This window comes from Rhamphochromis longiceps, linkage group LG8 (genome assembly GCF_057381845.1).
Source record: "Rhamphochromis longiceps isolate RC_006_pf linkage group LG8, R_longiceps_female_GT1.1, whole genome shotgun sequence".
Classification (NCBI taxonomy): domain Eukaryota; kingdom Metazoa; phylum Chordata; class Actinopteri; order Cichliformes; family Cichlidae; genus Rhamphochromis; species Rhamphochromis longiceps.
Window position 1 is genome coordinate 31834927 of NC_140564.1, and position 61902 is coordinate 31896828.

The following is a 61902-nucleotide window of genomic DNA, read 5'->3' on the forward strand; positions in this document are numbered from 1 at the left end:
ATTAAGGTTCTACGGATGTAAATGGAATCAGAAGCGAGCGGAGTTAATCCAGCTTCCGGAGACAATAGCCAACTGTGGCCACAAGATGGCAGAAATTTAATTAAATTTTCTTGTGCAAACAAGCTAGAAGCTTTATGACAGTGCAGTCTTTGCATGTAAGGCAAGAAATTGCTTCAACTTTGGTCTTAATTAATGTCTGCTTTTTACATTCCATGGGGCAAGCCTGCCTACACACACACACACACACACACACACACACACACACACACACACACACACACACACACACACACACACACACACATAGATACAGTGTAATTAAGGGCACAGGTGCGGTCAGAAAACAAGAGAAAGCAATTATAAGCGGGTGAAATACTCACAGAGAAACTGCCTTGCCCTTCCCCACAAAGGATTAGGTGGGAAGTAAAACTGAACACAAAAAAACCCTGAAACATAATCTTAAAAGTACACTGGATGCTGATGGCATGAACACAGAAAAAGAAAGAAAGAACAGAAATATGGAATGAACAAAATGCATAAGAAATAACCAACTCAGAATATAAGCTAGGACTAAATAAAGACCAAGGGCTCTAATATTTATGGAGTTTAGAGGCTTTCCTGCTTTAAGCCTAATCAGCAATTAGAACAAACAAACAAAAAAAAAACCCAAAGAATCAAAATAATAATAAAAAAACTAAACAGAAACGCATAATGCACCATAGTAACCATAATACACAAAGTTAATAAATGAAGAAACTTGAGATTTACATGCAGATTGGCAGGAAGTATCAGACAAGCTGAAGAATTCAGCCGGTCATCTCTCTGTGGATTTTAACTCAAAGTTTCAAGCCCAGAAAAACTTATATTATATCATTTTATAATCACAATGTAAGAACCTCCAGGTGCTACTGATTTAGCACCTGGCTCCACAGCTGCACATCTCAGTAGGTTAAATGAAGGGTTAGAGATCAGAGGGTGAGTGTTTCAGACTTCTTGTGCACTCTCCATGAGGAAGTCGGTACTCATCTGTAGTGTCCAGGTAAGAGACACTATAGATGTATAAACCAGCATAAACCAGCATACTCATGCTGGTTTATGCTGCAAGTTAGATTTTATGATGGTGTATCCTAACTGCATATGACTCGTGCTCAGTGTCTCGCTTTAACAGATAACCCATCTCTGATGCTTCATATGATGATCCACTCCACCCCCTCTTCCTTTCAGCCTTTTTATGTGGCAGGTCTAATCTGCAGGCACTGGAGGGCTGGTGCAGCTCGTTTTCACATCAGTGACACTGATGTGCCAAAAGCCCTCAGAGCCTCTCCTCCCTGAGATACCGTTTTTGATTTTGGTTGCTCTTTGATTTGACTTTTGCATACATCATTTTTTTGTTACAACACACTTATTTATACGACTAATTCTGCCGACTACAGACACCATAGTTAGCTTGAGTTTGTCATGAAATCAATATCCTTAGTATCCTTATTTTCCTATTATATTGTTTTATGTACTTTAATAATGAAGGCTTGTAGAGCAAGGCCACTTTTGACTCACAAAGTGCTCACCCAGACTAAAAAACAGGAAGTTTTAGTGCACAGGCATATTAATAGATAAAGACACAGAAAAGAGGAACTTTCCATATAAGCAATGTTTAAAAAGAAATATAAATGTTTTAACACACTATGGGTCGGTTTTCTCTGTTCTATCATGGGGACAAAAGAATCGGGGATAAGTTCTTTCCTTGTTTATTTAATTTAAAATAAATAGTCTTAGTCTGCATTTGTGTAAGTCTCCCTTTTTTAAAGGCCTTGTGACTATTTGTTCACCTGTAGCAGAAAATCCAGCTTGTTTGCACACTCTCCTGGTATAAGTTCCTACATAAGCCCTCTGACTCCCTGTTGGCATCTTGGTCAGACTGACTGAGAGTCTCTCTCTCTCCCTTAGGGTTTGCAGTATATCGAGTGGAGCAGAGCCTCATAGTTACCATTTCATCAAACATGAAGCCTTTTCAAGCACATGCCAGAGCTGTCAGTGTCCACGCTTTAAGCAAGACTTGTGTTTATTATTCTGCATTTTCTTTATTAAACTCACTTTGACCCTCCAGACCTGCTCAGACCTGCATCTCTGGCCCCTGCTTTCCACTCCTCTTGGTACATTCCCTCAGCTTCTTTGCTACAAAACAACAGCCCCCCTTCACCCAGCCTGCCAAACTACCCTCTCTCTTTCTTATTCCCGGGGAGTCAATTAATGCTGTTTTGTCAAAGCTGCTGGCGTGTCTCTGTTACGCAGCAGTTAGTGGTGCATTAGGGCATCACAGTCCGTTCATCTGGGTGTTTTTTTTCACACAAGAGATTGCCTCGCTTCACAGCACTGGATACTTGATACACAATCCACTAGACAGTGATGATAGATGATTGACAGGTGTGGTCCTTCTCATACAGTCTTCTGCAGAAGTACAGTAAGGTGTACCTGACTCACAGGTGCTATCTATGTCCAGATTTTAATGTCCAACATGTCTCCTCATCCTCCATTCATTTTATCCAAGCTGTCATGGGGTGAAATGTAGGTGCACCCTGGACAGGTCTCTAGTCTATCACAGGGGTAACACTGAGAGACAGCTATTCACTCTCACACCTATGGGTGATTAACCTAACCCATGCATGTTTGGAGTGTGGGAAGAAGTCAAAAAGGCCACTCAACCACAGGGAGAAATCTACTGGCTTTATAAAGTGGGCTAGATGTTGACTAAATATTCATCGATCCATCTTATAGATAAAATGACAAAACAAAGGTGAAATGAAGTCAAAAGCTAAATACAGTGCAACAAAAGACAAAGACAAAAAACTGCAGTAAGTTCATTCATTTAACAAGTGCATTAAAGCTTTAAAGAAAAAACATCCTGACATTATTCTGCAAGATTTCAATTTTCTTTTTTTGCTCTGTCCTTTGCACTGAAGTGACTGGTGCAGCAAAGAATGAGTCCTCTGTGAAATACCCAACAAATGCAATTTTGCACAAAGCATCTGTATGAAAATTAATGTCCAAAGATAGGAAATAGTTTAATATATGTGAGTAGGTCATGTTCCCCTTGTCCTCTCAGGCTGAGACCAACCACCTTTCTATCGTTTCTGCATGTGTATGTTGTTAACTGTACTTATCTCTGCTCGCACACCTGTTTCTAATCAATACTGACCTGCAGTATTTAACCACAGCTGCCCTTTCATCACCAGATCAGTGGGATTCTTCCTGATGTGTCAGCCTGCCTGTGCAAAACCTGTGGAAAGCTGAAAGAGCTTATCTGTGCCAAAGCTCGTTAAACTGCATCCAAAGTAACTTTGAATCCTTGGATTGAATATTATTTAATATCTGATGTAACAATTGGGTTTTTTTTGTCTCATCCTTTGTGTAAATTTGAGTTAAAACTGTAACATAATTATCAGTCATCAACATAATAGATCTGGCTAACAACCTTCACATAAGGAATTTCAGCTAACACAGGTTAACATGGTCAAACTTTAATATCTAAATCATATCAGTTATGCACAAATGAACATATAATTAATTTTTATTTTTTATTTTATTTATTTTTTCTAGAAAAATTTGTAGAAAAATTAATCCTTTGTCATGTATAGGAACACACTGTACACACCTATTACAGTCTCCTAGTATACATATCACAGTATAAAACTTTTCAGATCAAAATACAAAATACAATAGAATAAAAGTTGTTTATTAAATGCAGCACAGCAAATTTAAACTGCCTCTGTAAAGCTAGATCAGGATGTTTAGTGAGCATTTAATGGCACTTTCTCACTTCCACATATAAACCAGCCTCTGTCACTTTATCGTTCATTTCCTAAGGAGACATCGAACAGGCGACCATCTGCCTTTGATGAAATATATGCTCACTAGATGAAAGCAGCAGAAAGACTTAAATGTGTGCTGACAGTTTCCACATTTACAGTCCTTTGATTCCTTCATGGATGCCATGTTGCTGCTTTTTGTTGCTCAACAGCTTTCTGGAATATCACTTGACTGTTTTCAAAGAAACAAAATGAAGCAATATCAAACATGTGATGGAGAGGCCTCCAGGAGAACAATGGCTGATTGTGTGTGCCCAAACATCCCCCTCCCCTGCTGACTCAAGGATGCTTCCTGATCTGAGAGCTGAAGAATGTAATGCAGAGTCATCACTTCACTCATGAGCTTAATTTAAAATCCCTTTGTCCGTTCAAAAGTGTCAGCAGCAGCTTTAATCTGTTTTATTATGTTCCAAGCAGCAGCAGACGCTGGCAAAGTTTCAAAACTCATTTTCCTCCCACTTTTTTGTGCACAGATTCAAGAGATCTTTCAGGAACAGTGATGCTATTTTCCAGAGATTTGATTGGTCGGTAGGAGATTTAAAACGGTGAGCTCTAATCTGGCACATGACCTCCTCCAGAGCAGATAATGTTGACAGTATGATTAACCATAGGAATGCACTCCGGTGAGAACAAGTTACCATGGTGATGTATCAAACACGGGTTAACCCCAAAGTTTAAGATGAAATCCTGCTGATGATTTCAGATCCTACTTATAGAACAGGTCTCAGAGAGTTCTGGTGGATGTTAAGCCAAGATAAGGCCTGCAGTCAAACAGTTAAAAAAAACTACTCCCCCTTCCTAATTACATTACCTTGAAGTAAAATGTCATGAGTAGATGGATTTATACAGACTTAGAAAAACTTATACTGGGCTTTATAGTTTTTGAAGCAATTCTCATACCAGAAAGTTCATTCTCACCACTTTTAATCCATTTCTCATAATAATCTGTGCAAAAGACACTGAAGCAACCTGAACCTTTCTCAAATGTCAAACCACTCAAAGTCCATCACTTAGCGACTGAATTAGGACCCAAATCCAAACAAAGGTGAGCTGTTTATTCTGGCACGTGTACAATAAATCCAGGACTAATATACATAAAGTGTCAAAATCCAAAGATGTGCACAGGTGTACACAACCAGAAACACATAAGGGAGGTTAACAGCATGCTGAAACAAAGACTGAAGAAAACATTTTGTACAGGAGGGTAATTATGAGAAGTGGACACAGCAGGGTGATGAGAGGCAGGTGAACAAAGATGAGACAGAAGTTAAATCTAACAAAGACACTAGAGACACATAACAACAGAAATATGACAGTTAAAAACAGCTAAGTTATCAGAAACTAGATTCAAGGAATCGCAACAGAAAATCCCAAACTAAGAGCTAAACAAGAAAAACATTTAAAATAAATCTTACAGACCATGATGTTGGCCAATGAATAAAAACTTCTCACCTCTGTGTTAAGATCCCAAATGTTTTGATATTTCTTCCCAAACCTTACTGTACTCTTTGAAGAGAGTACTGCAAAAAAGTACAGGCCTAATGTAGAGTAACAAGTGTTCAAGTGTTAACACAAAAATGAAACTTTAAGGATTTATTTCAAACTTTATACAAATATTGCAAATCCATTCATTTGATCCATTTTCTGCTTCTCCAAGACCGGGTTGTGCGGATAGCATCCTAAACAGAGAAGCCCAGACCTCCCTCTTCCCAACCACATCCTCCACCTTATCTTGGGGAACACGAGGTGTTCTCAGGTCAGCCAGGAGATCTAATCTCTTCAGTGTGTCCTTGGTCTATCCCAGGGTCTCACGGTAGGACACGTCACCCAGATGGTGTCTGTGTAAAGTGCCTGAACCACCTCAGCTGGCTCTGAGCCCCTCCTGAATGTCTGAACTCCTCTAACTAAAGTGAAATTGAGAAACGCAAAATGACACGTGAAACTATATGTCTTAGAAACAAAGAAAAAAAGGCTCCAACATAGAACCCAGCAGCAGGAGCTATATAGTACAGTAGAGTCAACACACATGTATATATACAAACATAAATGTAAAATTACCATAAAAGTAAACAAAATGAAATATTACAGGAACATCCTGTCTGTCATCTGTGTCACACCACATCGCTGTTCCTACATCACATCCAATCACTTCCCTTGAAACACAGAGGGGAGTGTCTTTTATATGCCTTCCTGAGCCTCAACAAGTCGGTGGCGTGATGTCCTCACAGTCAGAACATCTGAATATGAATTTCTCAATCATACACCTTCCACCTCGAAACAGAGAAGACTTCCTTACTAGGGTTTAAATGACTTCAGTGGCAGGAACTTCATTATTATCTGTTGGTGGCTTTCAATCCGTTCCCTCACATGGTTCGAGTGGTGAAAACCTACAAATTTCCACATTGGGTGGCATATTGGCTTTCACAGTCAGCCTCTCATTTGGGGGAATGAGGGCACTGGAGAGGCCATGTACAACAGCTGAAGAAGCCAGTCTGTGGAGCAGCTCCCAAGGATGCAGCATGGTAAATTACCCCATGCTGAGCATTAGCAACACTCATTGTGGTGGTCTGGCACATCCACTCAGGCCTCTTTACTTTATTCAAGTCAAATCCTGCCTCATCCACACACATAAAAATGTGCAGCATCTCATTTGCATCCAACTCAACTATCTTAGCTTTGCAAAAAAAGAAAGCGCCTAAGCTTGACGCTTGTGCAGTCAGACATGTCTGTCTCAGGTGGAGACACTTTCAGAGACGATGCTTTGAAAAATCCCACCTTCCTCCACAAGATCTTTTAATCTAATGGCATCATTTTCTCTCACCTCTGCCACCTGCTGCTCGTCTTAAACATGAGCCACGTGTCTGTGTTTGAAGTAAACCTCTTTTTACATTTGCATGAATCCATACAACCAGGACTACACTGAACTCCATAGCAGAGCGTTAAAATATCATAGGTTTGTTTTGTCCTGTTCCTTCATATTTGAGCTCAGCCAAACAGTTTCTAAATTTTCACCTGATTTCATACATCAATAAAATCCTCTAAGCAGATGTGAAAAACCATTGCAGCCCCACAGACAGGAGATTTGATTTCTGTAATGAAAATGAAATACCACTGTGTCAAATGTATCACTTTTTTTTATAACAATAAATCTACAAACACCTCTGTACATCTCCTGGGAAAAAAATCCTCAAGCCAAAGAATTTTAAATTAAATAATAAAGATGATAAATATGACAGCCGGCTGCCGTTGGTGAGTGATGAAAGCAGACAGAGCGAAACCTGGATCGAAGGGAAGATCTGAACAGAGTCCAGCACTAAGCCCGTCTGTGGATTTCTGCCCTGATGTGAATAACAGAGCGAGAGAAAAAAATCACTGTGCTTTAACTTTTCTGCTCAAAGAAACCAAAGACAGACAGATTTATAGTTAGATTTACCGAGCTCCTCATCAGAATAGCAGACATCGCAAAACCAGAAGTCGTTAAAAGTCACCACATTTATTTATTTTGAAGCATTATTTAGATTTAGCATAATTTAAATGATCAACAACATATAAAAGGTGTGTGCATAGAATCACCAGTAACAAAACAGTGAAAAAGTTTAAAAACTTTGCATCAAAAACACTTTTTTCCTCCTAAATTCTGCTTCTGCTGCCATCTTTTCTGTTACTGATTTCAGTTCAGGACTCTTTGAGCACTGCCTCTCTCTCTTATAACGTCTCTGACTGATCTTGGTTGGTTTTCCTTCTTTTGTGATCGTTTCCCCCCTCTGATTAGTTTCACCTGTGTTGTCCTCAACACCTGTTTCCAGCCAGTCAGCCTCCGCAGCTACTGGAGGTTTTTGTTATTCTTGTAGTCAAATGTCCGAGCATCCCTTGTGTTTATAGCTATTCCTTTTGACTTTACAACAAGAGCCACACACAGCTCACACTGATATCACATCATATTGTATCATATCATATATTTTCACATTAAATCCTCCAAATGTCTTAACATGAGAAAAGGAAATTTAATTTCAGCAGTATGTCACATTTTTTCTCCATGATGAAGAAATGCTGCTGCAGGATATGAAAGACATCTATCAGCATGGCACGTGCCAATTCTGGCCCCCAGGCCTTATGTTTGACTCCCCTGCTCCAGCTCAGCGCCACATCTAGAGTTGACTTTTGTTTTTTAGCTGGACGCTAAACAAGCATACTTTCAGAAACTAGAAAGTGTTACTTTCCTACATTCAGTTTTGCATTACATTGTTCTTGTTATAGGCTTTTCATGCTGGCTGGATATCAAATTTCCTTTGATATTTACTGTAAATGCACAAATTAAGAGAAATACTGAAGCCTCTCAAAGTTAACGTTTGAAAAAGATTTAACCACTAAAACACCCGAATACACACACTGACTCATTAGGGCTAATTATTGGACCTGAAGGTGACTTCTTCCTTGCAAATGAGTGGTGACTAAAATGAATAAAGCTAGATTTTAAAAGAAGAAGTCCAATTTCAAGAACTGGGGTCACAGAAAAAGTTTCAAAGGGATAAAAAAAAGTTAGATTATCGTATATCAATCAGGCTCAGTCAGTCAGGCATATATAGTCATGTAAGATAAGATTTAAAAAAAGGTGGGAAAGTTAAAGATAACGTGCCAAAAATATTTTAAGGTGACTGATAAATAATTTAGTGAAGTTTTTATACCTGTCCACAGAAGAGGAACTCATTATATTAAAAAACAAACAAAAAAACGTTTTTGCAGAACTCTGCAACAAACAAAACCAAGTACAACCTGTGATTGAATACTTTCAGAACTAACTTTAACAGCAATAACTTAAAGTAATAGTTTCCTGTAGGACCTGATGCAGGTCGATGGACACTTGGATGAGCTGTGACTGAAAGGCTTTTGTTTTGTTTCAGTTCATTGAGGTTGAAGAGCTTTAGCTCTCAGACAGCTGCAGTCTCATTTGAATCCTTTGGTATACAGAGGAGTTCACGATCGACTCAGTGTCTGGAAGACACCCAGTCCTGTGGCTGCAGAACAAGCCCAACTCATCAGCCCTCCGTGCCTGTGCTGACAGTCAGTATGGTGTGTTTGTGCTGATGTGCTGTGTTTGGTTTTCTCCAGACGTGGTTGGTCATTGACAAACATCGCCATTTTGGTCTCATCTGTCCAAAGGACATTGTTTCAGAAGTGTTGCGGTTTGTCCAGATACAGATTGAAGCTATTCTGCATTATTCTTTTCACAGAGAACAGCTTTCTCTCTGCAGACCTTCCAAATAAACCACACTTGTTCGATTTTCTCCTAATTATACTGTCATGGAAAAACATTTTGAGGCCTGTAGTTTTTTTGAGCATTGCAGTCTGACCTTGGGATGAATTTGCTGGGACGTCCGGTAACAGTTTAGATTCTTTTTATCATGAAAAAAAGCAAAAAACTACAAAACATTTAGCATCTTTTCAGGTGGGAATATTTGATGGTTTTGTATCATTAAACTCCAGCTATCAGTCAGTTTGTATGGAAGCCCGTTTCTGCCACAAAAAACAAAACAAAAACAAAAACCAAGTATCCATAACTCGAAATTTCAAGTTATTTTCTTGAAATTTCGACTTATTAACTCAAAATTTGGAGAAACGGAATTAGCTCTGCCAATCAGTAATCTACATGAATGAGATCACTTTTTGTTACCCGGAAGCATATGGCGCAGAGTAACGTGCACTCAAAACCTGATCACAATAAATTGGCGCTTTCGCGAGTACTTTTGCTGATAGTAACGCCATGTGATTCCGCTAATAACACAAGGATTTCATCATTTTTGAAGCCACACTGAAAATACTCAGCAATCTGTGCATTCATGACTGGATGTAATACCGGTAGCTTAGCTGTAGCATTTATACCTGGGGGCTAACAAGGAAATGACGTCATTCACATAGATTACTGATTGGCTGCCCTAACTCGAAATTTCGAGTTACTTTTCTCAAAATTTTGAGTTAATAAGTCGAAATTTTGAAAAAATAAGTCGAAATTTCGAGTTATGGATTTTTTTTTTTTGTGGCGGAAACAGGCTTCCATAGTTTTGGCCTCTAAAATACATGGTTAGCAAAAGGTCAGCACCTATTATGACGGATACCATCAGAAACAACACTGCATTATCCTGCTGTTATATCTGTCCTTGTTTAATGCTGATGAACTAGATTATTATTTTGGTTGAAGTAATTACCGGTCTGTTATTGAGGTTTATCCTAATACAGGCTTTTAAAGATGCCCTCTGTTTCACGCATTGTTTGATTTAAAAAAAAAGATGAAAAACTGAGATTAATAATCTAATAATTAATAATCACTATTTGAGCAGGGACTTTGACCTCCCGATTCAAGGTCCACGAAGGGTCCAGATTGGTATCAGAGTAGTGCAGATGGGTCGCTGTTCCACTGGAGATCAGCAGAGGGAAACGTAGCTCTCTTTCCTGCGCTCCTCCTCAGACAATAAAAACAAGGCGAAGCCCACACAGTCGGCAGCATCTCGGCTCCATTCAAAGACGTCTGAAGGGGGGAAAAAAATCAGAAATATGGACACACGGCCGCCGGTCTGGGACTAGAGATGTAGCTGCAAGGATGCCAGCCAACTGCATCTCCCGTTTGCTCCTCTTCGTGTCGGTGTGCGCGGTCTGGGAGGCGCTGGCCAAATCTCTTCCAGATCAGGGAGCACTGGGTAAGCTCGCCATACGGGGGATGCGGCACAATGAGGAGATGGGAGTGGTTGCATTTTTACGGCTTTTGTCGACAATCAGTCGATCTGTGCAGCGATGCGCCCTGATTTTATGGCAACCTGAAAGATATTTACGGTTAATTACAGGCGAGGCTTTTTGCCGTGCTTGCCCCGGGATAGCGTCGTCTTTTGGCGGTATAGATTCTTTAATATCTGCGAGTTGCTTTGACAGAGAGGCCACGCTGGTGGCCGTGAGCTGGTTATGTCCCCGTGCTGTGCAGATGTGAGAGATTCAGATGTGAGCGCAGGCCCGAGTCTGTTGTTCCTGTGCAGTGTCAGGCCCAACTAAGCCGGGCCTTCATGTGTGTCATTGTTGCTTTGCACAGTGAGTAACGGTGAGAGCAGGAGGGCCTGCGGTCTTGGAAATGTGTCAGTCCCTGAGCCAACATTTTAGATTTCTTCACTCCAAAATCAATTCCCCTGCATGAGAACCCCCCCGCTATTGTTCCGTTAAATAATGCTTCAGCAGAGGCCTTAACATACTCCGTGTTTATATTATTGTGGTGCATGTTTAAGGACATTATGTAATTACATTGCATTATGCATGCCTGAAGCTATTTTTGACATGCATGAATGGTCACAGGCACAGAGAGTGCAGGAATGTAACTGAGTATACAGTATTTGAGTTACTTGCACTTGCAGTGCTTTCCTGTTGTGACCTTCTCCGTTTACAGCTCCACACCGTAGAAGGAAATGTTCTTCTTTTTAATCATCGTCCTTATTTGTAGAGTCTCAAAAGCAAGCTAATAATAACCTGGAACTACAGAAGATTGCGAAACCGTTCCTAAAATGTTCTTTAGTGGTCCTGTATCTTTTATTCTGTGCAGTGAAAAGTGGATTTCTATTGATAATTCTTCACTTTAGTTTTCATATTGTCACTTTTACTTTTAGAAAAAGGTTCTGAATGCTGCTTCCACCTCTCCTTTAAGAAATGTTTTGTCTGTTAAACTAACTTTTTAACATAGATTTTGCACCTTTGCCTCGAGGGAGGAAATTGTCATTTAATTGATGCGTCAGGCTTGTTTCGGGAACAGCTCAGCAGTTCTCCTGACCTGCAAGCATTTGCACAATGCTACAAATCTATTCCTGTATTTAGAAATGTCAGATTGCTGACACATTCGGGTCTAAGTTGTGCCGCTTTATGTACTTACTGCTCGGTTACAGCCCTGGCAGGTGTTCTTTGGGTCAGCTACTGTCACGACACATCTGAGATCAGGCCCTTGCACTGTGGTCCTGTGACTGAGTCAGAGCAGCCAGATTCACCCTCAGCCAACATTGTTGGTCGAAGACAAATGTGGCCCATGAGAAAACTGCACATGTGGCTGAAAGCAAGTCCAAACATGTGTTAGTTAAAAAAAAACAACACATTTTTTAAAATCATTTTCTTACCCTGTAAGACCAAATATTGGCTCACTCGTTCCTTTTTATGATGTTACACTGAATTTCTGTGAACATTTAACTCTTTTCTAACAGTTGGTCATTTAATTGACAAAGCCTGAGTTAGTCGAGGCCAAACATTACTAATAAGTAAACTCCAGATGTGAAACACAGACCATACATTGTTTGCTATCTGGGTTGGTGGAGATGTTGCTTGTTTTGGAAGGAAATAGATTAAATCAAAACAAGCTTACACCAAAGCGTAATCCATCTGCAGATTTTTCTTTGCATCCGTATTGAGTCAGGTTTACTCCTTTTTGCATATGACTTTAAAACATAACGTCAGAGATAACAGAAACAGCGCAGGTATGATAAACACAATCAGAGCCTTTAAATAATCTTCCTGTAAAACATATAATGGGTTCAAAAACAATGGCACTTTGACATTTCAGTCCCTAAAGAAGAGTTTATGGCGATTATATTAAAAGAAAAGCACAAACTGTACAAGAAATAAGAGGCTTCCTGCCTTCGATTTTGACAACCATTCGGTGAATTTAAGTTGTGTTTTGAGATGCGTCTACTGAATCACTTCTGAAGGACACTGAGGGAGTGAAAAATTCCCACTGCGTCTCACTGTGACTCTCTGTGTTTGTGTCAATGGAGCTGCTTCAAGCCTTCAAGTGAGGAGCCCAGATTGAGGAAATCCTCTCTACACACACACACACACACACACACACACACACACACACACACACACACACACACACACACACACACACACACACACACACACAAAGGAGCCTTTATTGGACAATTTATGTTAATGGATGGCAGCATTTATGCATGCACCGTGGATATGGACACACAAACACCCACACACAAACATACTGCTTATTATCTGAATGCAGCCATTAGCTGCTGTCTCTGGAAGAGTTGTGCATCGAGGGGTTTGTCACTGCAGGCCTGCGCGGTTTTAGCTCACAGTCCTTCAGGGACTGAAACACAATAAGCCAGCTTTTTGGAGTGTCAGCTTGTATCCATGGGAACATCCCCAGCATGACCCACATCTACGTCGTCCAAGAGACGAGATGAGAAAATGTTCCCGAGCTGACAAGAATGATGAGGGGATGAGGGGCGGAAATAGCCACGCAACGGATTTATGGCGGGTGTGGCTGTGATGACTACAAACATCATCATCAAACTAACAACAACAATCATCCCCCGCTGGAAGTGATTAGTCTGCAGCAGCAGCGCACACAGCTCACCGGTCAATACATTTAAAACTCTGAATGCATTCTTCATCAGTCACATCTGTTGACTCATAATATACATGCTGTGGGGTCAACATAAGTTACACCTCCTGGTGATGTTATAGTCGCCGATGCCCTTAAAGGAGACCTATTATGCTTTTCCTAATTTTCTGTCACGTAGATATATTGTTACTATGGTGGATGCACAATAGATCATGCTGCAGACTGACCTACACATTCAGCTTTAAGCAACTTTTTTCTGGTCTTGGATCTGTGTGATGTCAGTAAGAGGAGATACCTTTAAGCTCTCATCTCAGGCACAGAAGCCCCACCCACCTGATGTTCAAACCTTCAGTTTACAAGGGTCAACCAATCACAAGAAAGCCAGCTTAAAGTGGGAGGGGCTAAAATGCTTAGTAAAGGATAAATAAGATTATTTAGATTTTTGTTCCACTCGCTGTGTGTTTATACACCACTCTGCTTTTAATTACTACTTATTATTTATCTCTGGCTTTCTTCCACAGCGGTTCTTTGTCCTGTCCCCCTCCACTCACCCCCGAGCCAGTCGTGGCAGATAACTTCCCTTCCCTTAATGGCTATGCCAGAGTTTTCTTCCTGTTAGAGGGGAGTTTTTCCTTCCTGCTGTCGCCAAAGCACTTGCTCATCATTGCGGTTTTTGCTGTGTTATTTTATAACATACTTCAGAACATAAAGCACCCTGAGGTCACTGTTGCTGTGATTTGGCGCTATACAAATAAAACTGAATTTAGTCTAATAGAGTCATGCAAAAGAGATTCATTGTTTTAAAAAACGAAACTACCTTTTATATACATGAAAGTAAGTTAATACTGAGAATCACCATGACTTTTTTTCATCAGCACAAAAAATATTATTGCCAGCTAAACATCCTGAATATCTATGAGTCGATATGAACTGTTAGATGATTTAACAGTGCTGTTTGCTAACTATAGACAAAAACACATGTTTTTAAATATTGGGCCATTTTGCTTCTATTATCTTTCTTTTATGGAAAAATGAAGTTAAAATGTTTATTTAACCCAATTTTGTCACTTGTACGTATGTAATTTAATACTTACTTAATAGGAATATATTTGCATATTTAAACATAAACTTTCTGAACACTTATAGCAAAAATCATTAATTACTTTAATTTGAACTTATTTAATGTAAGTAATTAACTGAGGAAATTTAACATTACCATTTTTAAACATAACTTTTCAGAAAACTTTTAATACAAAAACCATCTCTGTTAATGTGATTAAACCTAAAGCCTGATTATCTCCTCAGGCAATTCTAATTATTATAGTAAATAAAATACAAAGTGTATTTAATGTTTTTATTTCACCTGTTGGGGCACATGCTGTGTTTCATGGTAATTATGCGGCCTTCGCTCCGTGTAGGTCATTTTGAATGACATTGTAACGCTGCTGCATAAGTATGCCGTCCTTGTAGGACAGCTGAGGGTGACTTGATAAATTGAGCCATACTCAAGTGTAATTAGATCTTTAAAACTGCAGTTTAATGAGACGACACAAGACACAAGACTGGTGAATCGGAAAGCTTCGTTTTTAATATGACAGAAATGTTATAGAAGAAATATCTTTTATTTTGTTCAATAATTGACAAAATATTAGCCTTGTTTGTTCAAAACACTCATCAGTTAGCTACTGGCTAATTACTCTCCCTATTTTTCTCCTTGCAGAGGTGCAAATAAGAGTCCAGGTGTTCGACAACAGCGACCTGTCCCAGTTGGCAGACGCTCAGGTGGAAGTACACGGCAACCAGACCCTGTTGGCGTCCAGCCGTGCTGGCAAGGATGGCGTGGTGAGAGTCAACTTCCTGTACCGTGCGGGAACATGGGTCATTATTACAGCCTCCAAACAAGACTACGTCACCAACTCTGTGCCCTGGCACTCCAGCCGCATCCCGCGTAAGTCCAGCGCATTTTACGACTTGTTTGCTTTTTTCTCTACTTGGCAAGTACCGTAACGGTAACGTTGAGCCTTTAAAATGTCGGATATAGAAACATTAGATGCTATGTCCATCTTTTATATACATCCAGTAGATAATAAAACCTAAAAAGTATAAAAAGTATTTTTTACCTGTTGACCTACCTCATCCATTTTAAGGTTACTCCAAAGGGTGCGCTGGGCTTCAATACTGCTGTGATTAAAATGGAAGCAGCATTTCTGTTGCATAAAGCCTGGTAGTGCCACAGCTCAGGTTTTTTTTAGAACAGGATCACAGGATCTCTTGTTTCTAATTGTGGGAATAAAAAGATGTCTTTTTTGTTTTGTCGCTGGAGTTTTCAAATCTCAGTCGGGCCTGTCAATGAGGACGAGGAGACTGGATTTAAAAAATGCGTCATGTGTAATTCACCCACAGAATCCAGTTTTTTTCCTTTAGCCTTGAGGTTATGGAGCTGCTTTTGCCTAGATGATGGTTATTTTTATTATTTTGAGTCGTAAAACAAACTCTGTCTCAGCAGTGTTCCTGCACCTGTGAAATCTGCTGATTTCATTTTCTTCTTCTTGTAGTGTATGCAGCAGTCAGCCTGTACCTGCTCGTTCAGAGGCCGGGAACTCTTATTCTGTACGATGACGTCCTGCAGGTGCTCTCTGGGTCTCCAGGTAAAAACAGCCTCTAAAAAAAGCCTCATGCAGAACATATTTAATATAATATAGACTCATTAGAAAACGATAGTCCTGTTGTGGTGATTTGGATTGTTCAGTTTGGCCATTTGAGTTTTTATTTTTTATTTTTCAATACCAGAATTATTGCAAATCATCACAATCTCGCAATCTCGTTGCCTTTTAAATGGTTGTTTTGAATTGGTTCTGCACCCACTCCCAATCAGTTGCTGTCTTGGTCTTGAAAGCAATCTTGGTGTGTCAAATTAGCAATAAAATTCAGTAAGAAGAGACAGACGGATATAAATTTGCATTTGAAAGGAGGCAAGTTGCTAATTACATGCAATCTGTTTGTGACATTTTGGTGATTAACTGCAACAAAATGCGGAAAATAGCAAATCTGTTGCACAGAAGTTCACACTAACTGGCTTATGTTCAGAGTTCAGCCTGAAACTCAAAGATCTGAAACAGAAATGTAGAAATGAATCCACAGACAGCGATGCCGTTGCTTCAGGGGCACTTTAACTGCACAATTACAATGGTGCTCGACAGCCTCATGTCAGGTTTCCTGGGTCGTTGACCCGGTATTTTCAGTTCATATTCACTGTTTATCTTCCGTATGTTCCACTTCCTGTTTTATTGTGTTAGCCCTAGTCTGTGTGCATTATGTTCTAGTTATCTTCCCATTTATCATTAGTCAGATTGAGTCCAGCTGTTTACTCACCTGCCCCTAATCACTCATCATTTAGCCTGTGTATTTAAGTCCCTCAGTTTCATCAGTTCATTGTCTTGTCATTGATGTTGTCACTGCTGTTTCTGTGTGTGTTTTCAGTTCAGTCAGTCAGTCAGTCAGTCAGTCAGTCAGTCAGTCAGTCAGTCAATATTTGTTCATCCAGCCCATAATAAACACCGTGGTAATCCTTCATAAATTAATGTCCTGCGTTTGGGTCATCTCTTCCTCGCATCCACACACGACACCTCTGACACCTCACCTGTGTAGGAATATAACCAGAATACAACCAACTGGCAACCAGATGAGATAAGATAAAGATAAGATAACCTTTATTAGTCCCACATGTGGGAAATTTGTTTTGTCACAGCAGGAAGTGGACAGTGCAAAAGTTATATAGCAAAAATTAGAATACAATATGAATAATATACTGTAATGTACACAACTGTACAGAATAGAATAAAATATACAATAAGATAAAAATAGAATACAAATTCGATACAACTTTGTATTGAGAGTGGACAGGTTGAGGGCGTTGCACATTAAACTTCTGGGTGAACATTTGGTCACCACAACTATTGTGATCAATTACTGAGCATGAAACAGTTCAGTGGTTCCTGTTTTTACCCTCCTGTGACTGAGCCGTTACACAACAGCAGAGCTCTGAGACTGTACTGTATTCCCTCCACACCCTGTATAAATGAAATTCCTGGATCCCAGCAGGTATTTTGATCAGGTTTGTTTTCTTTTTCCTAATTTTACTTACTTCAGTGCGAAGTAATGCATATTTGTGAACGTGTAACCAGTTTTTCTTGTCTATGGTTAAACAGTTACTGGATCCAGGGTTGGATCCACTCCAAAAATTAACCACTTCTGAGTTGTAGCAGTCTCCATCTTTCAAGAAATTTTGTGGCAAATCCTCCACAATCCTGCTAATAATGAGATAAACAAACAAACAGATAAGCCATAATTAAGGATTCACACCCCTCTCCACAACCTTAAGCCTAGAAGAGCTGTGCGTTATTATTACAAATATAGCTCAGTCGCAGCCGCCTCCGTACAGCTGTGATGCACTCACACATATATCGTTACACCTTTTTGAGCTTTAGAAACAAACACGGTGGTTGTAGGCGTGATAGACTGTGAGGAGGGGGATTGTTTCTTTTTCAGGGGCTCGTAACCAGCCGCTGGTGCAGCTCCAGAGGAAGTCCATTCAGCTGCCGTCCAGCTCCAACTACACAGCACTCACTGCTGTGCTGACCACAGCCAGGAGCCAGTATGAAATCGGGGGATTCCCCTTCCTGCTGGGCCAAGAGACCAACAGCTCAGGTCAGTGTCAGTCTGTCAAACTGATGTTACAGTGTGGTCCAAGTTTCTGTGCCTTTCTGGATCATCTGAGGAGGTTTCATTTCTAGGTCTTTCCAATAAAATTTTGCACCGCAGTTTGCATGGATATTTTAGTGTGTTTTAGAAATAGTTGTCCCAGATCTGACTATAAGCTTGCTGTAAATAAATTGCTGCTACTTTGCTAATTTATTGTCATTTATAGTCACTCGTATACCACCCTCTGGTAGCAAAATGAAGATCAGAGTTATTATTCTGTTCATTTTTAGCTGTTTGTATTTGTGCCTCACCACCAATACAGGTGCAGAAACTGGGTGGATGGACTTGACGGCGCTGGCAGTGGTCAGCATTCAGCTTTTTGATAAAGATGGCAGCGTGATCCGCGTTTCAGATCCGATCCACATCTCTGTGCCGCTGCCATCAGACACCCGAAACAGGATGGCCACGAGTGTGCCCGCTTGGCTGTATCAGCCAAAGACGGGTAAGCTGTGTGCTAAAACTTACAAATAGTCTTTTATTAATGTAAACTATGTATGTATGACTGTACTTAGAGGCTGCTGATCATTTTCTTTCCTCCAGGGCTGTGGGTTCGGAACGGGACGGGCTACATCAAAAAGGACGGGACGCAGTTTGTCTGGAACGTCGTGGTTCCTCAGATGGGATACTGGTTGGCTGCCTTTCCGACGTCTTCAGGTATTGAAAATGAAATGGCTGTTATTGGTAAAATGTTAACTGGTGACTCTTCATGTGCCTTTTTACTGCTGTGGAAACACAGATAACAAGAAGCTGGAGAAGCCTTTACTATAAGATTCACTTTATCGTCCCTGAGGAACTCAATAATAAATCAATAAACAAGGTGATTTTGTAGGACAAGGTTAAATAGCCTTGAGTTTGAAGCATTGATCGTATGAAAAATGATAGCTTCCTTAAACTTGCATCCGTTTTTAATGGCCACCAGGGGGTGACTCCTCCGGCTGAAACAGACACCAAGATGGTGACAGCAAAACCAATGGGTGGCGTCATGTAGCTATTATCAGCTGAACCAAGTTCCTGATTATTTCATGATCAATGTAAATCAAATTCTTTCCTCCTCACTCACTTTACAGACAAACTAGCAGTTGTTTGGACAGCATAATAGGGAGCTGACATGCTATGAATGAATCTGAGTTAACTTTTGCAATGATGTCTTGCAGGTTTAGGTTTGTCTCATCCAGGCTTGAGGGATATCACCACCTACCACACTCTGTTCCTGCTCTCCATCCTGGGATCGCTGGCCCTGTTGGTGCTCATCTTGCTCTGTGTGCTGCTCTACTACTGCAGGTGTGGGGAGCATAGGTCCAGGTCTCACTTTTAGGTTTCTATTTGTAGCAAAACGTGGGTTTATTTTAGTCCTGCAAAGCCTATTTTTTTCTACTATCAATAAATTAGGACCACACCCACCTGCTGTTTATGAGGGGTGACCAATTATAAGGAAAATAGCTTACCAGAGGACGGGCTTGTTCTACACATCCAAAACAGCTTATTTTAAATGTGGGCTTAATTAAGGTCCGAAGAAAGCTTATTTTGAGCAAAGATACTCCAGTAGACATGTTTCCTTTTTTTTTACTATAAAATAACATATGAAAAACTAATTAAAAGTTTACTGTGTACAATAAGCATTCATACTTTATTTGAAATGGAACTTTGACAAATTAAGGGAGCTTTTGAGTACTGCAGTACACAAATAATCCACCAGAGGGCAAGAAGCATGCGTCAGATAGTGTACCTGTTTTTTCCAGCGATGTACTGATCTTGCCTATGATAAAGGTCTTAAAAACTGGCTTTATGGGGTTCCTGCTTCATTAGACAGTTTTTGAAATCCCTCCCCTTTTTTGCAGCTGTTTTGCTTCCTTCTGACTTTCAGTTTTTGTTTATCTTTCAGACGGAAGTGTCTGAAACCACGTCGACAGCAAGGCAAACCTCACACGTCCAATCTAAACGGTGCTAAGAGAGACCAGGGCACATCCACGTCACGGCTAAATCTGATCTGTGGAGGCCATGTCGAATCAGGCCCCTCCAATGACAAATCTGACTTGTCGCCATCGCGAGACTACCAGAGTTCAAGGGAGGATTTAACTAAGCATGTTCCAGCCCACATGCTACGACACGCAAAGGGTAAAAATGCGTCAGGTTCCCAACGGGGTGAAAGCTTCCCCATGAAGGTTACACGTGCCACAGAGACCAACAACTTGGACAGCCCTTTGCTGCATGACGACTACAACCGGAACTACAGCCCCAAAGACAACAAGGAGTCCGACTATCACAGACACCACAACGCCAACGACAATCGAGGGTACTCCTCCGATCCCCCATCCCCACCTCGCTTCCAAGGCTACGTCCCAAGCCAGTCCGACAAGCCTCCGGATTATTCCGCAGCAGCAGCAGACAGCCTTGCCCGACCTACTTCCCTCAACACCCAACCAGGTCAGATCATCTTTTGCAGCTCCATTGACCAGATGAAGGAGAACATGTACCGTAGCATGGTGCCAACCCTGGTTATCCCCGCCCACTACATGCGCCTGCCATCTGAGTTTTCTGGCAAAGATGGCAAGGACCAGAAGGATCACGACAAAGATGGCACACAGATGGGAGGGGGCCAGCAGCACCATCACCACCACTCCCAGAAACAAGGCCAGCAGCAGCAACAGCAAGGAGGATCTCAAGGCGACGACTCTGAAGAACCGAGCTGGGCATCTGACTCATCCGGGGGACCTGTGACCATCCCAGTGCTATTCAACGATTCCACCATGGCTCAAATGAACGGGGAACTGCAAGCTCTGACAGAGAAGAAGCTCCTGGAACTTGGAGTTAAACAACACCCGAGGGCGTGGTTCATCTCTCTTGATGGTCGAGCTAATGCTCACGTGCGCCACTCCTACATAGATGTTGGGAATGACCTCAGTGGCGGTGGTGGATTCGGAGGTGGCTCCAGCAGCACTCCACGGGATGTCAACCTGGAACCGCCTCTGGAGGCCCAAGAGCGAAAATCAGCTGGAAATAGAAAGGGAAAAGATGAGCGCTGGGGGACGGGAGGACGGAAGGGCCACGGTGTTAGCAGCAGCGGCGGGAAGAGTTACTCCAAGCTGGCCTACCCTGACCACAGCGAGCCCAGCAGCAGTGAGGGACGTCCCGTCTCTCCCGAGGAGAACTCCCTAACCCCTCTTCTGGACGAAGGCCCGTCCTCCCGAGGATCCACCATCCCTAGAAGAGGACGCAGCCGCGTGAACAGCAGCCGCAGCAGCAACAGCGAGAACCGCCGCGACTCCATGACCAGTCCAGAGGATGATTCCGAGGACAAAGATGAGAACAAGAAGAGCCCCTGGCAGAAGATCGAAGACAGGCCTCTGATGGTCTTCCACCCCAGGAAGTGAGCTTTTTGAATGAACACTGGAACTATAACAGCCTTGTGAAAGAGGAGTCTTTCACATCACCGAGAGGGAGGTCACAATAAGCACAGCCACTGCTTCACCAATCCATATCCAGGTTGTTGTTTGACCTTTGTGTTTGCCAGTTACTCTCGTAGCCTCACTGTCAGTTAATCCCTCTGGTTTCCACTGAGTTGTAGATTGAAATCTGTCCAGTTTATTGTGAACCCCGTCTCCTATCACCTGTCACTGAACCATGGTCTGAGCCATTGCACATACTGACTGTGGAAATAGCCATTTTATAGAGCAAAATATAAGAATAGAGCACTTGCTAATAATTTGATAACTTATTGATTGATACTTACAGAGTATTTGGAAGTGGATGGCATTTTTTATGGGACGGATGGGAATTCTTGGCAAATTAGGTTTTTTTCCCTGGACTAATTCTACCCAGATGCTCACAATGACTGTAGAAGATGTGAGCTTCTTTTTTCTTCTCTACTCCGAAACAGCTTCCCTGTCTGAGGAAGTTGTGAAAGTTTGTCATTGAGCTCTTGTGAACAGATTACAGAAATATTATAAAGTCCAACGTGCAACTTGCATTTTGCTCCTTCAGGGATGTTCTTGATTTCCTCTTCCTCCTGTACTGTGTTCATGTGTTGTAATTACTTACTCAAATAGTAATGATTTGAACTGTTCAGCATCATCTCCATCTTCTCTGTAATATCACAGTGATCTACTGTACAATTTTGCCAAAAGTACGCATTTCTGCCTTTCTTCTCTTGGTGAGAGTTTTGGCCAGCAGAGACTTTGTTGCATTTGGGTCATTCCAGTAAAAATCAGTCAGTGCCTCCCACCTGACCCTGTTTGAATCAGCAGATTTTTTATACAACAACTTTAGCATCTGTAATAAAGAAATGTAAGATTTCACCTTAATACTGTGGATATTTTTACAGTTATAAGCCCTCAAAATACCTAAGAGTGGTTTAAAATTCAGCTCCTTTTAATTCACATTAAAGCTCTGTTAAAAACTTCAATTTCACACCCACTCTGTCACAACCCAAAGGGTCTCAGGACGAGTGGATGCTCTGAGTATAGGTCAACATATGAGAACACTTGCGCTGAACAAAAGTAATGGCCAAAGAAAATTTGGAGACCCTCAAGGATTTTGAAAAACTTCTTTAGAACCTAAAATTTTTGGATAAATGTGATTTATCAAAATGATTAAACACAGTATGTGAGCACCAATGTCATTTCTCTGGTGAAATATTAGATTTGTTTATGTAAAATCTGTGTTCATCAAAAGCAACATTATGGCTTTTAGACTGTGACACTTGGAGATGGTGTAACATTGATTTGCTCACAGTTTCTAACATTTATGATGTTAAAAACTCAAGTAAAACCCTGTGTACTTTGAGGGCCTTTAACTTGGACAGTATTTATAGAATGAAGGTAAAAATTTGCATGGCCTCATTAAATTTGAGGGGGGGGAGCCGTGGAAGCTTCTGAGGGGGTCAGGTGGGATTTTTTTTTTTTTTTTTCAGATTGGGCTGATTTTATATGGAATGACCCATTTATCTTGTGTAAATACATGCCCAGATATTTGAAAGACCATTTGGTATAGAAAGGTTGCATGCATATGAATGTATGAAATAAACAGAAGGCACCAAAAGCCCTCCCCTACAAGTTCCTGCTAGACAACCCCTAAACGCCAAGAAACAAGCGTAGTTCCAAACCGCTTTTACTTGAAGACTTACTATTTCTGAAGTATCCTACTGAGATCAGCGGGGGTTGCCTGTAGACAGAGCCTGAACCACTTCTCTCCTGTAAGTGCCTTCTTTCACATAGGATCGAGTGATAGGCATGCCGGTCCCTTTTTAAAATGCAGTCAGCGGTCACCTAAACTCACTGTCGAGATCGGCAGGCACTGATAAGCACACTGCATTGCGGTAACAACAACAGCAACACGCGTCACTCTGGGGAGCATGCCTGCCAAAACAGACAACTTTTCTTGCGGCTATTCCGTCCTTGGATATCTTAATTTCTTGTATCTATCCTCTTTTTTCACGGAACCTGTAAATGGTATGATCTATATGAGATTTTATGTGTATACAATGTGCATGTTAAATGTAGAATAGGGTGTTTTTAATGATTTTTTTTAACTATTATTATTGATAACAAGGATGTTTGGCACAAAATGATGCATTGGACTGTGTTGCCAAATGAACTTTATGAAGATACACTGACTTTTCCCTTAATCCAGTTCTAACGAAATTCACTTCCGGTCGTAAATGTTTACAACGATAACATACTGACCAACACGCTCCTGCTGTTACTAGCATCACCACTGCCTATTCAACAACTGTGAACTTAGCGAGGCTGACGGCTGTTTTGTTGGTGGTTTTTGCAGAGTAATGGGTTGCTTATGAAGGGAAAACGGCTGTATAAAAGTCATACTGACATGTTGGTCCTTTGTACCATTCGCTTGCTGTTCATAAGCCTGTGTCAGTAGCCTATGGAACAAGCTGAAAATGTGATGTAAATCAAAGTCTGAAGAATAGCACAACCATGAATCGAATCCTGCTAAAATGTTGCGCCCACTGCTGTAAGTGTACTTTTATTTTTTTGAACCAGATATGGAAAGTATTGAGTTGTGCAATCGTGGCTTTTCTTGCTTGTTTATGTTTTGCTAATGAAGTGTTTTCTCAGATTTGGTGAACGATTTGACACCGAATCCCTGAGAGGAAACTTCAAATCTGGCAACCTACCGCGCTGGATGTTTTTGATAGTTAAGAGCATCAAGAGGACTGAGCTGTAGGCCTTCATCCTGTGCAGTAAATCATCGGCTTCATTCACCTGGTCAGTTGTTTGTAAACTGTAAATTGATTCAACTTTCTGTACATGAGACAAAATAGAAATAAATTTGTTCCCACGGTCTGTCTGTGTTTGGGATTTTATTTTAAAAAACCACATCAAAACTAGCCTCTAATTAGGTCAAAAGTCCATGAAGAAAAATAGCAAACTCAAGCTGTTGGAAAAGTGAATGTAGCAGAACAAATAGATGGCAAATAGATGTTCCACCAAAGGATACTGAGGGCAATCAAGGAGAGAGGAAACAGCTGGAGGAAAAGAAACAGCTGAAATTAATCAAGATCAAAGATACAATTAAAGGAAATCTAAATACAAGACACAAAACACAACTCACTGCCAAACTAAATCAGGAAGCAGGCAAAAAACCTGACAAGAAGATAAAAGAATAAAGTAAACCTGAGGTATCAAATATTTAGAAAACTAAGTGTTTTCAAATAAATAAAGTAAAATAAATTAATTTACTTTGATTTTAAAAAAAAACCCAAAATAAAGTATAAAATAATAACAATAATGTTTTACATATTCTAATCATCTAGGAGTGGAAAGTATGCACATATAATTAATCCTTCTTCATAAGTGCTGAAGTATTGTTTCAGCTTCCTTGTTGATAGAAACTTCAGGAACATCAACATACATATTTGCACATAATTTATGCACTGTTTGAAATGCAAAAAAATGTTCATATATAGTTTTTATAATTCCGCAATTTTATTTCCGCACGTCAAAGGAAAATGCCTCCAATTTTGGAATGTTGACTGCAAAATCTGAGTAGAAAAAGAATATAAAAACTAAACAAACAGAGATATTATTTGAAATTCAACCATCATTATCTTTTTATTATACCTAATAAAGACTATGTGTTTTAAGCAACTTTTGCCATGGTTTTTCTCCACACACACACAAACACGAAAACCGTAGGTTTGACGTTGCCCACCGCTTTAAGTTATAACGTCCTTCTCTTACAGAAAACATGCTTTCAATACTTTGTGATGTTTGAATTCTTACCACATCTGTGCCAGTGTCGTAAGTTTTCATAAATTCAAATAATGCAATAGATAAAAAGTTAATTTAATATTCTATTTTTATATTATTTTGTTGTTGTTGTTTTATTTTCCTAACCCTGGAACGCTGCAGTGTACTGGCCCTTTAAGACGCTAGCCTGTAGAGTCACGTGTCAGGCGTCATGTGATATAAGTATTATCAGAGACTGTTTGCTTTGTGCGTTCTGGGTGTTGCAGGCTGTCACTACCACATCAAACGGTACATGTATGTGACCCTTCAGGCGAGGTAAGAGGATGATTTCCGTTTCGTACGTTGATTTAAAAAAAAAAAAAAAAGAAAAGAAAAGAGAACATCCGCTTAACTTCATTTAAACCAGCTAGCTTTGTTTTTAGCTGCATAGCCTGCTACGCTAACTTGTATTTTTATTATAAAAGCTAGCGTTAGAAAGCTCTCTCCTTTCAGCTGGTATTTTTTATAAGTTCCAGGTTATTTTTCTTAAACGTTGTCACTCCTTTTACCCCCTGTAGTATAATGCAGTATTTCCTAAAAGCATAACATCGACTGACAGTGTACTGTTGTTTTTCAGGAGTATGCAGAAAAGTGCCCAGTGCTGATAACGATTAAACTCTTTCTACCTGCTCTCGGGATTCCTGCTAATCATGGTAAATGTTTTATTTCGTATATATTGCTTCAGTATTGGCTTTGTAAAGGTTTAGTTTGTATATTTAAGAAAAAATAAATAAAAAGTGGGCGGAAAGCGACTAAACCCCATCCCCGAGCTTTACCATATATTGACATATGCACAGGTGAAGTTTAGCAATCTTTCACGTTATGAATTGTTGCAGTTGTTCTTTTAAAGTCGTTGACAGTAATGTTTGTCTTTTATTGAAATGTGAGCTTAACGTGTGTTTACAAAGAAACTAGACCTTCCATTATTGCCCTGTTGGTGCAGCCTTTTCTTATCTATTTTCATTTGCTATGTACCAGATCTGTTTGTCTTTTAGTTTATATTGCCCTCCCACGTTAGATTTAAATGGGTGTCGTGGCGTTGCCCTTTGGCATCGTGTGTAGGTTGTCTGTGTAGGTTCCCACTTATCTGGGTCATGGTAGTCTTTAGATCTGGAATATAAGGCAGCTGGACTTCATAAGGTTTTGAAGATATTTTACTTGTCATCCAAGAGGCTTCTTGAGTTTTAGAGAGGGAATGCTGTCCTTTCACACCTTGTCTCAGGTGACTGACATCATGCTGGGCTGGAGCAATGCCTGAGGTTTTACTTGTCTGGTCAGGTGACAGGATTGACCTGCACAAACACTTTGGGTCACTGCTCCCAAAATGACCTGGGACAGTTTTTCTAAACCTAAAAAAAAAACTGGGTAGAAATTTTGAGATTGAGCCACTATATGAGCCATCATGACTCCTTTCTAGTTTGTAGCCAGTGTGACGATTTGGTAAAAGTTAGAATCTGGCAGGTGAAACTAAAGTGGATTACCTGTTTGAATTTACTTTAATGATTTGTGCTCTTGAACTAAATGCCATGAACAGCACGTCAATCCAGAGCTGAAAGATCTTATGAACTGATCAGATCATTTCAGCAGCACGTTACTTATAGATCTGCTCTCTGATTAAGACAGTGGATCTGTATATGACCGTAGTTAACATAAGCCAGGAAATTTATCAAATGTCAGCATCCTGAGCAGTCCCTAATCTTTAATCTTCCCCTCATGTTTGCTTTTTTTTTTCTCTCTCTACATCTTCTTGATCTCTGAGAGTATTGCACATTAATATTTTATTGTTGGACAGTCTCTCTAATTGGAGATCGGGCTGAGAGACAAACTGCACAGAAACAGTTTGTGTTTTGTGCTTTTAGAAACATTGCATTTTAATTCTTGCGCCCCTTTTTTGCAGTACTAGTAGCTACTTAAGAGGGACTATAGGATCTTTGAAATTGAACATGTCTCTATTACAAACCAGGTGTCTTACTTAGGTTAAAGAAAAGAGAAGGAAACGAATAAATAGAAACCTGTGAAATGCAATGATGTAAAATCTTTAAATAATAGAATGCAATGATTCTAGTAGAACAGGAACTCATGAAGCTAAATGGGTATTGAGGTGTATAAAATTTGAAAGGTTGCATTTGCCTGTGCTCATGGCAGTGGAGCTGAATGCCATCAGTAATAGATATGGACGCTATCCAGAGTGAGAAGTGCAAAGAAACACCCCAACGCTAACCTAGTACAAAAATATGAAAGTGAAAATTGACGTTTTGAGCAGACGCATAACGCTATTTTAAACATGTTGCATGTGTTCAGTTTGAACATCCCTTTTTCATTCTCAGTACAGAATCTGCAAAAGATGAGAAGTCCTTAACTACAGCAAAATGTATTTGTTGGAACTTGGTCTCAAGTGACAGAGCTGTAAAAGCAAGCTTCATTTTCATATTTGGGCAGTTTCAGGCGTCATCTTTGAATTGAACTGTAATTAGATGTAAAATGAGGAGTTCTATAAGGCTAAGCTTTTATAAAAGTTAAAGTTTATGTTTGGACTACTTGAAGGCTTCTTGTTAACAAAATTAAATTCCAAGAGGCTGCATGAGGCAAACTTTTCACTTGTATTAAAATTAAAGCATCTCCATAAACTGCAGCTGTCTGCCCTGAGTTTAAAATCCCTGCCACAGATGCTACTGCTTGCCGTCTACAGTTATTAAATTATATTTGAGGAAATATTTGTGGTTTCAGCCCAGAATTGCCACCTTGTCAGAAGCATCCAGACTTTTAGGAGACATTTCAGAGTGTTTTGTGTTTTCTCGTGATTTCCTCTTAACCTGTGTTTTAGCAGTGTGTATCATCAAAGTGGTATTAATAATCTGTTTTCATTCCTGATGCTCATTTGAGGAAAAACAAAGACAAACAAGATGAACAAGAGCTCTTCTAGGAACGGTGATGCCATTTTTCTGAAGACTTAATTGGTCTGTAGGTGGCGATTTCTTACCTGTTCTCTAACGTGGAATCTAACCAGCACTGGAGCAGATAATAACATCATGGCTATGTACTCCAGGAAGAAGTGAACCACCTTCATAACATGGAAAACTTTTTATTTATTTCCATCCAGCCTGTAAAATGTATAGCAATTAAAATGTTATCACAAACTTGTGACATGAGCCAGCAGGAACGTCCAATGAGTTTAGTTTTTCTGGGACAAAGTCACTGCTGTATCACAACAGTCCAGAGGAAAATCAGTCTTAAATTGGCACTAAATCTTTTTTCATTACATATTCAGCAGTCGGTTAAGTCTGTTATTCTGTTCTTTCTGCTTGAGCTAAAAGGCCGTTAATGATGCTAGCGGCCAACTAAAAATAATAGACATGAGTCACTTTCAGTCTGAGTTTTTGCAAAAGCCAATAATTGAATCTTGAACTCGTGACTTGCCATTTATAGTGCTGCTGTTTAGGACATAAAGTAGTTATGATATGAAGGGAACGTCAATCTCAGAAGGATCTGGGTTTGTTTAGTGGCGAAATCCAGTTTCAGTTGAAATTCTTTTGCAGCTGCTAAGCATACTTGTCTTTGTTTCCCTCCTCCTCACTCACAGCCAGAATAAAACCCAGAAATCCCCATAAGGGTTTGTATTAATCGCTCACAGCCCTGTCCTCTGTTCCCTGTGTTCAGGCTCTGCAGATGGGGTTCTTGTGTTTGGCCCTGCTGGGTCTGAGCTTGGCGCTGGTCTGTCCCAATGGACACACATGTCAGAACAAAAACACCTGTTGCAAGAATACTGAGGGGGGATACGGATGCTGCCCGCTACCACGTGTGAGTTACCCGTCACTGTTGTGTCTGACCTGGATGTTAATCAAGTACACTATCGTGCTTCTATAAGTTAAGACGAGGGTAGCAGCCAGGTACTGCTAACCAAATGCACTTGATTCATCGATCATCAGTGAGTGTGAGCGACGAAGAGTTTGCTAGTCTAAAGCATTTGTGTGTTTAACACAGTGCTGAAGAGGGAAGATGCCAGTAATGATCTCAGAGGAGCAGTTGTTGCTGCCCATCAATCTAAGGGAGGGTTAGAAAGCAGTTTCCAGTCAGTCTGAAGTCTGTCATTCTACATAAGTGGAAAACATTGGATACAGTTGCCAGTCTTCCCAGGAGTTCAGGTCCCGGCACGTTTACCATGAGATCAGACTGTCCAGTGCTTAAACTGAAAAAACCAAGATCTGCATCTCACACTCTACATGCCTCAGCGTGTTTAAGTTTGTGACGCACAATTTACAAAAAAAAGAAACTGGTATGACTTGTTTACAAGTGTCAGGAAAAAGTGCCTTGTCATGGCAGCACAGCTTAGGTTTGCAGAGTTGCATGTGAATATTCCACAAGAGTTGCAGAACAATGTTTGTTTGGCACTGTATAAATAACGTTTGATGTAATCTGTCCAAATGACAAAGCACCTCAATGCACTTTATATTATATGATAAAGACCCTACAATGATTCAAAGAAATTCCCAAAATTGGATGACCCTGATGAACAAGCACTTGGCAACAGTGGGAAAGAAAACTCCCTTTGAACAGGAAAGAAACTCCTGGAATCAGGCTCAGGGAGGGGCAGCAATCTGCCACGACCGGTCGGGTGTAAGGGGAGGAAGACGTGACAAAAGATGCTCTGTGGAAGAAAGCCCGAGATTATTAATAACATCATCAACAATCATGGGACGTGCCCAGCAGCCTAGGCCTGTTGCAGCATAAATAAGGGAGGGTTCAGGGTCACGTGTTCCAGCCCCAAGTACATGCTTTATCAACTCTAATCTTAAAACGTCATTCCAAATGTCAGCACAGTGGTGGAGAGCTGAGGGTTTGTTTCACAGCCACAGCGTTGTACTCTAGAGTCAAATGGTCAAAGCGTGGTCCAAACTGGATCATGCACCAGCACAATGATTGTAAGCACAGCAGCAAATCTACAACAGAATGGGGGGGGGAGAAAAGACTGAAGTTATTGCAGTAGTAGGTCAAGCTGCAGACCTCAACCCATTAGAGGGCCTTCAATGGAGCAGTAGGCGGGGTCACATGGCAGTTTTACCCACAGACACCACTCTGGCTTGTTCTGCCACAGTAAATGAGTAAAACTGGAAACCTGCAGCATGTGAGCTGTAGAGTACAATTTTCCTAGAAGCTAGCTGTGAATAAGGCTAGCGCTCAAACTCGGGCCGTTTCTCAGCCATAAAGCGCTCTCACTGAGAACTGAGTGTCCGTTGTACTGATCGAGGATGACACGGGGTTTTATTTCCCTCTGTGCAGGGGCGTCTTCCTCCTGACGGTGTTTTAATTTTGAGAGCTTGTTCATATTGCTCACACGCTGAAGGGGAGTTCTTTTAAAAATATAGTATTAGAAAGTTTAATAGAACAAAACAGTCAACATACAGTTTCATAGAATGACCTTGAACATTATGCATATTATTGACAGTATATATTATGACTTTTGTACAAGAGTTGCAGGATATTTTGTACTATAAACTAATAAAACTCAGTATTTATGTTCTGCTTGGGAAAAATAGTACTGTAAAATAAAATGTCAGTTTGCTGTCACTTAAAATTGATTTCAATTTTTAAGTTTCCTCTCAGTGAACCTGTTTCTCTTACACTCTGTTTGAATCCCTCTGTAGGCAGAGTGCTGTTCAGACCACCTCCACTGCTGTTACGAGGGCACCCTGTGTGATTTGGTCCATGAGAAATGCGTCAATAAAACAGTTTCCCTGCCGTGGATGACACGACTCCCGACCCAGCCTCAGGTGAAGGGGGTGGGGCAAAGCTTAGCTTCTGTCTTTAGACATCTTAACGTTGATTACCCCACCAACAACCATTGGAAGATTATCTTAAAGGAATCTCCAGTGAACCAAGCTCAGTTTTGTTATCTGGATACGTTTGCTCAGTTGGTGTTATTTGTTAAAATAATGGAATTGTCTGATCTGCTTTGTACGTTCCTCCCACCCCAAAAACAAATGACTTAAAAGAACAACACTCATGGGTAAATAAGGTGTTTGAAGAGGTGCGGGGAATGTTTTTGAAACGTGCAGAGTATTGAGAGGCGCAATAGTGTTGGTTTCACGATGGCACTACAAGCACAGATGCTTCGACCTCCCCCACACAGGCTACCTGATCTCTCTTGGTGCAGCGCCAAGATGTTTCCACGGACTTAATCTCTCCAGCAGTTGTTTGTTCTCTTGTCTTGCAAGGAAAATCTATTTTATATATGTATATTACGCTGTGGCTGGAGTGATTTTCAGTGTGTTTTAATTGATTATTGATTCCTTGAACTGTTCATATTTGAGTGTTTTTAAGCCTTTTGTTTGACCATGTGGCGTCCTTGCATTTGTATGCGTTGGCTGTGATGTGATTGCTTCAGCTCGAGGAGACGGTGAAGGCAGTCGTTTGTCCGGACCAGGTGTCTGAGTGTCCGGATGACACGACTTGCTGCCAGCTTCCTGACAGCTCCTGGGGCTGCTGCCCCTTAGCCAAGGTGACACACATAAGCACAAACGCCATCTCTTTGCCTAAAATCACTGACTCACACAAGCCCCAGGTTTCTCACACCAAAAAATGATCAGCTGTTTCTTGCATGAGTTCTTGACAGGCTGCCTATGAAAGTTTGTAGCTGTTTAAAATGAAATGTGATGTATTTCTTCACCAACACTGTATGTTTAATACGCACTTCAGTTTGCCTCAAGTTTCACACACACATTGAAATGGTTTCAGACCATGTTTATAGATGATGTAAAGGATGCACAGGCTTAGAAAATGCAACAGCTTTAAGAATCTTTAAGTTTATTTGCAACCCTTCTACTACCACAAATTCCTGACACTTCATTTAGTGATGACTCTGTTTTAAATCCTTAGCGGTGATCATTCATTTTATATTAAAAAAACAAACAAAGTGTCATTGGACTTGTGGTTGTCTGTGTTGCGTCTATTTGCCAATGTCTTCAATCATGTTGCCTCAACACTCATTGAGGGGTGGTTGTGTGGTTCTGAAGTTGCTTCATGAACAAATTGGCTGGCAACACAGAATGACACTGCACGTCTGCCACAGACTGCACATTTTCTGAAGTCAAAATTAGTGAGTCTGACCTTTTGCTGAATCACTCATAGCTGCTGATGTCAGCACTCTGCAGCTGCCAGCAAAGGCAAAGAGGGGAGAACTTGATCGATCCTGAAAGCAGCTAAAACTATAGAAATGTCAGAATCTAAAGTAAGTGTTAAAAATGTCAGACACTTAGGATTTGATTTAGACACACCAAAAATGAAAACTTTATACATTTCAGCTTTTTCATATTCTGATAATGGCTAATACTGTGTGAATATAAGTCTTATAATCTCTGTATACTCCTGGTGGAAAATAAAATAAATGTCTGTTCAGAGTGAAATGACCAGTTTTAGACATTTATTTGCTTCAAATGAAACACTTTGAATTTCTTCAGTATTTAAAACTCATTGAAGCTGCAGCATTTCCTTGGAATCAGATGGTGTTTGTTGGCTGCACATTCAGCAATCAGTGCTCATTTGCTTTAATAGAAAGGCACATCTGCCTGTTTTATTCAAACTACTCTATATACTGAATTAAAATGTCTCACGTGCATCAATTGTTCATTTTTCATGTCCCAGTTGTATATCTATAGTGCTGGTGTGCTTCACGATCCCGTGATCTTCTCTCTGCAGGCGGTGTGTTGTGACGATAGGCGCCACTGCTGCCCTGAGGCAACAAAGTGTGATATCGCTCACTTGCGGTGCGTCTCTGCCTCGCTGGAGTCTTTCCCTCTGCTGGCCAAACTACCTGCTAGAAGGAGAGGGAATAACCCAGGTGGGGATTACATCATATAAATAAACAGTGAAATGTGATGATCATGTATTCACTTACGTTTCTAAATTTATATGCAGATGATACTGTAGTGTTAACAGAAGACTGCGTTTCTCTTTAGGTCTTACTACTTTTGTAGCTTCCATTGGCAGTTCAATATCGTGCCCTGATGGGAAACTCAGCTGCCCGAACGCTTTCACATGCTGTCTGCTACCCAGCGGAGAGTACGGCTGCTGCCCATACCCAAAGGTGCATATAAATGCTGTAGATGTAGTACAAGTGATTTGAATTAAAGTATTCCAACAGTTTCCAGCATTTTCCATATTTTTATGTTGCTGAATTAAAGCTGTTTGATTCTTACTGTACTGATTGGAGGAAAACATTGACACGAGGGTTCCTAATAAGGCTAAAACATCCTGTGTTTGAATCTCATGCAGGCCACATGCTGTGAGGATCACCTTCACTGTTGCCCTGCCAACATGGAGTGTGACCTGAAGCATTCACGGTGTAGGCATGGCGAGACCGTCATGCCCCTGATGAAGAAGATCCCTGCTGTAGCCAGTGACAGTAAGTCTTATCTTTAAATTAAAAAACAAACATTGAATAGGATTTTATTGATGGATCCCGTGTCACTTCTGTCATCCCCTCAGTCAGTTGTCCAGACAAGAAGTCATTTTGTCCTGATCACACCACATGCTGCAAGATGATCAACGACACCTACGGCTGCTGCCCGATGCCCAGTGTAAGTAGTATGAAGTCACTGAGCGATGGGGTCAGTTTAGATGAACAGGAAGTTGCAGAGAGACCGACTCTTACTAGCTAAAGGTCATTGTGAAGCTTTTTAATATTTTATCAGGTGTTTAGTCTTTTTAGATATCAAATAAGTGGCATATCTAACAAACTGAAGGCTGCTTTTGCTCAAATGTAATGAGTCCCTGTTGGAATTTCCTTTCATTTATGAATTTGAAATACTTATGGAGAGTTGATTCAAAGTGTTAAGACTTCCTTTTGGTAGTTTTCCTCTGAAAGTCAATACGAGGTTGAAAGAAACGCTACAACATTGCAATGAATGAAGTAATCATTAGACTGAAAAACCAGAATAAGCTGCACAGTGCTTCAAAATGAATGGATAATTAGCCAAAAACACTGCAAAATCGAGGCAGGGATATTCTTCAGTGTACGTCCTTCACCTGAGCTCTGCTCAAAAGCTTTTCAGTTACTGAAAGCACAAAGACTCATAAATGAAGGTAGTTGCAGTAAAGGCCCAGGAGAGCAGCTCGGGGGAGGAAATGCAGTATTTGATGAGGTTGAGTTCTCACTTTCACACAATCATTGATTGCAAAGATTTACTACTTCTTTCAGGCCATCTGTTGTTCAGATCGCATCCACTGCTGCCCTGCAGGCTCAGAGTGCGACCTGTACCACAGGACCTGTGAGTCTACCCAGAGAAACCCCACCATGACACTGGCAGAAGCTGCAACCGAGCTCCTTAAAGTCCAGAGAAAAGGTGAGTGAGACGGCCATCGTCACATCTTCTGTGATCAAACTCTAAATATTTAATGTGTTTCAGAGAAAAACATGTTTTAATACAAATGTTTTATTAATATCTTCAGTAATGTTGCCTTAATCTGTTTGACTGAAATTCGTCAACTTTAACGTTTTGAGTGGAGTGGGAAGAAGCTTTTCTCCATCTGTTTTCATCTTGTCAGTGATTGGGTTTCTTTGTGCCAAAATTTGACAAGGAGGAAGAAGAATGTGTGAAATGTATATCTGGTTGTGCTGCATTGTGGGGGGGGGGGTTTCCCTCAAAACGTTTCATTGAGTCAAGCAGTGTTACAGGAATCTAAAAATGTTAGCTTCTGTGGTGGTGATTTTTATTGTTCTGCAGACCTTTCAGTCCATTCCATCCCCTGCAACGACTCTGTGGCCTGTGCTGACGGAAGCACCTGCTGTAAAACACTGAAAGGAGACTGGGCCTGCTGTCCGTTACCACAGGTACTTTTCCTTTAATGACCTGTTCTCCTCTCCGACAGGGAGACTGTAACTCATGTGAGTTATTGTCCATTAATAAACACGAGTAGAGCTTATTAATGGACTCTCCTTTAGGTAATGTAGTAGTTCATTTGCAGACTCTAAGTCTGGGTTGTTCCTCATCCCTGCAGGCTGTGTGCTGTGAGGACCACCTGCACTGCTGCCCCCACGGCACCATTTGTAACCTGAAAAGCTCCACGTGCGACGACTCCACAGGTAACGCCGTGACTCCCATGCTTGGACACGTGCCGGTATTTCCTTTACTGGAAGACTGTAACAACAGGTGCGACAAATCAACGACATGTCCTGGGAAATCCACCTGCTGCAAGACTGCGAGTGGCGGTTGGGCCTGCTGTCCGCTGCGTCAGGTAATCCGGGGCTGAAGTGAGGACTGCTTTCTTCTGTCTTGTCTCTAGTATTCAAAATGCTGAGCTCATGAAAATCCTGTAACCACAAGTACATCAGGCTCAAACCATCAACAGAGAACTGAGCCAGATTTTTCTGAGGAGGGCAAACTCATGCTGATGTGAGTGGGCGAACAGTGGCGCAGGTCAGCGGGTGAGCTAGTAACAATGAGCTAATTCGTAAACAAACATGCCAATTTATTTCAAAGACTCAGAGCAAATTGGTGTGTGTTAAACAAGCAGACTCGATGAGGGAGCGGGTACCGATCACCGCCTTTGGAAAGATGTGCTAAATTAATGCTGCCCAGGACGCTCACACAGGAGATTTATGATCTTAAGAGTTTACATTTGTAAATTAAAAAAAAAACATCAATTGGCTTACATGGCTTTCTAGTAGTTCGGTGTAACACTCCTCTGGTCTGTATTGTGTGTACCTGCAGGCTGTGTGCTGTGAGGACCACCTGCACTGCTGCCCCCACGGCACCATTTGTAACCTGGCAGCCGAAACTTGCGATGACCCTCGGGGCTTCTCTCCGCCCGTCTCCTGGCTGACAAAGGTAGCAGCTCTGACCTTGGAGGTGGAGGATGAGAAATGCGATGAGAAGACCAGATGTCCGTGGGGCTCCACCTGCTGTAAAATGAACTCCGGACAGTGGGCCTGCTGCCCTTTACCACAGGTCAGCATCTCCTTTCTGCCTCCTGATCATATGTGCTGGCCAGATTTAACTTTGATGTGCAAATAGCCAAGGGTTTGTTTGTTCTTGGTGTCAGCTGTGGTTATTTCTGACATCCTGTTCTAATTTTTCTTACTGATACTTGAATTATTTTTATCCACAGCACATTCAAACACGACAGAAATTGTAATGATTTGGTTAACATTAACCACCGAGCCTCTGTAATTTCTCTTTTTTTTTTTTTTTTTTTTTTTTTTTTTTTGTCTGGCATCATCTCCTAATTCCTGTGTGATCCCAGGAGTGCTTTCATGGTGCATAAGTGGCTCATCTTTAGGTCATGACCTATTTCTGGGTGGTTATTTGTTTACTGTAGTAGTAGTAGTAGGCTTGTAGATTCCAGCTTCCAGGTCTTGAAAGTTCATACTCATCTGTTAAGCCCTATTTGCACAGGATTAGTAGTACCAGGGGACCTTATGTGATTTAGACACATGCACGCCCCTCCTAATCCTGAATTAAATTCATTAGAGGTCCCCAGGTAATCCTAGATCCAATGTGAACAGTGATTACAGTCCAGCTTAAGACGTGTGATGATTAGAAAATGTCAATCAAACCCAAGTCTGAGGATGGAAAATAAGAAGTCAGCTGTGGCTCTGAGTGCATTTCAGTAATGTCTCATTCACACTAGTTTAAACACAAAATGGAACAGGACAGCAGCCTGCTTGTAACTCAGGGAAACTTCATTTTTTTTTTTTTTTTTTTTTTTTCGGTGACAGTTTGCTTAGAAATATAATTATGATCTGTTCACAGAATTTCTGTTATGAAGCAAACAACAGGTTTCCAGACCATTTTTTTCTTTTGAAACTTTCTTTATTTCTCACCACACTCTCAAAGCCTGACCTATAATTATATTCTAAAAACTCTCCCTCCCTCCGACATTGGGGTCTTGATTGATTATTCTGGACCATATACTGCATATACTTAGTGTTGACAACATCAAAGAAATACCAAATGTAATAAAAATTCTACACCCACAAAAGAAATATTTAAAGATGACAATAACATCCTGGCATCAAACTCTCTCCATCCTACTCCGCTGACCGACCGACCAGCCCGGGTTGGCCTGCAGGCTCACGATACTCAGGGCCTCCTCTGTGCGTTCCCTGAAGTGAGTGGCCACTGTGGAGCGCAGCTGATCCGCCCGTATGGCATACCGGTGTTGCTGCAAGCGCGCTCCCAAACAGGCCCAAATTCCCCCCACATACATTAAACCACAATACTACATCGTAAGACCCACGCTGAGTCGCAGGCCTTCACACCAGCTGTCAAAGATACTTTTAGCAGTCTCACTCGTCCAATGAATGCCATCAGCTATGGTATGGAAGTGTTGTTGAGGTATGCACGGTAAATAATTATAATGTGTACTGATGAAGTTATTGATCATAGTGAGATTTGACTGTTGGAGTTTGGATAGTGATCTGGAAAAGTGGATGTGGGCTACAAAAATGTCCGCATTCGGAAACACGGCTTTCGCCCCATTCACCACCTTGCGTAGTTGTTTAATTGAGGTCTTCTGAGGGTCCTGATCCTTATTATTAAGGCCTACAGACAAGATCACCATTTCCGTATTTTCACACACCGGCGTCATTTCCAACAGGTTGAAGAAATGGTAAAAGTTCGCACCCGGGTAGCTCTCCACCTGAATCTGATCATTCTCGAAGGGGGGTATTCTATTTAGATTGGAGTCCCCCAAGAAAACTACCGGTTTATCAACTTTGATTCTCCAATCCTGTAATTTCCTACTAGGCCTCGCCCGATGGTAAGTAGGTGTATGGTAACCCCCCTCTGCGCCCCTCGTCTCCGCCCCCGCCCCGACCGGCTCTCCCTTTCCTGTAAGCCCGCGCCCGCTGTGAGACTCCCTCTGCTTTATTTGCCACACGGTTTTAAACTCTGCCGCCGAGCCATTGCTCTCATTATCCTCCTCGCTCAGGTGAAAATTACTCTCAATATTAAAATAGTGGGGATCAGCGCGGTCCAATGAGTCACTGCTCAGGTTTCCCGCTGGCTCCTGCTGTTGCAGGGCCTCAATCGTCATTTCACCCACTACCTTGTCACCTGTTTCAGCAGAGGTTTGGATTTTTACTCGCTTTTGTTTCATTATAGGGTCCGGACCATTTGTCCGGTCTCCTGCGCGAGACGTGGAGCAAGAAACTGGAGGGGTGGCGGGCTCAGATGGCAACCTGTTCGCGGCCGTTAAGGGCAAGTCGCGGCGCACAGTATTTCTAGGACACACAGGGGGGGAGCACAAAGAGGCAGGCAGAATGTCATCAGCTTCATCCAAATCTACCACAACATTTGATCTAACTCTGGCTGTTGCCTCCACCCTACTCCCACCCTCTCCCGTCTTCCCCCCATCTACATTTCTCCCCTTTTCTACAATTACCCTCGGGAGGGCTCCCGAGGTGGCCGGCGCACGGGCATTAACAGTCTGAAGCTCATTCAGCTCCTCTAAAATAGTTTTCCTTTTCCCCAACGATAGGTTTTTCTGATGGGAAACATTTTGTGTATTACTGCTACTAGCAGTCTGGTTTTTCACCACTGTAGGTAAGGGCGGAAATTCATTATCATCTCTCAAATCAATCGGCATTACCCCCGATCTTCCCCCCCCTCTGTACTGTGTTCTGTTCCCGTGTGTGGCCGGCCTCCGAGCGGGCCCTCCCTCCACCCTCTTCCCCTGACGATTTAAGCAGAGTTTCAACTGTTGACATTGTAGAAACTCGTAAGCGAGCCCCGTATCTTTTAAAAGCCCACGTCTTTGCCACCTGAAATGACACCTCAGTCTTTCTAGTTCCTTTTAAAGATTCAATAACAGTGGCATAATGATCATAAAGAATATCTAGATTTTTGGACATCCAAGAGTCTGTGTTTTGCTCAAGTTGCCTCCTAACTTGTTCTGTGGGCGCAGCCGGTTTTATAAAACTAGAGAGCCTGGACACCTGTTTTATCATACCCCTGGGGTATAAGCCCGTGTCGCGTGCTTCTTCAATCACACTTTTATGGTGTACAGTCTGTATTAATTTAAATATATTCTTCGCACTCTTCCTTGTGTCAGCATCAAGTGCACGCTTTGGTGCGGGAGCATCTTGTCCTCCTTGTTGTCTAACACGTCTCATGTTCGGGCGACCCCATCCCTCCCCGTGCCTCGTCCCCTCCCGACCCCCAGCATGCGTAGCCAGACCACCACCAGACGAACTTTCACCTAAGGTTTCAAAGTTATTGTTTTGTACCTTATATTTGTCAGTGGGGAGCTCACCTGAGTTTCTTTGTGTTTGTTGGACCACTCGATTCAGGCTCAGTGATCTCTGTCTCCTCCGTGCTTTTCGCTGGTGGCGTGGAAACGTCCATCCGCCATCCTGCATGTCGTTTTCTTGCAGTCGTGGCGTTTCCAACCGGTGTGCTTCCATCCTGGACCCGAACAATATAGTAGTCCCACCGATCACGGGCGTCCCCGCGTCAGTGTCTGTTGGTCGGTTGAGACTCAAAAAACAAGAGGGTTTAGGTGCACACACCGATGCCTCGCTCAGATCCAACGCCACCTCTCACTTCCCGTTTAGAGTTCACGGTCAATTCGCTACAGGTGAATAAAAACTCCCCACTTTACAGTTGTAAAAAAAGTTCGTCAATTAAAATAGTCTTTCATGTGACTGGGCTAAACAAAGTTACTTGTCGCCCATCTCTGGAAGGGCTAAAAAAGTCGCCTTTCTTCCAACAAATTTGGTCTAGCGTCCCTGACGTTTCGCAGAGTTACCGCTTCTTCAGAGGGATACATGCTACTAGGTGTCCGGAAGGAGCGAGGCATTTAAACACATTTCCTGGGAGATGCCCAAGTCCTGGGCCCCTCCCAGGATTGGTAATCATAGGTCACATGGCTGTTTTCATGTCACCTGATCCCTCCCCAATATTAAAAGGTGTCCAGGCCTCTCTCTAAAAGAACAACAAAAATAAAAATAAAAATAAAAAGAACCCATTTAAAATATCATATGGAATTGATAAGAAAGAATAAAAATAACCATAGAAAATTGTAAAAAGATAAAAATAAAACCCATGATAATACCATTCAAAACCATAAAATTATTATTTATAATCTTTATGATTAAAACATCATCCTGCTGAGGATTGTTTAATAATAGAGAGATATAGATATAGATATAGATAGAGATAGATAGATAGATATATAAAGACATTATTTTGTAAGAAAGAAGGTGAACACAAAAAAAATATATCTCTGAAAAGCAAGAGGGATGGGGAAAAAAAACAGAGCTAAAGTTAAGACAAATATAAATCAATTGGGGATGGAGAGGGAAAATATAATAAAAAAAAACTAGGTAAGGGAGTGGGGTCCGGAGGGAGTCTTAGGGCTGTCGCGGACCAGGGGGAGAACCCGACAACGGGTAACATCCGGAGCAGGAACGTGAAAACAGGGAAAGAAAGGAAAAAGAAAATACATAAAAAAATCTACAAAAACTAAATAAACAATCAACCCATATTCACCTTCATTCCAAAACTAAAAAGGCTATGTAAGGCAACCCAAGAGTAATTGAACAAATAATCAACGAAAACCACAACTTGAAGGGCTGCTTTTCCTATTGCACTAGGACAGCCATTATACTCCCCAATAGATGATGGGGGGAAGACATCACTATAACGAAATCAGGTAAAAGGTCCAGTCGGTCAGCGGAGGCCTCAACATAAATAAGAGGGCAAATTAATTCTTATTTCATGGCCACCTCAACCCAAATGCTTGGCATTTTTAGATATTCACTCCCCACTATAAGGTTTAAGTTTCCCAAATGCAGTTACCAACTGTTAATATTTCCCCCAAGATGTTAAATTTAGGGTCATGCGGCCTGGGCAGGGTCATCTTCCCTTTTAATTCTCCAGTTCTAATAGTATCTGCCAAGCCAAAGTGGTTAGGTTTAGGGCCATGTGTCTAGTTAAGACCATCCTCCAAATTATCCACATTCTAGGGACACTTTCTTAAGGCAAAATGGTTAGGTTTAGGATCCAGTGGCCTGGGTAGGATCATCCCACAGGTTATACACAATGAAGATACAAAAAAAAGAAATTGTTAAATTCAGATTATTAAATCTTTTTGAGAAAAACAATTCAATAAACTCAGTAATCTCCATTTGTCCCAAGGAGATGCTGTTTTATATTTCAAGGAGTAATCAGTCTGTTTACTAAGAGGTCCTTTTAGGAATCGTGGATGGATGTCAGATACAAATTCCTGGCACAGGCTGGTTAGGTGTTAGGAAACTATAGCTTAGATGTTTTTTAATTCAAACTTTGGTGCACGGTCCTAGGAATTACTGAAACATCCCATCTCCACTTACTCCGCTCTTCTCCTTCTCTCCAGCATACTCCTCTTCTTCTTGGGTGCGTCTTGTACCTTCTTCCATATGTTGTCAATCATAAAACCGTCCCCCAATGTCTTTATTCCCCCCAGGCCATAAGGCAGACTCATTGAAAGTTCCAGCACTGTCACCAATACTAAAAAAGGTCCCAAAGCCATATTTCTCCCATAACTCCCTGGAGGGGATGTGACCTCCAAGAGAAAGGGTTTTTATCGTTTTTGATTTTCTTATTCATTTTCAACAATAATCACACTCCATGCAGTTAGTAATTATAATGAATCCTCACACTGTTAGTGTTACACTCTGTTCAAAACAACCTCCATGCAGTTCTGTCATGGGGACTTATGGCAATCAGGGAAACATACTCAATATTGACAAGTAGTCTTTGTATTTCATTTTGAGCTCCTTAACTGCAGGACTACAACGCCTGTGGATTTATTTCCAATATTTGTCGCATCTGCGGCAGATTTACTGCTGACTCTGATCAGGAAAGTGAGACGTCGAAAGAGAGGTAAGCGAGCCGGCGTACTCGTGCGTTTGAGGAAACGCGGACTGAGAACGGCCCTTCCTGGGATCTTCCTTTCTAATGTACGCTCACTCTGGAATAAGATAGACGAACTGGCCCTGATGAGAAGCATGAACAGAGACTTTGCCTCCTCCTGTGTCTTATGTTTTACGGAGTCGTGGCTCAGTGAGGACATCCCGGACTGCGCGCTCAAGCTGGAGGGCTTTCATCTGCTGCGCGCGGACCGGCAGGCCGCTCTCTCCGGTAAAACCAAAGGTGGAGGTGTCTGCTTCTACATCAATAGTGGCTGGTGCACAGATGTAACAGTGATTGCTCAGCACTGCTCTCCCTCTCTGGAATACCTTTTCATTCACTGCAAACCGTTTTATTCTCCGCGGGAGTTTGCTTCATTCATCCTGGCCGCTGTTTACATCCCGCCAGACGCGGATGCGCAAGCAGCTCAGTGCGCACTCGCAGAGCAGATTCTCCACACGGAGCGGACATACCCGGACTCGCTCATCATTGCTCTTGGGGACTTTAACAAAGCCAATCTGAGCCATGAGCTTCCGAAATACAAGCAGTATATTAAATGCCCGACCAGAGAGGAGAGGACATTGGACCACTGCTACAGCACGATCAGCGGGGCCTATCGCGCGGTGCCGCGCGCTTCACTCGGACTTTCTGATCACGTCATGATCCACCTAATCCCCGCGTACAGACAGAGGCTGAAGCTCTCCAAACCTGTCGTGAGGACCAAAAAACTGTGGAGCAACGAGGCTGTGGAGGAGCTTCGCACGTGTTTGGAGACCACAGACTGGGACACAATGAAGGCTGCTTCTAACAGCTTGGATGAGTTTACGGACACTGTCACCTCCTATATCCACTTCTGTGAGGACAGCATTGTGCCATCACGCACCAGGGTGAGTTATAACAATGACAAACCCTGGTTTACTCCTAAACTCAAAAAGCTGTGGCTGGAAAAGAGTAAGGCGTTCAGAAGCGGAGACAGGGACTGCTACAGAGAGGCCAAGTACAGGTTCACTAAGGAAGTGGACATTGCCAAACATCAGCACTCTGAGAAGATGCAGCAGCAGATCTCAGAGAATGACTCGGCCTCTGTGTGGAAAGGTTTTAGGAATATTACAAACTACAAGCCTAAAACCCCCCACTCCACTGATGACTTAGCCAACACCCTTAACGACTTCTACTGTCATTTTGACGAGCCATCAGGCAGCCTTCACACCTCCAACGACCCCAACAATAGAGGCACTTTGGACACTCATTCCCCCACCTCTCCCCCCTCCATAGAGCCATCACCACCTTCAAACTGTTCACCTGCAACACCCGCCCCCTCACCCCACACAAAAGAGGATTTCACACCACCTCCTCCCACCACAACTCTTCATATTCATGAAGCAGATGTGAGGAAGCAGTTTAGGAGTCTGAATGCTCGGAAAGCTCCCAGCCCAGACGGTGTGTCTCCTGCCACCCTCAGACACTGTGCAAACGAGCTGGCCCCAGTGTTTTCTGGCATCTTCAACTCCTCACTGCAGGCATGTCATGTGCCTGCCTGCTTCAAGTCCTCTACCATAATCCCTGTCCCCAAGAAACCTAGGATCACTGGACTAAATGACTACAGACCCGTGGCTCTGACATCTGTGGTCATGAAGTCATTTGAGCGCCTAGTCCTCTCCCATCTCAAGACCCTCACGGCCCCCCTCCTGGACCCCCTGCAGTTTGCATATAGAGCCAACAGGTCTGTAGACGACGCCATCAACATGGCCCTACACTTCATCCTGCAGCATCTGGACTCCCCAGGAACCTACGCCAGGATCCTGTTTGTGGACTTCAGCTCTGCCTTCAACACCATCCTTCCAGACCATCTCCGAGGCAAGCTCTCCCAGATGAATGTGCCTGATCCCATCTGCCGGTGGATCACTGACTTCCTGACGGACAGGAAGCAGCACGTGAGGCTGGGGAAGAATGTCTCGGACTCCCGGACCATCAGCACCGGCTCCCCTCAGGGCTGTGTTCTTTCTCCTCTACTCTTCTCCCTGTACACCAACTGCTGCACCTCCACCCACCAGTCTGTCAAGCTAATCAAGTTCGCAGATGACACCACCGTCATTGGGCTCATCTCTGACGGGGATGAGTCTGCCTACAGGAGGGAGGTTGAACGTCTGGTGTCTTGGTGCAGCCACAACAACCTGGTGCTGAATGCCCAGAAGACAGTGGAGATTATTGTGGACTTCAGGAAGCACACAGCCCCACTCCCCCCCCATCATCCTGACTGACACCCCCATCACCTCTGTGGACTCATTCCGCTTCCTGGGTACCACCATCACCCAGGACCTGAAGTGGGAGCCCACCATCACCTCCGTCATCAAGAAAGCCCAGCAGAGGATGTACTTCCTGAGGCAGCTGAAGAAATTCAACCTGCCAACACGGACGATGATGCAATTCTACACTGCAATCATCGAGTCCATCCTCACCTCCTCCATCACCGTGTGGTACGCTGGAGCCACTATCAGGGACAAACAGAGACTGCAGCGTGTTGTGCGCTCTGCTGAGAAGGTGATTGGCTGCAGACTCCCATCTCTGCAGGACCTGTACACCTCCAGGACACTGCGGCGTGCAGCCCGGATCTCAGCTGACCCTTCTCACCCTGGACACAGTCTGTTTGACCTGCTCCCCTCAGGCAGGAGGCTCCGGTCCATTCGCACCAGAACCTCTCGCCACAAGAACAGTTTCTTCCCCTCTGCTGTTGGACACATGAACAATAACCACATGACTGTCCCCGCCACTAACACATGACCCTACGCTGTGTCACTGCATCATTTCATGTCTGGCACTGATCACCACCTGCACTCATGTATATATCTTTCTACGTAGCACTCATAATTCTTATTCTCATGTATATATCTCATGTATATCTCATGCACATATCTTTCTTTCTACATAGCACTTTAATTCTTATTGTCTGCACTGAAGCACCGCCGCAATTTCCTAATGTTGTAAACCTCAACATCTGGCAATAAACCCATTCTGATTCTGATTGAATCTTTATTTGGTCTGTAACTGTTGGCAATTAGATGTGTTGACCAGCCTGAAAAATGCTCAACCTTTGGACGACAACCCGGCCATAAGCTGACTACATGGGCTGCCCTCCAATAGGCAACTGGTCTCAGTTGAAGGCTGACCACATCTCATCTTTGTTTGTTCACAGGAATCAACTTAACTGGTTAACAGCCAGTTGTTTTGTTGTTAATCCATAAAAATGGGATGTTGCCAAGCGCTACATTGTAACGTTGCAGTTAAGTTTCCATCCTGCAGCAACTTTGTTTTTAAAGGTTTTTTTTTTTTGTTTTTTTTTTTTTTTCTCTTCTGAGTGCAATTGTCTACATGACCCCCATTCAGTCACAGACCGGTATCAGACTAACTTGATCCTTATTGCTGTTTCAGTCACATGGCAGCTGACCGGGTGATCAGGCATGGGCCCGTCAAAGTGGCTGTTTCAGTGACTTCATTGCACAGTTTCAGTAATTTTGGTCAACCTATGCTCTCAACCCTGTTCTCCCTCATGTGACTGTAGAGATTTTCTGTACTTCTACTTTGAGACAGCTGTTATACCTGAGTGGATTTTTCAGAGGCAAAGACAAACTGATCGAAATTCAAAAGTCTGAATTTAAATGTATAGATGTGTTAAATCATCCAAAATACTCCTTCTCTTTTGGGAAGATGTAACAGGAAACACTGAGATTTACACCTGGAACCAGTGGTTTAACAACAGAACTCTTAATAGTAGACAATTAGTTGGTGTTTTGAAGCTGACTAGAGGTGGATCATATGGTGTCAAATAAAATGAGGATAACTTTTCAGCTGTTTCATCAACAGAAGAGCAGCCTGTGATGTTTTGAAGGATTTCAGTCTGTGATGTAGAACTCGTTCCTTGTTTCGTTCCAGGCTGTGTGCTGCAACGATCACGAGCACTGCTGCCCCAAAGGCTACAAGTGCAATGTGGCAGAGGGCACCTGTGACAAACCCGGTGGCCTCAGTGTGGCCTGGCTGCAGAAGATCCCAGCCCTGCAGGAGGAGCTCGGCCAGACTGTTTCCCATCCAACTCAGAACATGTGCGACACCCAGACCAGCTGTCCCAGAGACACGACCTGCTGCTTCATGGAAAAGGAACACAAATGGGGCTGCTGCCCTCTGCCGAACGTGAGTTTAACCCCTCCCTTTTTTAAATTATTAATTCTTTTTAAATGGGAGAGTGTCAGTTACCCGTGTTGCCCGTCAGGCTGTCTGCTGCAAAGATGGAAACCATTGCTGCCCCAGCGGACACACCTGTGAGCCCCACCACTTCTCCTGCTCCAGAGGTTCCCATGTTATACCGTGGTTCGCCAAAGTGAGCGCTGTAACAGAGCCGGGCGCCGTGATCGACGTTAAATGTGACAACAAGAGCAGCTGCGCTTCAGGGACGACCTGCTGTAAGCTGAAGACCGGAAAGTGGGGCTGCTGCCCGCTGTTCAAGGTTTGTGCATCAGTGATGTTCAGACTGTCATTAAATCCTCGAGTTTTCCACAAAGGTGCTCATTTGATAAGATCACAAACTGATCTGTGACATTTCTGCAGTGTCTTGCTGATGTAGAATATCATTTGGTTTCACAACAGACTAAAATGAATCAGACAGCAGTTTCAATAGTGATGTAAAACCGGCTTTCTTTCCTGTTTAAACAAATTTGGTGCTTACAGCAGGAAATACAATTGCCATTTAGACCATATTTTTGGAGTGTTCAATAGTGTATATAGGGAAAAGCTTAATAGGAATCACTGAAATGCTTCACTCGTGGCTGTAACATGTTAATATCTGGCATCGTGGTCTCTTCTCAGGCTGTTTGCTGCACTGACCACGAGCACTGCTGCCCTCAGGGCTACACCTGCAACATGCAGACAGGAACATGCGAGAAGCAACGACACTACCACCACCTCAGCACCATCCCTCAGATCGAAGTGCTACAGTCTGTGAAGGAGGACGAGGAGGATGTGGCGTGTGATGGCAGGGGCGAGTTTCGCTGCTCCAAACGAGACACCTGCTGTAAGATCTCCGCCACGGAGTGGAGCTGCTGCCCCTCCCCCAGGGTACGTTCACCTGTCAGTCCCTCCCACTCATTTACATTTGAAGTCATTCTTCCAGCCGTGACTTTGGATGGTCCTTGTTCTAGGCTCGATTTTGGAATGTTTATGTTAAAACTTAGCAGGTATACTATATGTTGCTGTGCTACTACTCATCTTTGATAATCGACTTTTATTGTTGCTGAATTCATTCAGCTCATGTTTGTTTAGAATAAAATAAGTTTGAGCCTTGCCGATTGATTCGGTGCTGAACACGCTGTGTCTGTTCTCAGGCCGTCTGCTGCTTTGACTCGAAGCACTGCTGTCCTGCCGGGTACTCATGCGACCTCAAGGCCGGAGGCTGCACCTTGCAGACCCAGCTGACCTGGGACTCGTGGTTTGGGGACCGAAAGAGAGACACTGTCCACCACGGACTCTAATCCACTGAAGTGCAATGATGATCTCAATCTTTCCGTTATGTCATCTACTGGTGTTGTCTGTGGACAAGAAGGGCTTCTTCCCGTTTCATTTCGTGGAGGTGCATTCACTGAGTTTTTTGCACTCTTGCGTATTTTTGAGTTTTGTGTGGTTGGGGGGGATTTGGTCCACATATGCAGGAAAAACATTTGTTTAATTGCTTTTTGCCAATGAAGGAATTTTAGTGAAGTTGAAGTAGTTTTCAAGGGGGAAGCAGGTGAAACCTAGCCTGCATTCTGGTTGAAAATATTTATTGCACTCCTTCAGAACCACTCTACATCTAGGTTCCAGGACAGCTTTACAGTGCGTCCGTTTCAACCTGCGGTGTTATCTGTTAATGTCAGATCTGAAGTTTTCTTATAGGTAACAAACCCCATTTCAAAATAAACTTCAGTGAATTCGTCTCTTTTGAAAGTCTATTGTTTCTGCTGATATTTTTTTCTCCCCCTTTCTTCTTCAGACAGAATAGCTTAGCATGAGTGAACTTAAAATAATGAACCCATACAGGGAGCTTGACGCCTGCTCTCAGTTCATTCTGTCTGAAATTGGCTGCTTCACTCCTTTAGCTCTACGTATCTTCTGATTGGCTGCCCAAAACTTTAAACAACAGGTGGGTGCAGCGGGTGGAGAATGCGCTCTTCAACCTTTAAGATAGAGGAGCATGTTTTTGTACCAAGGTTGGCAGTTCCTTTGAGTTTGTGTAACAAATCTTATGCATATTTTGATGACATTTGTTGATACTTTCATGAAAGAAACTCCCTGATCATTAGTGTTTAAACATGAGTGCACAGAGCTGGTCTACTCTCTGGAAGAGAATCATGAATGTACAAACTGCCTTTTTGTGAGCAACATTTCCTAAATAATCTGACTTGAACCACGTGTCTTCTCTAAAAGGCAGTTTTTGTTAAGTCAGCAGAACTGTATCATCTTTCCTGATGGTTTATTCATTAAAATGGCAAAGTTGCAAATTAACCACTTTAACAGTGGAAAAACCACAAATCTGGACAAACTAACAGGTAGCCTTTGGAATTGTTTCCAGTGTTTCTGAATTTATTAATGCAGTTGTTAATTTGACTGTTTCAGGCTTAGAGGATGAAATCGAGCTGTCCGATTAGAGCTGCTGTGATTGTGGGCACATTTACTTTATGGTAAAGTGGTTTTGGTGTCTGGAGACTCGATGTTTCACTGACTCTTAAGAATGTCAAACATTTATTGTTGTACATGCAAACTGAAATGTAGGCGTCTGTAAAGGTGAGAGGAAAACTTTAGACATTTCACTTCCAGAAACGAAGGATTTATCGGAACGTTTCATGGCTGAGCCAGTTTTTAATCAGGTTTTCATAACCATTTCACGCTTTCGCCACAACTTGGCTGCTTGTTGCTGTTTTAATGTTGCCGCCAACAAGCAGCACCATTAATAAAAAATAAATAAATAAACAACAATAATTAAAAAAACATTTCTTTCCTCATTTGGAAGCTGACGGGACACGAACGAGCATCGAGCAGTTTGTGCCTTCTTCAGTAGGAGTTACTTGTATCCTTTGGAAAGTCTTTTGTTTTGTGCAGTTGTAACATTGATTTGCATCTTTGTCTTCATAGAAACGTAACACAGGCGCTCAGGAGAATCTTTTGGAGTTAGTTGTGAATTGAGACTTGGTCAGTGTCACAGTTGGTAATATGTTTGAGTTTGTAGATTCAGGAGTTCCTAAAAAGCTGAACGATCTCTTAAACTTAAGTAATTTCAATGACTTTTAAATAACTGTCATGTAAAGTGGTTTACAGATTGGCTCAATCTGAAAATAAAAGTTCATTTCGCTGATTTCCTTTGCTTGTTTGTGGTGTTGTTTTGTTAAAATGTGTGCAGGTGTCACTCAAAATGAAGGAAGCACTTAAACTGTGTTGTTTAACTCCAAATCAATCACACTTCTGTGAAATCAAACTGTCCACTTGGGAAGCAACACTGACAATCAATTTCACATGTTCTGCAAATGGAACAGACAACAGGTGTAAATGATGGGCAATCCCCAGTAAAGGAGTGGTTCTGCAGGTGGTGACCACAGACCACTTCTCAGTACTTGTGCTTTATGGTTGATGTTTTGGTCACTTTTTACTGCTGGCAGTGATTTCACTCTAGTGGTAGTATGAGGCGGAGTCTACAACCCACACAAGTGGCTCAGGTAGCACAGCTCATCCAGGATGGCACATCAATCTGGGGTGTGGTAAAAAGGTTTGCGGTGTCTGTCAGCGTAGTGTCCAGAGCATCAGAATCAGAATGGGGTTTATTGCCAAATGTTGAGCAGGTTTACAACATTAGGAAATTGCTGCGGTGCTTCAGTGCAAACATAGTGTCATAAATAGCACTTAAATAGACATGGAAAAAAATAAAAGTAGGGATAAGAATTAAAAGTGCTACGTTGAAAGATATGTGCATGAGTGCAGGTGGTGATCAGTGCCAAACATAGAATGATGCAGTGACACAGCGTAGGGTCATGTGTTAGTGGCGGGTACAGTCATATGGTTATTGTTCATATGTCCAACAGCAGAGGGGAAGAAACTGTTCTTATGGCGAGAGGTTCTGGTGCGAATGGACCAGAGCCTCCTGCCTGAGGGGAGCAGGTCAAACAGACTGTGTCCAGGGTGAGAAGGGTCAGCTGAGATCCGGGCTGCACGCCGCAGTGTCCTGGAGGTGTACAGGTCCTGCAAAGATGGGAGTCTGCAGCCAATCACCTTCTCAGCAGAGCGCACAACACGCTGCAGTCTCTGTTTGTCCCTGATAGTGGCTCCAGCGTACCACACGGTGATGGAGGAGGTGAGGATGGACTCGATGATTGCAGTGTAGAACTGCATCATCGTCCGTGTTGGCAGGTTGAATTTCTTCAGCTGCCTCAAGAAGTACATCCTCTGCTGGGCTTTCTTGATGACGGAGGTGATGGTGGGCTCCCACTTCAGGTCCTGGGTGATGGTGGTACCCAGGAAGCGGAATGAGTCCACAGAGGTGATGGGGGTGTCAGTCAGGATGATGGGGGGGGGGAGTGGGGCTGTGTGCTTCCTGAAGTCCACAATAATCTCCACTGTCTTCTGGGCATTCAGCACCAGGTTGTTGTGGCTGCACCAGAACACCAGACGTTCAACCTCCCTCCTGTAGGCAGACTCGTCCCCGTCCGAGATGAGTCCAATAACGGTGGTGTCATCTGCAAACTTGATTAGCTTGACAGACTGGTGGGTGGAGGTGCAGCAGTTGGTGTACAGGGAAGGTGCTACCAGGAAACAGGCCAGTGCATCAGGAGATGTGGAGGATGCTGTAGGAGGGCAATAGGAGCAGTAGGACCACTACCTCCGCCTTTGTGCAAGGAGCACTGCCAGAGCTCTGCAAAATGACCTCCAGCACGTCACGAATGTGCATGTGTCTGCTCAAACAGTCAGAAACGGACTCCATGAGGGCCCTACGTCCACAGGTGGGGGTTTTGCTTACAGCCCAACACGTAGCAGCATGTTTGGCATTTGCTAGAGAACACCCTGATTAGCAACTTTGTCCATGGTGACCTGTGTTCTTCATAGATGAACTTTATCATATCTCTATCATAATATTTCGAGCTCAAATTTTTAATATAGAAAAATATTAATATGCACTTGTAATAAATGTTACAATATACCATAAAAGTACAATTGATTATCACAAAACAAGAAACAAAAGCAAAATCCCAAAGTAGAAACTAACATTTTCTGTGTATGTGTACATATTAAAAATGCAAACTTCTTAAAAAGGAAAAGCACTCAGATTGGAAAACTAAAACAAATGCACAATAAAAGATTGTAGTTTTTTGGCCAAAAATGACTTCCTTACTGATGATATTGGGCACAACTGGAGAAACACTGCCAAAGTTGGGTTCGCATCTTAACTTTGTAAAGCTTTAACCATGAAATAATTGCTACAACATTCTGGCATTTAATTATTCTGGCGTGTTTACATAACCTTCAGACTTTATATACACCCATCATTTTTGTGCAGTTTATTGCTCACAGTAGCGCTGCATGGGTCTGACTGTATACAGTAGGTTTTTGAGGGGAAAAGGAAATCGCACTGATGTAAAGGTCTCATTTTGACCTTCTGGAGATGCACAAACACCGAGGTTAGTGTCAATCAGCCCACTGGTCTCCTGTCTGCTCAGCATCTGCCCCCTGCGGGCCTGGAGAGACATGACAGCACATGCGTCAGACTGACTGCGTCACTTGTCTTTTCAGCCCAATAAAGCGTTCATTCTCAGCACAAAGATGGGTTCAGTACCTTCCAGTAGAAATACGGGACGATATTCTCCAACAGCAGAATCAGCGGCAGGACGACCACTGTGATGCTAAGATCTGATCAGACACATTCAGTCATCAGTAGTCCGACAATCACTTCAACACAGAGTTGATTGATTCACGCCCATGTTTGTATCTAAAATTTCACCAATTTCTTTGAATACTGACCATCACAGCCCAACTACAGTTTGTCATTGTGCATTCAAAGAGCAGCGAGGGGAGTAACCTCCTCTGGATAGATTAATCAAGGTTTGTTGTTTGGCCACATTAACGGGAGACATGTTGCATCATGAAAGTGAAAATATAACCATGAATTTGCATCTTAGCAAAGACTGCTGGAACATAATGTGAACACTTCTATCATGGCCACCAGCCTATAAGGTACAGGAGTGCCTGCTTTTTATGCCAACAGGCTGCTCAGTTCCCACAAACTTTAAAGAAACGATACTGGTAGATTTCATATTTGTTCAGTTATTTAAAAATCAATATTTATTATCCATGACCTACTCCTACGTAATATTTTTAAACAAAATACAATATACGTTATAATTCCCTTAAAAGTAAACACTGCCCCAACAGTGAGCTGTCTTGGAGAAAGTTTTGTGGTGTTTATGAATTTACTTGTGTCTGTGTTTTTGTTGTCTTCTCCGTCATGCTGTTTGCTTTTTCTCTTTACAAAAATGACATCTGGGTTTAGAAGAACACCTGTCAGCATTTCCTCACGAACACACAACATAGGTGTTAAACACATGTACTATCAGCACTGAAGTCATTGCTGATGTCACTAACGGGCTTACCTGAGCAGGTGAGATCCAAGGTATTGACAGAGGACGATGATGTTGCTCATTCTCTCAAAGCAAACGCAGACTGAACACAGTCATGTATGAGCTCCCACACAGTCCTGTCAGACACCCTTTTCTTTCCTAAAGAAATAGCAGAGCCACAGCCCAGATGTTTACAGAAAACAGCTGCTTGTCTCAGAGTCCAGCCAATACTGTGCACTGCTCTCCATTCTCCCATATTTTTCACCTCCACTGTGCCAGCACAGCGACTGGCTCCGCCCACCACCCTGACATCAGGGTCTGACGAGAAAGCAGAGTATCAATAGTAAAGAAGTCAATGTACTTCTGCAAATAATAAGTTAAAAAAAACTTTACTGCTCATTCTCTTCTGTGATTCATTTTTTCTTTAATTTGTTTATTTACCTGCTGAACTGTGTGTCCCTATAGGCTGGACGCCTGTGGAGAAAAGCAATGAATCCATCAGTATTAAGCAAGAACTTGACTGGGGCTCAGCCATAGACAGGAAAAAAATAAATTATTCCCAAAAAGTTGATTCTGTTCATCTGGATGAAACATTTTCAATGGGAGAAACGTTTCATCACTCATCCAAGTTCCTTTGCACAATAACTGAAGCCAGCCTACTGAATGAACAATGGGCTGTGAGGTCAGTTCCTTGATCATTAATGCAGTGCTATTACATGCACTTTAAATTGTTTCTGTTACAGAGTGAAAAACAATGTTAATAAAGTTATTCTTTGTTTTAAGGTTTTTTTTTGTTTTCTTTAATGTTAATAAGGATACAATGTTGTGCAGAGATGTACTTATATTAACAATTTAGACAAATTATACTATTTATAGTTGCGGGGGAGAGTGGGGGATGCAAAATGTTTTCTTGTTCCTAAGGGGGGCGTAGCAGAAAATAATTGCGAAGCACTGCCCTAAAGTATCCAAATCATAGACTCATACCACCTCTCCATCAGTAAATTTGTCATTTTGCCACGTACTGTAAACCTAAATACTCTTGCTACGACGCTCCCGCATCATTTTAAGCTTTTCCTGGCTTCTCCTCACTTGCCATTCCTTCCTGTTCACCTCCATCCTCTTCCCTGCTTCAGTACATTCACTTTCGGTTCAACACATAAAATACTTCCACACATGACTCCGTTTACGCTCAGCCATTGTTGTGAGTGGGCACTAGTGATGTGTGGATCAATACTGAAATATCGATTCCTGTGATACCAGTTATTTATATTCTAGAATCGGCTGTATAAATGCATCGGGGAGTCCTTTAGTGCTGCAGGCAGGCAACGTGTTCAAATAGCGCACAACTGCAGGTTTTTTATTTCTATATGATAATTCTGCATTTTTAAGCAATAAGAACAAGTAGTCTGTTGTCATGTAATCATTATGAAGCTATCATTTGAAATACAATAAAACATTACGTTTTTGTACAAATTATCGGAATCAGATCAGTATCGTCGATACCACCCTGAATTTTACTTGGTATCGGATCGGAAAGGAAATCAGTGGTCTAAGGGGCTGCGACACCTTTATACAGCCATATTTCACATGTAGTTCCTTCCAAGTTAGATAATCCGAATGATAAAGTTTCTTTCCACTGTCTTCCTGTTATTGATAAAGTACAAATTACTCAAATTACTAAAATATCGATATTTTAATATGAGAATCGATTCTAGAACATAAATACCAGGTATCAGAGGAATCAATATTTCCGTATCGATCCGCACACCACTACTGATTTCCTCTTCAAGGCCAGCTGGAACAGCAACTCTCCACCAGATCGTCTGCTAACCAGCGTTATTGTCGCCTCACTCATGCGCTTCATTGCAATTTATGCTTGTACTCGTTTTGTTTCTCTTGTGCCTAGTTGTGTCCACGGATTTTTTACCTTACCGCCTACAGTTTCCTTTCCTTTGCTGCTGAATTTGCCCCTCTCACTTTGGTTCGGACTCCCTTCTTCTTATCACCTGCCTGCCTCCCTGCTCTCACAGTTAGACCACCTCACAGATTGGACCCCCTTAAACTTTTGACCATATAGTGCAACCTTGGGTCTAGTAATGGAAGCGAAGGGCTTCCATCAGTATTTTATCTTTCCCAAATTACAGTTGCTGATTGATTTTGAGGGTAGAAAGACCAGTGAAAATGTCAGGCTTCAGATTTCATTGTGCAAAAAAATGGTTTGAAAGTGGGTCAACAGACATTATTACCTTTCCTTAATATTCCTCCCATAGCACCAAGATAAACACAATGTTTTTTTCCTACCCTTTCTCTTGTTTATGTATGCTTTTGCATTTACACACACACACCAACGCAAATCCATGGAAATGCACATTTAACAATTATAATCATCTTAGCACCCATGGCCACAACGGTCTTCTACATATAAAAAGATATACCAAACATATTAAAGCTGACTTATACGTGTTGGATGTCTTCTTCTGTGCTTCTTGTTCTTTTTTAATTTAACAGCAGCTGGTATTTAACACAAAGCATCCTACCTGAGCTCAACAGCAGCATCACCATCAGAACCACAAAGTGATCCATTTCAAGGTGGGCTTCTCTCTGCACTGATCATTACATGTGCTACACTTGCTATTTATCTTCCAACAGGAAGAACTGGAACTTCCCTCTTCTTTATCTAATTTTGGTGGTTTTTGATTCGATGTAAAGCATCTTCATTTCACTCACGCTTGCTTTTTTTGAATTGACACAGATCTGTCGGTTCAGTTTGTCTCTGCATTAAAGGAGTCCATCATCATATCAGTCACAGCTCAAAGTCACAACATGTATTTTATTTGACATTTATTTTATATCAGAATTAGGGGTGGGTGGTATAAACGGTATATGATACAAATGATACGAACTTGGCCAAGAGATTTTGACCATACCACTGTACCGCGAAAGCGCATGTTGATGGTGTCATCAAGCTGTGCCTGTTTTGGTCAAAAGCATTGCAGTGGCTGCAAACAACATGATCTGCAAATTACGCCAGGTTACAGTAGTCGCGAAGAGACGAAGCACATTTTAGAATATGAGGAAAGCCAAAAACGGCGCTTCCTCCACTTCCGTACCATTGATTCATTAATGTTGAATTCTCTCGCAGCTGTTCTATTCCCGTGTTGTTGCAGTAAATTAATGACTAACCTCGTATTGTGGATGGATTATCTCAGTTGTTCTCCTGGCTGAAGTTTGGTCCATTTACCAGCATCCTGCCATGCGATTACATTTGTCCCTAACCATCAGGAACCCTCCTGTTAACTTATATCGAGTGGAAACGTGTTAGCGTTCCTCCTCCAGCTTCACAGTGACTCCAGCTATTTTAGCATTATATTGTGCTAAAATTACTTGTAATTAATCTCTGTTTCTCTTCCACAGCATTTCTTTTATCCTGTCTTCCTTCTCTCACCCCAACCGGTCCTGGCAGATGGCCCCGCCCCGTTTCTTCCTGTTAAAAGCGAGTTTTCCCTTCCCACTGTGGGTGTGCCGGGTCATATGATTGTGTGGTTTTTTTTTTATTATTGTAGGGTCTACCTTTTAATATAAAGCATCTTGAGGTGACTGTTGTTGTGATTTGGTGCTGGATAAAAAAATGTTTTAGTAATAAAAATAAATACAAAAATAAATGAACGTGAACATATTCGTCTATAGTGGAAAAGTATGTATTATTTAAGCTTTTTCAGCAAGACAATGAACCCAAACACGCAGCCAAGGACACTCTTGACTGGTTGCACAGAAAGAAAAAAAATAAAGCTGTTAGAATGGCTCAGCCAATCACCTGACCTGGATCCAACAGGAAATCTGTGGAAAGAGTTCATAGAAAGGGCCCACAGAACCTTTAGGATTTGAAGACTGATTGTGTGGTGAATGGGCCAAAATCACACCTGAGGAATGCATCCAACTAGTTTCTCCATACAGGAGATGTCTTGAAGCTGTCATCACATATAAAGGCTTTTGTACAAAGTATCAAATACATTTAAGTAAACATGTTAAATAATTTTTCACTGTGTCATTTCTCATTATTACACATAATTTATGGGCATCTGTGGTTTGGTTTCTTTCTATGTGTGGACTGGATAGGTTGTTATCTACATATGGTGAGAATTTCATGTCAACAGAATCTTTAGAAATGTATTTATGCAGAAGAGAAAAAGTCACAGTAGGTAAGTGGGATGTATGTTTTGCTTTTTGTGTAAGGATGACCTCACCAAATTTAATGATCACATCATCAGCCAGGCAGATTTTCTAAAGACGTTTATTTCAGCCTTGAGTCTTTGCCTCCCAACCTGCTGTTAAAAGGTCAAATTAAGATTACAGGAGGAGGAAAAAACAACCTCTGAAAGGAGTAACGTGAACATATATTGCAAGATGGAGCCAAACCTTAAATGAAATGACAGATTACAAGCCATTAGAGTTCTCGAAATAAAACAGCAAACATCCACGAGTACATCAGAAAGGTTGCAACAACTGACAGCGTGCTTAGCAAATACCTTAGGCAGCAGAAACCAGAGAAACAGGAGGAGACATCACGGCAGGACTGTATGTACCACCGGCAGATAAAAGAAGCTGCTAACATCCAGAAACCCAACAGGTGGCTGGACATAGCTGGACAGAAACCCAGCACAGAGAATGTGTTGAATCATGGCAGCACATGAACAAGCTCTGAGCACAAGCTCCATAGAGGCTGGAGGTCTCGAGTTCAAAATGGGTGGCCGAGAATGTACAAGCTAAGGTCCTGTGGGACTTCCAGATACAGACGGACAAAATGGTGATGGCTAACCTGCTGTACATAGTAGTGGTGGACAAGCAGAGGAAGACGGCCATAGTGATAGACATAGCTACATCAGGAAGAAGGAACACGAGAAGCTGGAGAAGTACCAAGGGCTCAGAGAAGAGCTGGAGAAGGTGTGGGGGGTGAAGGTAACACTGGTCCCAGTGGTAATCGCAGCACTAGGTGCAGTGACTCCCAAGCTAGGCGTGTGGCTCCAGCAGATCCCAGGAACAACAAGGATCCTCAAACCCCAGGCGCCTGATAGAAGACCAGAGCTTGAAGGATAGATCACCCACAGGGGCGAGAGGGGGATTTTTTTGTGTTCCTTACATGGTGGAGGATGGCTTTGCCTCAATGCCAAAACAGAAAAATATGAACAGTCAGAGGGATTTGGAGAGTGGGGGAACAATAAGAACAATAAGATCTGTTATAGTGATTCAGCATGGGGAAAATACGAATTCAAAATCATTTCTGTTGTGAGCTCCAGTAGATTTTCTTAGTGGCCAAGCTATGATCAGCTGACCTGCTGCTTTTTGTAGATTTACACCACTGAATTCAACGATGTCAGCAGATGTTACACAGCTATCTTGCTTGAGTTTCATTTCCTCCACTAACAGTATACTGTATGTTCTCTTCATGCTAAACTGTATAAAGTTGGTATAGTGAATGAATTCAGTGAATGAATTGAAGCATCATCAGCTTTAATGTAAATTAAACTCTACTACACTTGATGAAAGCCAACACTGACAACACTTTACTGACAGTACTTTACTGTGAATTCACCACGTTAATGCAAGCATATTATAGGGATGTATAGCCTTCCTAAAATTGTTAATGATAAGGACTTAGAAATAATATTTAGTTATTGGAAGTCTGATTTTACAAATCAGAATTTATCTGTTGCATGATTAAAATCTGCAGTTTACACACCACGGAAAATAAGCAGTAACTTTGTGGTTTGTAACCTCAGAAGAGAGATAAGATGTTCCATCTCACGTTCAGCACAGAACCATGGCTCGGTTTCTGAGTGTCTAGATGAGTCTTTAAAAAAACTGGACAGTCTGGGCAATGAGCTACAAGAACATTTTCTAATTTAAGTCCAAAGACTCGTGCTGACAGATTTCTTTCTCTGTCACAGCAGCTTTTTCTTCATCACATAGTGTTACAGGAAAAATGATTCTATGTTTCTTTACCTTCTTTTAAATGTACAAAGATGCCTTTTGTCTGCCCTCTCCCTATGGTTAGATTAGTTTAGAATTATCTTTTTAGACTTTCCCAGCAAACACATCTTGTTTCTGGGACATATTGTTTTAGATTGTTTTATCTTCCCTAGCTCTCTGCTGACGAGACTAGCACCATATATGGAGTTGTTTTATTTTATCTGTTTATTATTTGTTATCCTGTTCTCACTGTCTCTGTGCTCTGTGCCTATAAAAATTACCAAGCCACTGTGCATGGTGTGAGTTGTTCTTAGCAGCTCACCCGTGTACACGTTTGATAAAGAAAGTAACTTTGTCTCATTGTGTCTTTATTTCTCCTGGGTTTTTTACAGAGTTTTCCCCCAACATTTCTTGGTCCTTCGGAGCCGGAGCGCCTCCATCGTGTCCCATCTCCGTGACCAGTCCACGTTGTTCGTCTGTCGACAGCCCACACACTAGGTGTGTGGTCAAAGACCAAGGGCGTTAAATTCGAGTCTTGGCCAACGTTCTAGAAAGCGACCCACGGTGGTGGGGCCCGATCGAGGTGGACCAGACCCGGCGACACTGACCAGGTAGATACAGACACACTGACACAATCTTGCGTAAAAGCGTATTTTAAATTCAGGGAATTTAAAATAGCGAAAGTAGCTCGTCGCGACTGGAAGCTCCCCACCTCTGTGGGTTTAAAGTAGCTCGTCGGCTGGTAGCTTGGAGCTCGTCGACTGGAAGCTCCCCACTTCTGTGGGTTAGGTTTGGAGCTCTGGGTAGCTCCCCCAGCTGGGTCTAGGGAATAAGTAGCTCGTCTACAGAAAGACTGGCAGCTCCCCTTATGATAAGGGTTCCGATCGCGCGAATAAGTGTGAATGTGAATGTATGTGTGTGTATTGTTTTAATTAACGGAGCAAGCTGAATTTTCACGGTCCAATAAGAGACTGAGCTGCTCCTCCTGTGTTTTTTCTTTTACTGCTATTCACTGACGTGCTGGTGAGTTGAGAGAACGGTCGAGTTCCGTCTCGTAAAGTTCACACCGCTTTTGGAAATAGTCCGAAAGTAGAAGGGCGTGTGAGCAACCACTCTCGTCTCTAATACCAGCGAAGGTGATAGCAGCTGTATTGTGTATATATTACTTAAACAAAAATAAGTAAATACATAAATAAGATGGGTAATCAAGCAAGTGAAATTAAAACTCACTCCTGACGAGCAGTGGTGAGAAAAGAAAAGTCCAGACGCCGGACAAAAACAGTGTCTGTAAACTGAGAGATTTAAGAAAACAAAATATAAACAGTCAGAAGAATAGAACTCAACTGCCAGTTTAGTAAAACCAGAAGACGAGACACTGTGCAGTGCCCACAACCCTTTTAGAAAGCCATCACTCATTCCTGCAGCCGCATCTGCAGCACCACCCATATCAGGAAGAACTTAATAATCCCTTATTAAGTGAAAACTAGAGATCAAAGTAGTTTGAAGTAGTTTAAAAGGGTTGAAAACAGACCCCACTGAGTAGATATAAATATAAAAAGTACGAAATAAAGATGAACAAAGGGAAAGTTACAGTAGAAATTATCTTTAGAGTATTTGAAATTAATAATAGCAAGGATAACAACCTGTAAAGTGATATTAACAATGAAACACAGTTGGCATGATGACCATGCCCAGCATGTATAAAATGAATATAAAGCAAATAATTCACACGAAAATATTTTAATAACATAAATAAGGTATATTAAGGCTGTGTCACTGTTCAGCCAAGGACAGTGTGTGAAAAGGTAACTGTCTCCACCTTGGGAAAAGGATGATTCTGCAGGTCATCTGAAGCCCTTGATGGATACAAAATAAAATATAAATAATATATTATAATAGAACTGCCTGGTCCGCCATGCAACAGAGAGAACAAATGTGACCGCAGATTGGATGAATTCAAAATTATCTGTTTGCTGAATAAGATGATCCTAACTATCAAATTGGCTCAGGAGTAGTATAGTGGTACACACTGATAAAATATTATAATATGCTATTGCTGTTATATAAGACAAAGAGGATAATATTAACAATGACATAATATTAATATGAAGAGGCACCTTAATCGGTTATGATGTGAGGTGGATAATTGTTAAGCAGTAGTCTACATCAAGCTTAAGGTTTGCTGAAACTCAGTGTAATGACATGTGAGATGAAGACAATACAGAGAATAACTAAACTAATGAAGTGCATAGAGGCACTTGACCAGCTTGAAACCTATCATCCTAGAATGACACATTGCTGAGATATAGAGCACACCTATAATAACAACCAATAAGCAAAACCCTGTAGACAACAGCTAAAACTACAGGATTGAGAAGCTGAATTAAATATGTAGACACTGCTAAGCTGATGAGCATGTTCCACATTTTCTTTTCTTTTTATTTATTTGTTTCTTTTAGAGCAGAAGCTGCTATTCTGCCCAAAGAAAGACTCTAGGTCTGACCAACCGTTTCAGTCATGGGCAAAAAGATGTCAGTCAATAAAATTCTAAAAGATAATTTATTGACGAAAAATATATCAAGAGATAAAAGATAAAACAGTCCAGTGTCCCACTTATGAATTGTATAAAAACACACAGTCCCAAGGCCAGAGCCAGCTATGCCACACGGCCAAGTTGCACCCCACATGTTGCCTTTAACAGGGTTAGAAGTTGTCCTTGGAGACCCACCACCCTGCAAGCATATAGTCAGTGGTCACTCAAGCCTCTGGAACTCTGCTGCCTTTAGGCTGTGGCATATAATAGGCCCTGGACTGCACAGAGAGACAAAACAACACAGCAGTGTTTGTAGTGTGGGCTAGATGTAGACCAGTGTATCAGTGCAATCAAGTACACCTGCCTCTAATTAGTCCAACCCCATTCCAGCCATTGGCTCACCAAAAATGTGACAACCACAAAACCACTCCCAACCCAGTGCAACTTCACACAATAATATGGAGCTGAATTAACACAGGCACATTAGTCTACCATGTTACAAGCTGCATGCTATTACAAGCCAACATATGCAGACTTCTGCCTTGTACGGGTGGCAGCATTTTTCTTTTTCTTTTGTGTCCTGACACGTTTATGTTTTTTGTTTTTGTTTGATTATTTTGTTGGTTTTGGAAACGAATTTA

At 42.0% G+C, this 61902-nt stretch overlaps 2 protein-coding genes across 2 annotated transcripts; both read left to right on the plus strand.

The window, feature by feature from the left end:
• Positions 1-10303: 10303 nt before the first annotated feature.
• Positions 10304-24305, plus strand: fam171a2b (family with sequence similarity 171 member A2b). The gene is made up of 8 exons (XM_085417075.1): positions 10304-10555; positions 14963-15190; positions 15798-15890; positions 17791-17949; positions 18266-18445; positions 18544-18657; positions 19158-19284; positions 19886-24305. The coding sequence occupies exons 1-8, from the start codon at positions 10459-10461 to the stop codon at positions 21372-21374; spliced, it is 2487 nt and encodes an 828-aa protein (XP_085273201.1). The 5' UTR covers positions 10304-10458; the 3' UTR covers positions 21375-24305.
• Positions 24306-25406: 1101 nt separating this feature from the next.
• Positions 25407-49150, plus strand: grnb (granulin b). The gene is made up of 17 exons (XM_085417076.1): positions 25407-25526; positions 25828-25903; positions 28908-29048; positions 30893-31018; positions 31633-31746; positions 32943-33084; positions 33203-33330; positions 33519-33648; positions 33732-33823; positions 34444-34588; positions 34970-35076; positions 35244-35480; positions 35957-36193; positions 46070-46324; positions 46404-46637; positions 46997-47245; positions 47512-49150. The coding sequence occupies exons 2-17, from the start codon at positions 25901-25903 to the stop codon at positions 47656-47658; spliced, it is 2487 nt and encodes an 828-aa protein (XP_085273202.1). The 5' UTR covers positions 25407-25526; positions 25828-25900; the 3' UTR covers positions 47659-49150.
• The last annotated feature ends 12752 nt before the right edge of the window (positions 49151-61902 follow it).

Excerpts from the sequence above, each read along its gene's own strand:
- grnb (XM_085417076.1), top strand. Across the intron at positions 35,481-35,956 it reads CCTGCTGTCCGCTGCGTCAG|GCTGTGTGCTGTGAGGACCA; the intron begins GTAATCCGGGGC and ends GTGTACCTGCAG. Across the intron at positions 46,638-46,996 it reads GCTGCTGCCCGCTGTTCAAG|GCTGTTTGCTGCACTGACCA; the intron begins GTTTGTGCATCA and ends GTCTCTTCTCAG.
- fam171a2b (XM_085417075.1), top strand. The coding sequence starts at position 10,459 with ATGCCAGCCAACTGCATCTCCCGTTTGCTCCTCTTCGTGTCGGTGTGC. Across the intron at positions 10,556-14,962 it reads TCCAGATCAGGGAGCACTGG|AGGTGCAAATAAGAGTCCAG; the intron begins GTAAGCTCGCCA and ends TTCTCCTTGCAG. Across the intron at positions 15,191-15,797 it reads GCACTCCAGCCGCATCCCGC|TGTATGCAGCAGTCAGCCTG; the intron begins GTAAGTCCAGCG and ends TTCTTCTTGTAG.